This window comes from Melozone crissalis, unplaced genomic scaffold, assembly GCF_028551555.1.
Source record: "Melozone crissalis strain CALT ecotype California unplaced genomic scaffold, PUWL_Pcris_2 ptg000045l_1, whole genome shotgun sequence".
NCBI lineage: Eukaryota > Metazoa > Chordata > Aves > Passeriformes > Passerellidae > Melozone > Melozone crissalis.
In genome coordinates, this window is record NW_026535823.1 from 21,112,716 (window position 1) to 21,184,804 (window position 72,089).

The 72,089-nt window shown below is 39.7% G+C and overlaps 1 protein-coding gene across 1 annotated transcript; it reads left to right on the forward strand.

The window, feature by feature from the left end:
- The first annotated feature begins 6,065 nt into the window (after positions 1–6,065).
- Positions 6,066–48,856, forward strand: LOC128943322 (vitellogenin-1-like). The gene is made up of 36 exons (XM_054286220.1): positions 6,066–6,105; positions 6,419–6,439; positions 6,664–6,815; positions 9,248–9,499; positions 11,668–11,829; positions 12,515–12,666; positions 15,332–15,482; positions 15,582–15,739; positions 15,844–16,009; positions 17,082–17,204; positions 18,753–18,971; positions 21,008–21,225; positions 21,305–21,402; positions 25,691–25,815; positions 25,899–26,000; positions 26,085–26,204; positions 26,458–26,647; positions 26,736–26,829; positions 26,942–27,127; positions 32,030–32,174; positions 33,707–33,926; positions 34,808–34,977; positions 35,613–36,027; positions 36,253–36,518; positions 36,601–36,657; positions 37,478–37,681; positions 38,651–38,857; positions 39,994–40,136; positions 40,653–40,791; positions 41,960–42,095; positions 42,788–42,974; positions 43,370–43,467; positions 44,048–44,142; positions 44,248–44,407; positions 45,589–45,750; positions 48,738–48,856. The coding sequence occupies exons 1-36, from the start codon at positions 6,066–6,068 to the stop codon at positions 48,854–48,856; spliced, it is 5,652 nt and encodes a 1,883-aa protein (XP_054142195.1).
- Positions 48,857–72,089: the final 23,233 nt, after the last annotated feature.

Genomic DNA, 72,089 nt, shown 5'->3' on the forward strand with positions numbered 1-72,089 from the left:
TAGATATAGCTCCAGTTAAACTCCATGAACAGATACCATTAACTTCAGTGCAGGGTACAGAGAGTAGAGAGCAGGGGCCTGCCTTTAACTTTTTGCTATATTTATATTTAAAAGTCTTGAAAATAGAATTTGAGCAGTTACACATCAAGGCTGCACATACCACACTGGAGAACAGAATTTCAGTGATATATGCTCTTCTTGCAGGAAAAGACAGTCTTTATCATAAGTGTTAGAATTGCTCCCAGTCAAGTGGTAAAGAGATTTTCTGCTAGGTGGGAGAAAATGCAGTTATGTAAGTGTGCAAGACAGCAGGCCTGGATCTGCATCCAGATCCAACCTCTCCTGGGTGAACAAATTTGTTCAGCCTTGATTCTTTATACTAGAGGGATTAAATTAAATCTTCATGGTCTTACCCACAGGTGTTTCAAGAGTTAGTTTGCCCTCTGATTTTTATGGGAAATGCTGGACCCCAGTGCTGAAGTCCTTGATAAGCAGGTATGAATATCAGTGCTCCATTTATCTGTCTTATACAGAAACTATTATGATGATTAATACATATTGTTGTGGGAATAGCCATGTAGCAACTTTCTTTTAAACTGGTGACACATGGTGCTCAATTTATTACTGAACTAACTTTCACACTAACTTAAAAACAAAGTGTCTTCTTATTTGTATACGATTAGACCTTTTATACTTTGGAAGTCATAGTCATTCATTAAACACTGGTAGGTGATGTTGCCTTTTTTACCTATTTTGTGAGGGTAAAGTCAATGCCTGTTGTTTGAACTGGCTGGGTATTATCTGCTCCTTCCTTAGGAATAATACACAGCTTATCTTATCTGACCTATGACCCAATGTCACAGTGACCCAGTGCTGTGAAACTAAGCTATCACTCACCTCACATATTCTGCACTGAGAGCAAATGCATGGTGAGCTTCCTCCTGACACCATAAACTTGTCTGTTACTCTGGCACTAGAAAGGGATGATCCAGACCCATCCTGTTCTTGCAGTGGTACTGTGATATAAAAGAATATGTTACTAAGATGAACGTCCATGAAACAACAAAAAATCATCATTATACCTGAGAATATTGACTTCTAAAAAAAAATCAGTGCTTTCCCTTTTGTTCTTAAAAAATTTTGCACATTTTGGGTAGGACCACTATATAAGTAGCAATATTGAGCAATCATTATATATTTTTACCGCTCCACACTTTGAAAATAAAAAACAACGAGCCCAATTCCTTTCTTAAGCGAATCTGAAGTTTTACAGATTTGCAGAATACTTGGACTATTGTAAAGAAAAATAAAGCCTTGAGAATTTCCTTCTTTTTAAAATTCTTCCACAGCTGACTTGGGCATTGTCCTTCCAGGAATAGAAAGGCATCCTCCTGCAGTAGAGCAGAGGGTCATGTTCTATTCTGAAGTGGCAGCAGCTGTTTTGTGTGTTCTCAGTGCCCCCTGAAAAAGGGTTGTGATGCTGAGTTGGCTTAACCAGGTTTTCTCCCTCTTCCTGCTTTCATCCTGAGGCACACAGGGTGGTGTGGGCTCTCCTCACCTCCCTGCAGCAGTGCTCACACTTTTTACAGCCACAGTTCACCACAATAAACCAGACACAAGTATCCTTCCCTTTGGGTAAGTTACCAGCCATGGCACTTGGAGCCAGGCATGCAGCCCCAAGCAGCCCCTCAGCCTGCTGAGCAGGGCACTGCAGGCCTCAGAGCTCTGTGTCCTGTCTGTGCCATCACCATTCCATCCCCAAAGGGACTGAGCTGGACTCCTGACACGGCTAAATTCCAGGGCTGCCTGCTTTCCTGTCAGCACCAACCCCACCGGAGCCAATCACCCTGTGACCATGAAGCCTAAGGGTTAAGATAAACTTATTAGTTATCTTCTAGTGCAATGGAGTTACACAGCAAACACCAGTCCTCAAACATGATGTGACTCAAGCCTCAGATGCAAGTCGTCTAACATTTAACCCTGCTGAATGACTTGGGAAATAGTATAGCCTGAAAGGGGAGGGCAAACCCTGAAGGCACTGAATCTGTATGCTGGCTGATGAGCCAATGATGGTAGCCATGGTGGTGGACTGTCAGGCTTCAGAATGTGTTTCCATATTTGAATACAAATAAACACCTTTGAGCTTCTTAGTAAAACTAAGTCGTATCAAAACAATCTGTTTTCAGATTGAGGATGTCAGAGTTAGATTCCCCACTCCTCTTTCTACTTTCATTCTTTTATCTGGAAATGACAGGCAATGCACACTTGGCCTTAGGAACAGTCCCAACAACTACTTCAAAAAATGCACCAAAATGTGTCTTTACCTTAGCAGCAAAAAGCAAAAAGCTAATTTATCAAAATAAAATTCTACAGCTATTCTATTAATCTAGACCAACAGTATCTTTCAAACCATGCATATATCAGAAGCTAGACAACATATATATAGCATTTCTACCTGTTTTAATTTTTAAACTTTGTACCCAATTCCCACAATTATCACTCCAGTGGTGGTGTGCCAGCATCAAACTGGGAAAACAGTCAAAAAAAACCCCAGAAAACCCAAAGCTCCTTTTAAAGCAATCTAATGAAAAAAAAAATCCCTTTGTGAATGTACTAGAATAAGCATATGGCAATTTAGCCCAGCCTTGAACACATCCTCATTCATTAGACGATGTCTCTGGAGAGAATATCAAACATTATCTTGGAGGCTGTGCCACTCTTACAAATGCTGAATTTTTTGAGCAAAACATTCAGGGATTGAATGTTAAATATGAAATAGGTGTGAAGCTTCCTTTTAAAAATCTTTTGTAATGAGGAAAACTGAAGGCTAAAAATCTCTTCTCCTAGCCAACTGGTTATATCTATTTTAACCTGCTGTGGTTGCTTGGGAGCAGTTTGGCTAATCTCTGCTTTGTCATTAGGCTATACATTAGCAGGATGGAAATGGCATCTCTGCACCATAATTCAGCAATGTGAATACAGAACAAGGAGAGTGCAGAGCTATCCATGGCAGTACAACAGCAGATAATAAGACTCTGTTACTCAAGCAGAATGTGTTATGTAAAGACAATTGCTGTGTAGAAGCAATAGCTCTAATCAGGTTAATTAGGCTGTATTCATGTTTCATTTATGGTGCAAGTGCCCTGTAAAATCAAAGCAGTCTACCTCCTATTACTGCACTCCTAATACAGCCATCACATTCTCTGTAACACTCAACACCATATATTTTCTTCTTTAAAAGAAAAAAAATCCCAAGGTATTTCCTATTGCTTTTTAACAATCCCTTTTCTTCATTGTTTATGCCTAAAAGAAGAAAAAAAGGAAAAGATTCAGGTTGTGTATAAAGCCTCTGCCCACATTAAATTTCCTTCCTCTGCCACTAAATTAGGCACTTGGATTTGTTTGTGGAGGACCTGTTTGATTGTGGATTATTTATTTTTCATGTATTTTCTTGCTCACTAACATGACCTGTTGAATGTTTAAGAAAAATTGTATTGCCTTTAAAAAGTGTACCTCTTACCTTTCCTCCTTTTATCCATTTCCCTTAAGTGATGGATCTCCTGTTTATTCCCTCAGAACTAGCTGGAATGGTGTGTCTACTTTGAAGAAAGGATTAGAGCTCAGTGCTGTGACCCTCAAACTCTAGCTGTGTCTCCTCTCTACTTACTGCATTTATTCTGCAGCTCCTTTAAAGTAATAATGGGTACAACAATTCTGAGATCACTTTCTTTTCTCCCCCAAGGAAACAAGCCTGGGTAGAGAGGAGTTATTACAAAGAGAGAGTACATGCTGCAAATGAAGAGAAAATGGCAGCCTGCACCGTCTTAATTATTATAGTTGTTATTTTTGCAATCAGGTATCCACATGGTGATTGTAAGCTTAGATTCAGTGTGCTTCATTAGAAAAAAGAAATGCAGTAGATTCACTATCCATTTAGAACAAATTTATTCATATTACGCCTTAAATATAAAACCTTTTATTAAACTTGAAAAATGCTGTAGTTCAGTTTTGATATGTATGTGTCCCTCACACAGTATTTCAATGAGCTATTAATAACAATGTTTAAATAAATATTCTTTCTCACACAGTTCTGTACTTTATCTTATACATTCTGCCCTATGGAATGGAGCTAGTTGAGCTCAATATGATAGCACAGTATTACTGCAGAGGTCAAGCTGTGGCAGTGATGAGCAGGGTGAGAGGAGCAGGAGTTTTGCATGTTATCGCTTACAGTATTACTTTGCTGCTGTGCATTTACTTCCATGCTGGCTGCAAAACATGTAGCTGTTTGTAAGGATGTTTCTGACTACATTTCACAGCACCAAGGTATGCTGCTGAATTTCACAGGATTCACAAACATGGTGTATCTTGTCATAGCTCACAGGACTTAGCATCTTAGGAGAAAACATCAAGGAAATCTGTGTACACTTAATTTTTCACCACCTGAGCTCACACTGACCCAAAAATAATTATTAATCTATTTTAATGGTTCATATGTCTACTATATACTTAAACATTTTACTAGACATATTTCATTTCAGGGAAGGTCTGACTACCCATACAATTCTGTATCACTCTCTTCATGAAGGAAAGCTGAGATACTAAAATCCTCAAGATTTCATGAGGTCTTGGTAGTGAAGAAGCCCTCCTTTCACTCCTGGTGGAGCAATGATGGGGTAGAGGGACCATGAAACTGCATCCCTGACTCCAGCCCAGGTGCCCTGGCACTACAATAATGAACTTCACTATTCCTCAGTCAGGTGGAATCACTCCAAGTAAATGAAGAAATAATGTAAAGCACTGTTTGATAGGGCCTGCAGTAAATGTCTCTCCAGGCCTGAAGGAGAAGACCTCAGGACCTGGGTTTAGGTTTCACCCTTCTCCTCCCTGATGGACAGCACCAGCAGAGAAATCCTTGATCACCTCCTGGTGGATAAAGCCTGGCTGCCTGACTCAGTGCAGTGTTTGCTGTGCTGCACCTCCCACAGCCTCATGGAAATACCAGGTAGACATTCCTGAGCTCTCCTTCCTGCCCCCTCAGTAACCTTTGTATGCAGGTGGGTTTTTACCTGATATTTAATGTATCATTTGAACAAAAGACAAGTTTAAATTCAAAGTAAATGTTAAACACTTGCGAAAAAATACATATAATTGAAGTTAGGGAGCAAACTCCCTCCTGACGTGGTTTTACCAAGGATTGATCTAAATGTTATTGCTGCGAGTGGGAAATTCTGGATATATTTCCCCTAGTGGGACAGCAGAAAAAGCCCCATGAGAACCTACTGAGAAGTTCCCAATGGTCCCAACTCACTGAGGTCCTCTGGAAATTTAACTCACTTCTTATTAGATTCTTCTTATAAACAAAGAGAATAATTTCTCTCCTGTTTTCTTAGTATAAGCTTTCATGTTAAGCACAGGCTAATGTGATGGTCATACTGACAAGTTTTGTCTTTCCAGGTGTGGGAAGCAAGATATGGTAAACACCACAGAAAGGCAGTTTCTCATTGCATGCCCATGAGCTGTAAGGTGTCTCGAGCCTAAATCTGTGAAATCAACCACAAATTCTCCTCTAAAGGGAGAGTTTCAGTGTGAGCAAGGTTTATCTCCAAAGCAGTGACCCTTATGAAGAATAAATTAGCAGGAGATTGAAGACATGACCAGAAGAAAGATAAATTATTTCAGTTATGATGGAGGAACTATATTTGGATAATTTAAATTTTGGTGGGGTTTTTACTGTATAAATAAAATGTAGAGAAATGGAGGAAAATAGAAAGCAGGACATTTTTAAAATTAAATCTTTTCCAGCATATAGCTGCTAAGGTGTCCTGCTGAATTTCAAAAGGCTCACAAACACAGTGAATTATATAGAAAGTAAGGTAGCTGAACTCATGAGGTGATTTGAAGTTGTCAGCATTTATGACCTCAGAAATGTTTATTTTTTGATTGATCAATATGCATTCTAGAATGCACTTATTTGTCAAAGTAATGTGCCAAAACAAACATGTGATATCACATGCCTTTATAAAAGAGAAACCCATCACATTCACCTTTACTTTATCCCCATCATGAGGGGCTTGATATTAGCCCTGGTTTTAACCCTGGTGGGTAAGTATCTAACTTATGTGCTTTGATCAACTTAAAATTGTATATTCAGGAAAAGGTTTCAGAACCTCAATATAGTTCACTGGCAGATGTGAACTTTAACATGTTGTATAAAAAATATTTCATTACTTCTTTTGTTGTTTAAAGAAAAAAAAAAGGCATTTGGCTGGTGCTGAAATGGAAGTAAAGTTAATTAGAAAGGGTTATGCTATATGTGCAAGATGAGATATAGCCTTTTATACTACAGTACATTCACATTTTAGGGTTGTTTTTTTTTCTTTGTCATTTCATTCCTCTATTTTTTCTTCTCTTTCAGGGAGCCAGCATCTTAATTACCGTAAGTAATTTTCCTATCAACTAATATAATTATAATGAGTGAAATTAAAAATAGAATCTGAAAAGTGTATCAATGTTTAATATAGCTTTACAACAGCTAATTTAGTTCAGGTGCAATGCAAAATGAACAAATTTGTCTTTTTTTGTTCCAAACATTCTAATGCAGGTACTTTAATATATTCTGTACATTGTGTATAATATTTTATGGGAATCATTTCTTTGCAGAACCCGATTTCAGTGAAAACAAGGTTTATACATTTGATTATGAAACAACGCTTCTCAGTGGACTTCCAGAGAAAGGACTTGCAAGAGCTGGAATAAGAATAAAAAGTAAAGTGGAAATTAGTGGTATTGGGCCAAAACTTTGTCTCATTAGGGTAAGAAAATATGTTCAATTTGAAAGGTAAAATTCTCATCATACTTAGCTTCTTTTTTAAGCTTTTGTGAAGTTATTAGCTTTCCTCATGTGTTGTGCTTACTCAGGGATTATGTAACTAACACTGTTATTTTTTATACAGTGCCCTAAAATTCTATTTGCACTTTGCAAGGTAATTCTCAGCTCAAGCCAACCTTGGGCTTGAAGGATTTCTTCTGCTTTGTGGTCAGGGAAACAATGGAATGTAATTTGAAATGCACAATTATTTATTACTAGATCAATCCAATTGTTTCAAACTCTACAACCTAGGATTATTTAATCAACTGATTTCATAACCAGCAGACAAAAGGCAATAAAACATGCAACAGTAGTTGCATGTGATTCAATATTTAGCATAATTAATGTAATCTTTCTTTTTTCTGAAGGATCCTGAGTGACATTCTTTGTCATCCTCAATTGCATGTTTTTACTGCTTGCTGAGTAATTACTGAGGGGTTTGATTATGTGAAATACGCTTTTGTCTTTAACAGAAGCCTATATGTGCTTATAATGGTTGTAGAGAAATGCACACCTCAATTGCTTTACACAAACTTCACTTAGCCTTGTGCATGCAGGGAAGAAAAATGTTATTTTGAAATCTTTAATTTGGTTTATTGAAAACTTTAAGTCAAAAAGACTGGTGGCTGTCTAGTAAATGTTGTAGCCTTCCACCCTGAATTAGCCTGCTGTTATTTGGTATTTTTGTAAGTTCAAATTATAATAGATCTAGATGGGAAATATTGCTTTTCCATGACATTTGTAAGGGGATGGATTACAGAACAAAAAAAGCCAAGGAAATAAGAGTCACACATCTGGAGTGGTGAGTAGAAAGCTTCCCTATCAGAAAAGAGGCAGAAGAAGTCTTGTCCTTATCCCACATCCTCCTTCATTCCTGCCTAAATGGCTCTTGGTGTGCCAGGGTGAGCCTTCACCAAAAATTGATTCCTGTTCTCTAAAACTTTCTAACATAATTTTACAAGTGTTACTGCATTTTTGAAAAGTTTCCATTTCAGAAATAATTTCAGGCAAGGAAAGGAGAAGAGGAAAGAAAGCATAACTTTTTGGGCAAGTTCTAAGCTAAAGGAAATAGTACATTTATTCCCTTCTTCTCTGGGAAAAGTTTATTTTGCTGCTGTTATATTTAAATTAGGCAGTTTGGAGGGATGGTTCAGGGAATTAAACTTTCATCTGCAGCCTACTAGTTCGCATTCAGCCCAAACAAAAAGCTGTGCTCCCTGGGCAGTTTCCAGCTGACAATTTTTTCATCACAAACCAACAAGTAAGAATTGCCAGCTGTGTTCAAAACCAAGCAGACAGCCGAAGTCCTGCCTGGGCCCCAAGGGCTGGGGAAAACTACCTCGCCCTGACCCTGCAGAGCAGTTCCAAACCTGCCTGTGTGCAATATGCCAGAAGCATGTCCAAGAGGCAGCATGAGGGATTTACTCTCTAACAGCCTTCCCTGTAAGCTTCAGTTACTGGGACTGGCAGTGATCTCCACCAACAATAACACAAATAAATATGAAAGTGCAGTCTCCAGTGATTTGCTGCATGAGGATTTAGTTTGTGTGGCTTTTTGAGAAATTAATCCGTGTCTTGCGCCATATCACCAGCCTGAGGTGTCAGAGAAAAGTCTCTTTAAGTTGTCAAAATATATAGAAGGGAAGGGTCCTCTGAGACACTAAGCTAAACATGCCCATTCTCTGGGATAGGAATTTTTCAAGTTATGCATAGTTTAGCACAAGTTTCTACTTGTTTGGTTGTGCCCTGTGTTGAGGCTGGAGAGTGAAGTGCAGAGTGGGGCTGGAGCCAGTGCCTCAGCCTTTGGTTCCACAGCAAAACGTGTAGGGAAGGACAATTTCTGTAACCTGCTGTCCACTGCTCAAACTAATTCTGCATGTCTGGCTGGCCTAGAGGCCATGTGTTTATTAGTTTCAGATTGCTGCCTGCGCTCTGTGACCCCTGTGAGGGAAATGACAGAGTTCACAACAGGAGTTAATGATGCTTTATGCAACATTAACTTTCTCCTGCAATTTCCTGCAGATCTTCCACACTACTTTTGGGTAGCAACCTGCTGCATGTGGCTCTTCTCTGGCTCATTTCTTTGCACAAGTCAACCTTTGGCAATATGGATTGTCTGTGAAACAGAACAGAGTGCAGTGGCTGTGGAAATATCAGCCATTTGCAGTGCTCTCTTTCATTTTATATACAGAAATATGTGTATCAACACTAGTTATGCTAAATGACAACTTCTAAGTTTCGCCTTTGAAGAAGCTTTGTGTTATTTAAAAGCTTATTTTTGATGTGATTGAAGCTCTAGATGCTTGTGTGCATTGAAAAAAAGTTAACTGGGGGGAAAAAAACTGAAAGAGGAGTTTCATTCCCCCTTTGTTCCAGATTCACTCGATCGAAGCCGCAGAGTACAACGGTGCCTGGCCCGAGAGCTCGTTCTCCCGATCCCTGAAACTGACCCAGGTCCTCACTGGGCAGCTCAGCAGCCCCATCAAGTTTGAGTACAGCAATGGCCACGTTGGGAACATTATGGCTCCTGATTCTGTCTCGGATGATGGGCTGAACATCTACAGAGGGATTGTGAACGTGCTGGAGCTGAGCTTAAAGAAGGCGCAGAATTCATACAGTCTGCAGGAGGTGAGTTTTGGGTTTGGCCATTGTGGTGCCTTTGTAAATAAATAAACTTTCATTTCAGAGTCTTCTACTGCATTTTCCGTATTCATCCTTGACATGAAATTCACTTATAAGAAAGACCTAAGCTTGGGACATCATGATTAAGTTTCATATGGGACAACATTTGGTGGCGATGTACTTAAACAGAACAACAGAAGAGCATATTTTTAAGCTGGTTGATGAAAGTATTTCAGAAAATACATTTGCAGAATTAAACTCTTGGAAAGTCTGGCTTGTGATTCCAGAGAAAGTAAACTGTGAAAGATGAAGCCTACATAAAATGGGAACACTGTATAAAACATGCTTGAAAATACAGTTTCATATTAAAGTCAAAATAACAGTAATTTGACTTTTTCTACCAATCGTATATACCTTAATCTCTTCTAGCTCCTCTTTTAGGAAGAAAATAGTATATATGTCATAACATTACCATAACAGCTTTGACAGTTGCAGTTGATGCTCTGTTGAAATTTCCACTGTTTTTCAAGTTTTAATATATTAGTCAAGGTCAATCATCTGATATTACTATTCACCACAGAAATTGCAATGTGTTTAGTTTTTGTGAAACCATATTTACGTTGATTACACTACATTCAATTCAGAGATTGGCAAAAACCTAAATTATTATACTTTCATGTTATTTTTATTGGAACTATAGACAAGAGTAACTCTATTTTTTTTTTAATTTATTTTTACATAAGTAGAGTTGTTTCTGGGAAAGGAGTTAGATGATTTAATTTTTTGCACGCTGTTTGCTGCACATAAAAATCCGTAAAAATCCGTGTGGTGTTGTTGGATATTCTGCAACGCTATTTTCTCATATCAAGTTTCACATCTTAATTCTTTCTAATTCAGTTAGCAATATGTTCTACTCTCACCGCTAGGCAATAGATGTGACTTCACCTTCTGGAATAATTTCCAAGTTTTCTTTGCTTCTCTCAGACAGCAACTGATTAGTGAGCTTTGGCACCCATGCTTGACCATCTTGAGTCACTCTGCAAAGGAAGATAAACATTATTAGTCCCAAAATCTGAGCTGCAGAGAGGTTTAAAGGACTAACCCAGGAAGGTGCACATCCCATCCTGTGGGTTCAGGGTGTCTTAGCTGGCCATAAACTGCACAAAGCTGTGAAGCTCAGCTGGTAGAAGTCTGCTCCATCCCACTGAACTCTCTGGGTTGGATTCTCCCATTTAAAGTCTGGATGTCTCTACCATACCCTGCCGAGTGCAGAGACCCACACTTGTATTTGCAGAGTGCAAGGCTTCCAGAAATCTTGGGCAATTCCTATTTCTAGCCTTTACCAAAGACACAGTGTCTCAGGGAATTCTGTTAAGCTGAAAATGAAGTGGATACATCTTCCTTCCTAAACACCACGTGAGCATTTCTCTGCTCTCACATAGCCCAGAGCTGGTCTCTGCACTAGCTATGCTATAAATAACAATAATAAAAAAATCAGGAAAATAGCTCTTCCTCCTGAAATGCAATCAAGCATTTTTCCTCTACAAAAATCTCACTGACTGTGGAGACTTAAAAGCTCTTATAAATGTAAATGCTCAAAATATTATTTAAGAGCTCAGCTAAAACTGTGAACTCAAGAAGACCCACAATCAAAACTCTTATCCTGAAATTTTTTTTAATTATTGCTGGTCATATTGTGACAGATCACCTGATACTGCAAGGCCTGTTCCACAGGCATTTGTAAGCTCTCTGTAAATGCAAGTTTTGAGGGCAGAATGCCATCTCCAGCCTTGAAATACTTTACTGTTAAGATTTCATTCTGACTGATCAAATTATTTTGACATTTTTTTATTAATATTTTCTCAAAACATATTTCATCATCAACAGCTCTAGCTGAAAATTATTACTCCCGTTTCCTGAGGCTCTGAGTGAAACTTTTGGGAGATTTGGTTCTCTCAGTGTAACTCTGATTTGGCTTACTGGAAATGATACTTGTTAAAAAGAGAAGAAAGTAATGATCATTGCAATTTTGCTTCTGAATAATATAAAGAAAAATAAATCATTCACTTCCATTAGTAATTTTGAAAATGCAGAATTAAACAGGAAATTTCATGAGGTGAGGAAAAGCTTTGCGTAATAGTGACCTTCTCTGATCCTGTTCTCATTTTTGCCAGGCTGGGATTGGAGGTATTTGTAACACAACATATACAATCCAGGAAAACAAGAGAGCAAGCGTAGTCTATGTGGGCAAATCCAAGGACCTGGACAGCTGTGAAGAGAAAGTTCAAATTGTCACAGGATCAGCGTTCACTCATCCATGCAAGACCTGCCAGCAGGTAAATCAGAGTGGTATTGTGTATAAGTATTTTAAATTCTTATGCAGAACACCATTTGATATCCACAAAATCTCTTAATTTTAAATACTAAAAATGAGAGGAAAATCAGATCTGCTGTATCCAGTTGTCAATATTTTCTTTCTGTACGAAAATGACGCCACAGAGAAGCAGAGGCTGGGCTGCCCACTGTAATGTACTGCAAGCACACTTGAGCTAGCTCAAGCTAGCTGGCTTGGAAACCATTAATTATCAGCATGAGTTAGTTCACCTACTCTGTTGAGTAAAAAAAAATAGTAACAATGTCCATTTTCTGCTATTCAAGACAGGTACTGCTGAACTTTATTATAATCCTGTCTCTGAAATTGAGTGGTTTATGCAGCTGCTCTCCTCAGAAAAATGTGTCTGCTTCTCGAGGGAATGACCAATTACTTAGATTTGGGAAAAGGAAAAAGCAGCTAACACTTCTTAGCAGTAAAAGTAATGGAGACAGGCAGTGAGCCTGACCTCTCCCATGGAAGTGAGTGCACAGAATTCACATTGATTGCTCTTATGGCCAATGAACAAAACAGCCCTGGAAAACAAATGAGTTGAAGTGGGTGATGTAATAGCCTCTAGTTACAGAATTTCAAAGCTCAATGACTTTTTATTTTCTTTGTTTCTTTTTTTTTTTTTTTGTATTATAAAGAGGAACAAGAATTCTCGTGCAACTGCTACTTACAATTACAAAATTAAATATTCACGTAGTGAAGCTGTAATTACACAAGCTGATGTGGAGGAAATTCACCAGTTTTCCCCTTTCAACGAGATAACAGGAGGAAATGCTATTGTAGAAGCAAGGTACTGTACATATTGCTTTAATTCAGCAACCCAGTAACCTGAGTGAAGGGCTATAAGAGAAATAAATCCTTTACTTCCACAGCCTATTGTTTGCCAGTACTTAATTACATAAAATCCCAAACAGCTCATAAAAACAACCGTCACTGTTAGTTGTAAATCTGAAACATGCACATCCCTATCCAAATTTTGTTAGCTAAACTTGGCAGGACTTGACTATTTTATTTCTCAGGAATATTTGATTTATGCCATAAAAGCCAAAACAAATGTAATTCCATCTGAGAAATTGTGGACTAATATATTTGAAGCAAAATACTCTGAAAGACAGTTACTCAGGAAAAAGAGTTCCCTGGAAAATAATAATGCAGTAAGATATCCTTGGAGACTAGTTCACAAAAAACCTAGATAAGACTCTGGATTCCTAAATACCATGGGCAGCTTGCAAATCTCCCACCAAAACTGTTTCTTGATAGGAAATTGGGTTTTATTGCAAAACAATTGGGCACAAGACATGTTAAATGCATTTGCTTTTTCACAGCACATTCTGCATATTTCTTAAAGAAATTTAGGGCAAAACACAAATAAGTTTTTCTATGAAATTGTGTCCCTAGCTCAAGCACTCAAACTCTCAGTATTTGAAATTTTTTCATCTATCAAATTCATTTATTGGAAAAATTTTCAGTTACTTGAATTTACTTTAATTATGGGCTCTGGAAATAGGAGTGCCCTACTGAAGGGAGAGGCTTTTTGCATAAATGTCGCAGTGCAGAAGGTGTTCTTTGATCCCACCCTACAGCTGCTGTAATCTTCATTGCTCCATTAGCTTCTGCAAGGATCTCTTGGAAACAGCAGCATCAGAAATTTTGTGTCAGTAGCTGACTGATTAACTTCATGTGTATAATAAGAACCTGTTCCATTTGGCTAACCAAACAAAACTAAACCCAAAAAAACAGTGAAAGTGGCTTTAATGTCTTACACAATCAAGGTGTAGATAGACACACCTGCAGTTCTTATTAAATTATGGGGATTTTTGAGTCTGCATTAGTCTGGAGACAATGGATTTATGGTGCATTACACTCTCCTTGTGCAGCCTGTAGAGATTGTCTTCAGTAAGGTCTTTCTCAGCTTTCAGAAGGATAGTACCTTTACTTTTCCCATTTTCTCTGCATTTTTATCATTACCCAGCTGAAGGGGACAAATATAAGATAGTTGGGAAGATGTGACTATCTCACTCAAGTCTTCAGAAGTTATTTCCACAATGCATTCTCTGTTAAAAAAAAGTAATCTATCAAGGCACTTGGAGCTGAGCTTTCAGACCTGCTCAGCATAAGACTCTTGCAGCACCTTTCAAGGCCAAGAGAGATTTCACTACTGTTTCACCATTTTAATCCCATCTTTAGCATTCATTTGCTCTTCTCTTTAGAATACAGCATTTTCTCATCTATTCTAGGCAGATATATCTCTTCCCAAAACAATGAAAATGAAGACATAATAGATTCATCAGGATTTGAAAGGGGGAGTTAAATGTGCCTGAGTGTACCTGATGTTATACTTTGTGACCCAAATGCCCTTTCAATAATATTGTATAAAATTTCAAGAGAGAAAAAATCTCTACTGATTCTGTAGCAGTTTCTATTCAAATTCCAGTGGCTTGTCTGTAAAGCAGTTATATGCTATTTTTCTGCAGCAGTTCTCTGCAATCCATATGGAAGGAGTGAATAGAAATGATACAGAAGATCATAGAGATTCCAAAATAAACACACCAATTTTCTACAGAGATTTCGAGAGACTCTGTAGTACAGCAATATTGCTTTTGGAATGTTTTCAGTTGTTCAGTACAAATACCTAACTTTATTATAGTGTCCTAAATGACCCATTTTAAACATAATTGGTAGGATAGGCTGCATCTCTTTAGCTGAAAATGTAAAAAGATAGCAAATATTTACAAAGACAGTCTCTCATTGGAATTATTCTTAACAACAAATGATGAAGGTTTGTTGATTCTTAAAAAGTTTTCAAAAGGTCGAGCACTTTTCCAAAGACTAATACTGAATTTATGTGACCCTTTTCTTTTAAAATCCAATTTAAAGCTTCATGAGAACCTTCTTTTGTAGTCCCCAGGATATTCAGCTTACCAAACAAAATGGGGAGGGAATTGTAATAGTTCAAGTAAAAAGATTGTAGCATTTCTTATTGTATCTAAAAACTTTCAATTCCATTTGAAGCTTCCAGGAGAGACACAGACACATAACAGCTTTTATGAACTTCTTAAAATGTTTAAATTAAATTGTAATTTCTGAGCAAGTTTCCCATCTGTGTTTTTCTAGAGTCCATCTTTTACTCCTTAAGCCACAGCAAGTACTTTCTGTGATATTCTTCAGGCCACAACCTCTCACCTCCCTCTTCTTCCATAAATTCTCAAGCCCAGTTTTTCCCAAAGGAAGGCAAAGGCTGGCTCTGTTCTGAGCCCTGTTGGGCAAGTGCGCACCTCCTCAGAGCCTGGTTCTGAGCAGCATGTCCAAATGCATCTGGCTGCAAATACCCTCAATAGCAAAACCTTTTGTAGCTGCATTGCAGTACGGCGAAGCAGGATTACTGTTTGTTGGGGTTTTTTTTAGTTTGTAGCCTGAATCTTGTGATGTTTTTTTCCTGGCATTCTCCATTCCAGGCAGAAACTTGTTTTGACTGACGTGCAGAAGCAGAAGGCAGAGGTCCCATCAAAAGAGTACCAGAATCGTGGATCTCTTCAGTATCAGTTTGGCAGTGAGCTGCTTCAGCTTCCTGTCCACTTATTCAAAATAAAGGATGTGGAAAATGAGGTAAAGCCCAGCAACTAGACAGATTCTTTGTTGGAGATTTAAATCCCTGCTTGTGGGAAACAATGCATGTGATCTTCCCGCATTTTCATCTTTCTACAGATAGAGGAAAGCCTTCAAGAATTAGTAGAGGCCACCTCTGAGCAACTTCCCAATGATGCGCCAGCAAAAGCTCTCAAGCTCCTGCAGCTCTTCCGTGCAGCAAGCGAGGAGAATTACGAATCGGTGTGGAAGCGATTCTCCAGTCGGCCAGCCTACAGGTACAGGCAGTAAAGGTGGTGCGGTGCTGCTTCTGTGGAGACCCTCTGGGATCCCTGTGTTCAGAGGCAGACTTGGAAAATGCTGCTTGCCTTTCCCATTGCAGGCGCCACATTCTGGATATAATCCCTGCAGTGGCCAGCCACCGAGCACTCAGGTTCCTGCGGCACAAAATGGAGAGGCAGGAGCTCAGCAGCTGGGAAGTGACTCAAACAGTGCTTGTGGCTCTGCACTCCAGCCCTCCAACTCAGGATGTGATGGAGGAAGCAACGGTGGGATCCTCTAAACACTCTCAAACCACCCTCCTGATTCTAGCATCTGTTGTATTTATTCCTTTGACAAGATAGCAAAGACTTTGAAATTACAAAGGTTTTATATTCTCTAGCGAGGTTGAAAGGGCTTTGTTTCCTGCGTGTCTTAAGGGGAGGAGAATGCAAATCAAAAGGGCGAAAATGAGTCCGGAATGAAACGGGAAATAAGGACTAAAATACCCCACAGGGACAGAGGTTATTGCTGCAAACAGTGGCTTTAGTCTCTCTTTTTCCAAATGTACTTTATAGTTACATCAGATTAGTTCTCTGACTGTTTACAAAGACAAGGGAGCAAGAAATACATATTTGTTATATCCACGTATTTGTCTTAATTGTCCTAGAAGGATGGCTGTGAATCTGAGAAGATCTGTCAAAACCAAGGAAATTATGTCAATGTGTAGCCATGTAGGAGGAAGTCTAATTATTTTTGCAATTTTTTCTGTGTACACAGGCTTTAATCCAGTCTCAGATGCAAGAATTTATCTCTGCCTACCCTAAGTAGAGATGACGAACCCCAGACTAGATTTTTTTCCCCCAGTGAAAGCCCTGACAGCCCAACTGTTACTGTGTGCTGGTGCTCTGCTTCCCACACAAGAAACCAGTGGGCTGGTGCCTCCTGTCAGCTCCTACATTTATAAAAGATATTCCTCTCTACCCAAGCAGTGAGGTCCATTCACAACAAATCTCAAATTCATTGTACCTATAGCTGAGGCAATCACAAAACATGATGAATGTTTCTTCAATAATGTGCATTTTTCCATTCCATGACTGGGTGATTTCTTCCCTTTGGATTGTAGGCTATGCCTAATTTAAATGTGAAACACTGTAAAAGAGACAGATCTGCCTTCCAGATGTTACTTGGTGTTACTTTACAATTACAGTGTCAAATACAGCACTATCCACAGATTAACTGAAAATCCATCAACAAAAACAATATCAAAAGCCCGATTTTGTCTTCCATTAGGCAGAACCATATTTTTCAATAATGTTTCTCTTCATTAATGGTAGTAACAACCAGCTGCCTTCTCCCCAGCTCATAGTAAAGAAGCACTGCCCACGCTCGAGCTCCGTGCTTGGGAAGGTTTGCCACCTCAGCTACGCGTCCCTGTGCCACAAGCAGTGCTCCTCCTCAGACTCCTGCTCCGAGTGTCTCCAGGTAACCACGGGGTTATTTATCATTTAAAAGAAAAAATTAAGCCTTGAGTTCTTTCTTCATTATTCAGAAAGCTGTATTTCGCTTCACTACAGCGTTTCCTTTGGGGAAAGGAACCCCAGTTGGTTAAATACAGCATTTTTATCTTTAGATTAGCACACAAAAGAGAGTGAGAGGAAGGAGCAAACAATTCATAACACTTTCTATCTGAGTGTCTCTGAGTGCTTTGTTGCCAATTATTAATGAAGTCTTGTGACATTGCTCAAAAATACTTTAAATATAGGCATTATGTATATTTATAAATCAACTAAGTGATACAAAAGCCCAGGTTTTTTGTCAGAATTAATGTATCCTAGCCAGAAGCAGAGCCCAGTCATCAATATAGGCTATAAGGTTGTTATAACAGCAGTAATACCCTCCCCGCTCTACACTGCTTTTAATCAGCAGGCCTCAAAACAATTTGAGTAGTCATTGAATAGCATTTCCCAGTTCTAAAAATGCATGTCAAGTTTTGTGGAGCCAACCACTCAGCCAGTAACAGCAAAGGAAAGAGAAATATGTGTTTAGTCTTTGGCACCCATCAATCCACCATCCCCAGCGAGAGCAGAGAGTTCAAATTACACTGCATGCCTGACATGATGTTTTTCCTGCAGTACATAGGCATGGCCAACATTCCTACATTGGTCTCCTGTGCTGCAATCACCACCAATGCTCTTGAGCTAATTAAATCTGAGAAATCCTGTGTCAAAGAATGAAAATTCTTTCCCAAAGCAAATGATTGTTTAGGCTTATTCAATGCATTTCCAGTGTCCTTTCATTTGATCAGTAATACCAAGTAGACTATTTCTGCACCATGAAGGGATCTCAAATGTGTTATTTTAAACTGCGCAGTCGGTATTGAAATTATTCTCTAACATCTCAGTTGCTTTTTTAGAGCCATTTCTTATAATTTAAAACTTATCTATTAGGATTTAGTTATTTGCTTTTATTCAGCCTTCAGATGACTACTTCTAATCTTGCCATAGTAAAGGAAGTGTGATCCAGTTGCTTACAATGAAGGCTGTAAAATTACCTAATTGTTGGCAGTGATCTCATTTTTCATCTATTAATCCACACTGAAAAGAGGCTGTCATAGCTGGTTAAGGGCACCACCACTATCCTGATCTTCAGGAATCTTTTTTAAGGGTCTGAAGGTTTAACCGTATCTGTCCTGTCTTCAACCATGAGAGAGAGAGATGCTCAAGCAGCATTATTTCAGCGTTACCAGCTTACCTTAAAAGGCAGTGGACGCTAGGTCCAAGCTGTTATTTTTTCCTTTAAAAATCTTACTTGGTAACTTTAAGGTATAGTGAGAAGAAGCTGTTCAGTGCAGCTACACTTGTTCTATGAATAAAATGTTCTATTCATGAGGAAAAATAAGAATTTGAAAACATTTAAAATAAATGAATTGAACAAACTGAAATTATAGAAGTCAAACCCCAGAACAGTCTGGTGGATGGAATATAGATAAGAGCTGGAATTGAACTCAACAGATTTGTTTTCTTTTTTCAGCTTCTTCATGGCTTTGCAGGAGAGGCACTGAGCAAGTCTAGCACAGAAGAAATTTCCCTGGCTTTGAAAGCCCTTGGGAATGTAGGACATCCAGCCAGCATCAAGCACATCAAGAAGTTTTTGCCAGGATATGCAGCTGCTGCCTCGGATTTGCCACTCAGGGTCCGTGTGACTGCTGTGATGGCCCTGAAAAACATAGGCCTGAAAGACTCCAAAATGGTAAGAAAATGCCTCCTTTGCCCTTCTGACTTCCACTTACAAAGCTGCTAACAGATAATGGGTGATGAGGGAAAAAAAAGATCTATTTTTTTTTAAGATAACGTTATTTTAAAAAAACTACTTAGCCATTCCTCGGTAGGCATGTCTTATTTCTTTTGACATTAACCTCCAGTATTTCAGACTGCAACAAAAAAAATCCCATTAAAAGGACACATTCATTGTTGTTGAAGACAAATCGGTATTTCCATTGCAAGCATTTCATTTCCAAGGACATTAGACAGAAAACTAAATTATTGACCCAAATGTGTTTAGTACTACTTCACCTTTGGTATGTGAGAGAACCACAAAACAAGGTTTTCAGAGAATTGACATTTAATACTGAGTGTCACATCTAATCGTAATTCAAGACCAGATTTTATTGTAAATAGATACCAGGGGTTTGCATCCTAATTACAAATTTACAGACATTGTGTGGGCTTAAGTCATAAACAGAGCATTTACTAAATGTGACTTTTGTCCCTGACTGAGATAATTATTAGATCTCACATACAATGCCTACCCCAGCACACTCTCGTGTACCACAGACATCACTTTACAATCGTTTTCATTTGGAAGCAATCTGCTTTTAAATGGAAACCTTTTCAAGCTTTTCAAGATCTTTTTCCTGATGTTGAAATGTCTTGTTTTATATAAGTAAATTCTTAATATAAAAAGGTAAAATAAAAGCTTTCATTAACTATTCACCTACTAATCAGTATCAGTGTTTCCATTATACTCATTTTTTGCATGCGCCTCCCAGTTTGAGTGCATATATTGATCCACAGACAATAGTGAGCCAGGGTATGCTTTTAACCAAAAGAATAAAGAAACAATTTAGTGGTGTGCAGGAGCTGGATGGGGAAGTGCAGGGGGGGGGAAGGGAGAGAATTGCAAGGGTAGAAGTTAAAGTATTTTCTGGGGGAAAAAAAAAGTCAATTTGATGTTTGAGACCAACACGGCATCTCTGATTATTCTTTGGCCTGGCTTTCCACAGGTGCCCCAGACCATTCAGTTTCATTTCCTATGCATTTTGTTTGGGGAAAATTGATCTGGAACAAGTTAATGATTGTGGCCACTTATTTTTTGTTCCAAAAACAATTCAATTCCTGTCTTGCAGCTAGGCACACACCCATATTTGGATTAAATGTACATAATTCATGGCCTTTTTTATTGTTTAATTTGAAAATTTAGGCCTACTGCATCTTTGTCACCTCATCTACATTGACATCTGATAATCAACCTATCCAAATTCATAAAACCAATCAGGGTTTTTCCAAAGTTTGCTGAAGTTTCCTGGGTCATTCCTCATTAGAGCTCATGGATGTGCTCTCTCCCAGGCAGGACAGGGCTGTGCAGAAGGGCTGCCAGAACAGGGGCATATCATCCACATCCATTTCAAAGTTAGGGCCAAAGGCTCCTGTGCCCCCCTGGAAACTGCAAAGGTTCCAGCACAAAATTGTTCTTGGTAGTGAATATTGCTGAGGGCAAACACATCAACCACAAGTACTACTACATTTATTGCCTTGAATTTTGGTTTAAGCGGCCTATATGGCATAGAGATTTCTGGTAATAAATTGGGTTTTATTTGTTTCATTTTTATTCTATTGTTTAGCAGAAAGTACCACAGAAGATCACATTATTAGAAATAAGTTGTACCTTTATATAGAGGGATAAATGATTTCTGAAATCACTTCCAGGTATGTAATGGATTCATGAAGTCTCTTTTACCTAGAGTGGGATAGCTCAAAAAAGGATGAAAGACTTGATGTAGAAGTTATCCAGTGAAGTTCCTTGGCTTTGATTGTGTAGGAAGTCAGACTACATTACCATAATGCCCCTTCCAGCCCATGGACTATGAAACCACACTCTTGCCATTATAATTAATTAATCCAAATTTTTACTGTGCTGTTGATGAAACAGATAATTCACTGCTGTTGGATGGTTATTAGCAAAATGTTCAAACATACAGTAAATCTGGATATATCTATTATTTTCAGGTCCAGGCTATTACCCTTGAGATTTTCCTGAATCAAAAACTTCATCCTCGAATCCGAATGTTGGCTGCAGCGGTTTTACTTGAAACCAAGCCAGGTCTCCCAGTAGTGATGACATTAGCTGATGCTGTGCTGAGGGAGCCCAGCATGCAAGTGGCAAGTTTCATCTACTCTCACTTGAGGGCCCTGGGCAGAAGCACAGATCCAGATCTTCAGGAGCTGTAAGGAAAATTCCCTTCCTAGAAGAAGCACTTGTTGCAAGCTAACTGGAATATTAATGTGCTCACTGAACTTTTCCAGGGGTTCTGCCTGCAGGATGGCTGTGAGAGCTCTAAGTCCCAAGTTTGACAGGTCTGGATATCAGTTCAGCAAGGTTTTCCGCTTCAGCATCTTTAAAGGTAAGATCCAGAAGGTTTTGTAGAAAATGTACACTGGTGAATATGTGGGGGAAAAAATTGTACAGTATGAGAGCAAAATTCTCCTAGCCAGCTGTTAGGCTGCATGTTGTTCCTCCGTATTTACCTATCTTCAGTGAAAAAAATATGAGGATCTCAGATCCTCCATTTGAAGAGTTTTTATGTCCCTGTGTGTTTTGCATTGTACACTGCCAGCATGAAATTACCAGAGGGCTTGTGGGGCTCTAACCCTCCGTTTTCATTAGTCAGGGAGGCACATGCTCCTGTATCAAATGCTGTATTCTCAGTGGTGCTTAACAATTTCATACCATTGTTCAGCACCAAACAAACAGAAGGGACCTAAATTGCTGCTGAAGTGGATTAATTTCTACCAGTGTTGAACACCTACAACTCCTGCTGCATCCAAATGTGATGCTAAATACTCTTCACCCCAACAATTGTGCCCAGTGAAACAGAAAACTCTGAAAACATTCAGATGTGACAATTTATTGCACCCAGGATCAGCTACATCAGGTTTATTGTCTAAAGATTTTTCTTGCATCTTCCTACCAGGATTCTTTACTACAATGAGCAGATCCATGTATGGTATCTGGAGACTGGCCAGTTACATCAGAGTTACAAATAAAAATGTAGTTAAAGTAGGGAAGGACCAGATTAGAAGAGATGTTTTATTGGGCCACATTGTAGCTTTTCCTATTTTCCATGTATGTTACTTTTCTCAGTAGATTTTTTAAGCAACTCCTCTATGTAAATGACCATGACAGCCTCAGTGATTTGGCATATGTGTCTGGTAGACTTGGGAGATTATATCTCCAAACACAGTCTCCTTATGCACGCTGTTTGTCTATCAGGAGTTGGATGTTTTCAGAACTTTTGTCGTTCACTGGTATCTCAAAGCAATCAATATTAAGAGACTCTGAAACATCTGAAATCCACAGTGCTGAGTGTACAAGTGCTGCTGCCTCCTTTTTGGAAACAGGGGTGTGGTTTGAAAGACTTTGGTAAATCTTATTGTTGTCTTGCCCCAGTTTTGTGGGTTTTACATGGCCATTTAATGTGTGCTATAATAGAAATAAATATGATACCTTCTTTAAGAATTACAGGCATATATTTTTATACATGTCCTTGCTGCCTCAATCATGGAGACAGCAACTGTCCAAAGAAACACAGTCACTAATATACACCAGGTGAATATTTGTGCTACTTAAAATACATTCAGGGATAGATACATTTTCTGTTAATATGAAGATATGTGTTTCTTTGTTTAGACAAACATTTTGTCTTCTAATTTTTGCTTTTAAAATTAAGCCATCTAAGTTTTCACACAGTGAGAAAGAAGGGTGCAATATGTATGAGGGAGGCTATGTGAAATTTAAAGGAGTACTTTATTTTGGCTGTAGCCTGGAAATGCAGTACATCAGGGAATTGCTGTTACTTCCTAGTGAAGACCATTGTCAGTAATTTGGCTACCATGGATAGGTAGGTCCTCATCCTGAAAAATAAAAACCAAGATCCTTTTCTCACACATGCTAATCTTAGACTTGCATAACTCAGCTAAATTAAGTCAATCTTGTACTACACTAGCATGGGAAGAGGATTTCTAATTTGATTTGTCTCCAGTAGCCACAGGTAAAATATTTTTCTGTGAGTCCATTCTGGAAGAGTTACCATAGTGACGGCTATAACGCAGTACCTATTTCCTTGATAAAAACAAAAATCTGCCCCCAGCATTGCAGATCTTTGTGGTGCTTGATGCTGAATTTTTAATGACAGGAAATAATGTCAGCTGAATCTATCTCTGCTCTGGAATTTGTCACACATGACCACCACAAATAGTGCTTCATGCTCTACACATTGCTGCTGAAATCAAAGGGGTGGCTCAGTGTGAGGACTGTGAGAATCTGACTCTTAATATGCACAGATTCACATAGTTAAATGTATGCTGATGTTTATATGTACCAAAGACTGCTTTCTTGTCTCACTAAGTTTTCTTTCCCCCATCTTTGGGGTAAGACATTAATCAAATATATGCAGGTGTCATCAAACTCTTATGGTGAAATGGCAAATATATTCTTGGAGCATTAGCACTATGTAATGCCTGAGGTGTGGAAAATATTCCTGCTCTCTTCAAGTCAATGAATTCTATATAATCATTTATTAATTTTTAAGCAATACTTCTTATTGAGTACCAGGAAGTACCATGGACTTTTTAACTTATTGGTTTTGTGGTAAGAACATAAAAAATTTAACAAATTCATTTAAGTACTGTGCCTCAGTTTTAGTGTCCTGTCCAGAAAACACCTGGCATTGCCTTGGCTAAGCTCATGCAGAGAAAAATTAGTCTTCACATTTCTGTTTTCTGTCAACTCACTAATAATGTCCCGGTGTGGCACCACTTGGTTGTTTGTTTGGTTTTTTTTAATAGGATCATCCTTACTATCTACTGAAAGTTCTCCACTTATTCCTCTGTCAAAAGTGGGGTGGCATAAATGCCTGTGTCTTGTTTGCAGGGGCTGTTTCTGAATCTCATATGCTGTAGGTAGATAGTGCCCAGCACTTTGGATAGCACAGTACATTCATACAGCAAAACAATGAAGGCAATTTGGCAAAATTACAGTTCATACATATTTCCCTATTCTCCAGAAGGTGTAGGAACAGGAGAGGAGTGCTAGAAGGAAGCACAAGGATGCCTGTGAATCCAGTCAGCCTTGTTTCTCTTGAAACCTAAGGAAACTTAGAAAAGCAAAGGGATTACTTTAACTCATAAAACAGGACAGAATCTAACTGTGCCAGAACTGGGAAGAATTCCTGACTGTGCTCTGCACTGATTATCTGTACTGAAGAACATTATGGATGATATATCTAAATAGAGAAATAAATAGAAACAAATTGTTTGCTCAAAGTTCACTCAATAGTTATCAATAATTTAACAACTGGTGCATTTCATGTGAGGTTTACAGCATTTGTGACTAGATTTATTAAGTAGTTTTTGAGTCATTTGAGAGACAAATCTATAGCTCACCATCTGTCCTTACAGGACATCTGTATCACTTTCCCTGAACTATTAGCAAAGGATGGCAAATCTGTTTTCATTTCTCATCTCCTTAGTCAAGGTGCCCTAAATGACGTCTCGTAAAAGCATTTCATAAGCTGATTTTACGGAGTGTGACTGGATGTAAATGATATGGACAGGCATATTTTCCATACTTGGAGAAGTTCACGAGGTGGGCCCATAGGAATTTCAGGAGGTTTAACAAGACCAAGTGCCAGATGCTGCACGTGGGTCAGGGCAACCCTCCATATCAATCCAGGCTAGGGAATGAACAAATCAAAAGAAGCCCTGCCAAGAAGGACTCAGGGTGCTGCAGAAGGAGAGCCTGGACGTGAGCCAGCCACGTGCACTTGCGGCCCAGAAAGCCAATTGTGTCCTGGGCTGCAGCAAAAGAAGCCTGACCAGCAGGACAAGGCGGAATTTATGCACCTTTCCTCTGTTCTTGTGAGCACCGCCTGCAGGGCTGCATCCAGCTCTGGGGCCCTCAGCACAGGAAAGATTTGGACCTGTTGGAGCAAGTGTTGAGGAGGACTAGTGAGATGATCAGATGGGTTGAACCCCTCTCCCATGAGGAAAGGCTAAGAAAATAGGGACTGTTCAGTCTGGAAAGGAGGTGGCTCTGGGGTGACCTAATTGTGGCCTTCCAGCACCTGAGGGGAGCGTGCAAAGGACCTGGAGAGCAGCTTTACACAAGGCATGGAGTGACAGGATAAGGGGAATGTATTCAAACTGAAAGGGAATCGGTTTATATTAGATATTACAAAGAAATCCTTTACTGTGAGGGTGATGAGACTGGCACAGCTTGCTCAGAGAAGGTGTGAATGCCCCAGTTCTGGAAGTATTCAAGGCCAGGTTGGATGCAGATTTCAGCAAACTGGTCTACTGGAGAGTGCCCGTGCCCATGGAAGGAGGCTGGAACTAGATGATCCTTGAGATTGCTTTCAACCCAAACCATACTATGATTCTATGATATAGCAAAAGCAACTGGAAAAATGGTATAACCACCATGCAGTGACCAGTGAGCTTGTAGCTTTGCCTATTATTACTTAAAAAAATTCAGAATATTCTGTTTATAACTGTTTCAGAACATCAGTTTTATAGCTAAGTTTTCTGGTCTTGCTCATATGATATTGATTATTAAATTAATAAATAGATATAATCTGCACATTCTGACCTAAAAACTAACTGTGCTGTGTCTTACTGCCTATTTCTCTGCAGAGACCCTTATGAGTGGGCTGGCAGCTAAATATTTGGTATTGAATGATGCAGGTAGCTTAATTCCAACTGTAGCAATGTCCCAGCTGCGGGCACATTTCCTTGGAAGAGTGGCTGATCCCTTGGAGGTAATTGGGTCTACCCACAGTTTGCCCTCTAATCCCTTCTTATAACCATCATCCACTGGCACCTGCACTTTTCCTTCCCACAGGTAGGAATAGCAGCTGAAGGACTGCAGGAGTTGTTTGCCAAAGGTTACGCTCCTGACAGGGACTGGGAGGCTGACTATGACTTCAAGAAAATCCTGAAAACGGTACATTCTGGGGGAAAAGAAAATCTCTGATATTGCTTTCTCAGACGTTATGAAGAATCAGGCTTTTTTAATCTTCTCACACAGCTCTCTGACTGGAAGGCATTCTCCAGTGACAAACCTTTTGCATCAGGCTACTTGAAGATGTTTGGCCAAGAGCTGTTTTTTGGTGGACTTGATAAAAACGCCATTCAAAATGCACTGCAGGTATCATTTTTAAAGCACCACTACCCAAGCATCAAAGTCTCTAAAATACTGTTACTTTCATGCATTCTCTCCCTTTTATAAATCCATGATTGGGGTTTTTGTCTCTAGTATTAATCAAGGCAAATAAGGTCAAGCTTTGATCAGGATTATTTATAATCATTGCTGGCAGAATTTCCCCTGAGGCATAGTTAATGACACGGATCATGATATTCGAGTTCTGCTTATTTAGACATGTTGAACTCTGTAATTGCAGGCATGGTATGGATCTGATGAAAAAATCCCTTCACTAAGGAGAATAATCAGTAGCCTTCAAAGTGGTGTAGGGAGGCAGTGGACCAAGGCTCTCCTGTCCTCTGAGATCCGCCGCATTGTGCCCACCTGCACTGGCTTCCCGACAGAGACCAGCTTCTATTACTCTTCCATCACAAAAGTGGCAGGAAATGGTAACATAGCTCATTGCTTTAGCAATACAAACATTCTTGCTAGGACTGGAGGGTGTTTTTAACCATTTCCTTGCTTTCTTTTTAATAGTTCAAGCACAGATTACACCTTCTCCAAAGTCTGATTTCAGATTGACTGAGTTACTAAATGCCAACATTAAGCTGAGATCCAAAACAAGTCTAAGGTAAGTATTTAGTATAAAATAAAAGAATAATATTTTCAAGTGACAGAGACCATAAATATTCAACAGCTGATTGCTGCATGAACATAATTATACCCTCCTTCTACCTTTCCAGCATGGCCAAGGAGGTGACCTTTGTAATGGGAATTAATACACACACAGTCCAGGCAGGGCTGGAAGCACGCACCAAAATGAATGCTCATGTGCCTGTGAATGTCGTTGCCAGTATCCAGATGAGGGAAAAAAATGTCAAAATTGAAATCCCACCATGTAAAGATGAGACTGATGTAGTTACCATAAGGTAAGACACAGCACTTAGTATCTTTCTATGTAGCAAAGCAGAGTCACCCAAATACATCTAGGAATCTTGTCTCTGACTTACAGCTTGGCTAAGTGGTGGTGATTGGTATAGTTAATGTCCATTTTAAATGAAGTGATATGCACTAAAGCTTTGATTGAAAATATGTGTTACTTTCTGTGGCCTTCACCTGAAAATCTTCCTTAGGACTATATCTCAGTTGTTGAGATCCATAAGCTATCTGAAACACAAATTACATGAAATTTCTATCTTGATACAAATATTTGAACTGGAAACACTAGGTAAGATATAAGCCAGATGAATCCTATCAGTTAGAACAGTTAACCCATCTATATTTGCATTAGATGCCTTGAAGCATCGAGTGTTTGGTGTTTCTTATGTTTTTACTTTGTTCCCCTGTGGCTGCCATTTGGTTTTCTTACCTGTTAGGTCTCCTTGATTTATTATCAGTGCATGCAATTACAATACACTCCGGAAAACTGTTGTAGCCAGATGCCAAACAAATGAAAACAGATGGAAATACAAATGCAAAGAGCAGGAGGAAACAGAAAAAATATGTCCAAGGAATCAAAGCAGTAGACCAAACTTAGAAAACCTTCTCACGCACACACATGAAAAAAAAAACCCTGAGAAAGAGATGCTGAAAATTCTTCACAAAGGAAGAAGCTTCACTGACAACAGAAATCGGCGATTATACAAACCACTGAAATGTTAACAAGTTTCTGCTCTAGGAATACAGCCGTAACAAAAGAGATCAGTTGCTTGATCCAGCTGCAATTAGCATTCATGGCTGCTGGCCCAGGGATGCTCTGCAGGTCTCCTCCATTTAGCCACCAGTTAGGCTAATCAATATTTTCCCTTGTCCTTGAATAGTCACAGACCATTTGACGTGCATTTGACATCTCATCCTCCTCCCTAAGACAATTCCTCCTCTCCATCAAGTGTGGTTGTAATAAGGTCCTCTCCATGCAGAGGTAGGGAGGGTCTCAGCATTTCAGAGATGAAAAGTTGGCTGCATGGTTTTTTTGGTTCAGTTTCCTATGGAGGCCAGGACAGCCTGCTCCTAAGGTCATCAGGGACAGCAGGCAACAGCTCTCACTAGTTCCCACTGTTAGAGAGAGGGAGGCAGATATTAATGAACTCAATAAGCACACTGAACTGAAATGAGAATATTGAATACTGATGGGGAGTTTAGAGCCTCAAGCAGAGAGAAATATTAGCAGAAGGATCCTCCCTGCAAATAGATAAAAAATATTTTCCTCCTTTGACTTAAGGGGAGATCAAATGAGACAGAAAAAGGGTTAAATGCATTGCCATTACGCACAAAGCAAGTCAGTATCAGAAACAAGGTATTACAGCAGAGAAGCCCGTGAGTTCCAGCACAAGCCCTGCTCTAGACCCTGCAGCATTACCATTTATAAAGTGAAGTAGTCACTTGGAAATAGCACCATAATGCCAAGTATATGAGAAAGCTAATACTCACTAGATGACTTCTAGCACCATCAATTTCTCTCCAAAAAGCATTCCCATTCACTGTTACAAAACAAATGGCCAGTGGAAACCACACGGAGCAATGAAACAGCAATGAGTGCAAGAGAAGGCAAAGCAATAACTAGAGAATGTAACATTGAACCACATCACTGAGGAGGTCAAAGACCAAGCAAAGTAAAATCTTAGAGGCATGAAGAAAAACATGCAGGCACGGTAGACAGAAAGGAGATAGATATATAGATGTATAAATATATAGATATATATAGCTATATAGACTGAGTTAAAAATTTAATTCAACATAGCCTTTTTCTTCCTTTTACATAGACCTACCAAATAATAAAGATCCAATTGAAGTCAATGTTTTAGGGATATTGTGACACCTTCCCTTGTTAGCTTTAAATACCCCATTTAAAGAAATAGTCCTGGAAAGCTATTGATCTTTCATGTGTTTGTAAGCTCTGTTCAAAATATTTTCATATTGGGCACTGTCTTGATGGTCAGCAGGTTACTTTCCACAGTCCCATGACATTAAAGTTAGACAGGACATGGTATTATTTTCCCCATCATCTCTGGTATTCAGACACAGGAAGCAAACAGTTTTCAATAGTATTAGGTTCATTTATATCCTACACACCATAAAGGTTATAACCTGTCACAGCAGTGGAACTTATATAAATTTTCAAGAGCCAAAAAGAAATTCAGGTTAGTAATCACAGGCTGAAAAGAAGAAAAAAAAAATAGTAAACTTTGGTGATAGAGATGTTGCATTCCCAAGACAAATCAGCACATTATGGGCTCAACTCTCTCTATAGCAAAAATCAGAGCACAGTAATTAATCGTACTATGGAGAGAATATATAGCATGTGTTTCAATTCAATCCTATCAAAATTTAATTAAAATAATGGTTATTTTTAAGGCTCTTTTCACATAATTATTTAGTATACTACAGATGGCTACTTCAACATACTTTTAAACAAAATTTACAAGAAGTAAAAATCAAATAAATTTCAGGGGAAATTAGAGCTCTGTGATTAAAGTATAAATATGGAGAGCTGCCAGAGAATGCACTTTGCTAATATACCACCATTCATAATGACAGCCTACTGAAGTATGTACATAATCATGAATAGAGCGTGTATCATAAGGTTTTTTGCTAATTTTAGCTGTAGGATAAGCAGAAATTGCTTCACATAGGCATCTTATTTGTAAGATGAGCCAGGCAATTGTAAATCTCTTTGTCCAACATGGCTACACCATGTATAGCAAAGAATGCAGAGAGCGATCTTGCTGAGGCAGCAAGGTGTGTTTGGGGAGAACTGCTCATTTATTTACATGTGATGTCACACTGTGCTTCAAAATCAGGAAAAATGGTTTTTTGTTGATTGTTTTTTGTTTTAAACAGACATTTGAGCTCTCCTGTCCCCATCCTAGGGACGTATGTAAGGCCACACTCTCTGAAACATCAGTATGTCCAGCACAGCTGAGTTGCTTGTCCCCTACCCATGCAGTGAGTTTGGCTTATATTATAGCACAGCTTCTTCTCTCATCCAAAAAAATGCCCTAATACATATTGGAAAATCTCTTTATTTTTCCTCCCTTGTGTGGGATCAGAGAGAGCAGATTCTTTCATACCATAGCTTTAGGCCTTCTTTGTGACTGTTTTTTCTTGTTAAAGCACCAGAGCTGGCTCTTGTAGCCTATTTTTACTGTGCCGTGTGATTCTGCAGACATTGACATGTGTCACCTGTGATGCAGCTACATTTGTCGGCTCTCTGTGCTCAACAGGGAGGAATCGATCCTTCACTTTCATTAGGTGGCAGGAGTAGACTATTGGCATAAAAATACTTAAAAAATTGGAAAAGAAACCCCAGGGCTTTCTGCTTGGAGATCCAGCCTGCAGTTCAGTGGTCATTTGAATTATTGAATGGGATTAAAATAAAACCATTTCCCTTTTTGTCTCTTTACCCAGATGAGCTATCTGAAATGCAAGTTGATTTGTATTTTCTTTTATCCCCTCAGCTTGTTAGGGAGAATATTTTATTTCAGATTCCATTCTTCAAGGTTCTCCTATCACCCAGCGTGGAGCGTTGCTGTCATGTCCTTATCTAAAAAAAGAGAGAGATGGAAAAGAAAACAAAGCCCACAGGTGACACACGTTTTATTGAGGTGTTCCACATGAAGAGCAATTGTGTGCTTTACATTGCACACAGCACGGTAGGAGCCTTCAAGAGGAAGAGAGGGCTATCAAATGAATACAAATTCATCTTTCAAATAGGTTAGATTGGAATTGCTCAGGCTAGTACACTGTGGACCGTATTAAAATAGAGGCCATTTTGAGACCATCTCCATTCACCGTCACAGCAGCCACCTCCATTGGCAGACCACAAAAGCCCCAGGGCAAAGAGATCAGCTTCATCCTTGAGAAAGAGCACGTGGGGAATTTTGAGACGGATGTTAGCTGATAAATGGCTAATAAGGTAGAGCTAGCACAGTGTTAATAGCTGAGGGAAATAGGTTTGTGTCTCTCAGAAGCGTTTCAGCATTCGAGATGTTGCTCTGACCCAAAACAAAACTCATAGTTCACAGCACCGTAACAAGTTCCACGAAGAATGTGGGGTATGAAGCCAGGGGTTCAGGATATTTTGCCATGAGAGCCTCAGCCTGATGCTGCACCTTCTACCTCTTATCTGGGATCCTGACTAATACACCTGGAATTCACAACACTGGAAACAATGTACCAGACAGATTTACATAAATAGGCTCTTAACCCTCCTGCTCAACTCTCTTGACCTCTTGCCAAGTCATGGCCAAGGCATGAGTATTAGTGAATTTAAATCAAGCTGGAGACACTTAGTTTCATGATTTCACACTCCTTTCTTCAATTCTGCTCTAATAAAAATTGCACAGGAAACAGCATTCAGCAGCTACCAGTTCCCAGGCTGTTTTTTGAAGTTATGGCAGTATTTTTCCAAATACAATGTCAAAAGAAGTTAGAACTAAGGCTACTGCAGTGAAGACACAGAAGATGAATATAAAAATTTAAAAGTCCATGAGCTCAAAATAGGAAACTCAAAAATTTAATAATATAATCCGCAGCCAGGCTTCTAAGCATGCTGTTTTTCATGGTATTAGAGTATGAAGATCCAATCAACTGAAAGGTTTTTAACCTGTACACATGATTCTAAAATTCTAACTGGGCTATCTGCCCCTGCGATTGTCTTTATTGAGTCTTAGCAGTCCTTGAAAACACAACAGGAAGGATGCTGTAAATATCTGTAAAGCAATTTGCAAGGTATGATACTTGTTGCTGAGTGCAGGCTACAAGGCATTATTCAGGTCTGTTCCTCAGCAGTGCTTTATCAATACAGGTTTCCTCTAATGTTTATTCTGCAGGTCTAAGACATTTGCTGTTACACGAAATATTGGGGATTTGGCTGCTAGTAAGATGACTCCAGTTCTTTTACCTGAAGCAGTGCCTGACTTAATGAAGACGTCCTTCAATTCAGATTCTGCATCAGGCGAGACTGATAACATCGGGGTAAATGATGTAGTGTCTGACTATTCTTTTTTGGGCTTTTAAACAGTAGGGAACCATTTCTTTTCTCTATAGGAAAGGCTACAATTCATCTCTGACCAATGCTGATTCACTGAAATAAGTCAGGTTCAATCTAATAACACAAATAGCCCTATAGTAACATTATTTTAAAATCCGGAGTGTAATACATCAAACTTGCAACACTTTGTCTAAAGCAAAAGCATTTTCTTTGGTAATTAATTTTGCACTGCCATCTACAGGCCCACAATCTTTAAAATACTTCGCAACCATTATGGAAGCACCACATTCCTGGGGCAGTCACAAATGTTCCACAAGATGCTCCACTGCTCGACTTAGAGAGCCAAACTTAATGCCTATAAGCATCCTGATTCAAGCATGGAGTGCAGTTTGTGTCATGACTTCCTGAGCCAGGTTTCCTTAAAGCCAGGATAGGCTTTCTAATCCAGGCAGTGCTGTGAAGGCATCGCTGTGAGAATTCATTCAGACCGACAGAGGCAGGAATACACTGTCCTGTTCTGGTTTCATTGTTATCCTGCAACTCTGAAGGGTTTTCAGATAAAATAAGAGATGAACAGAGGACAAGAACAGCACTTTCCTATGGAGAAGTCAATAGACAAACGTGCTATCAGTGAGAGCACTTTCCAATATCCTGGAACAAGCTTCCTTCTGCCCTGTGCCTCTGTGCTGCCCTTCCTGAAAACTCAGCACTCCACAGTTATTTTTAAATGAACAGCAGCTGAAAAATGGCACTGAATGGAGCATTCCTCAGTATCACCAGAAATTCCGGGTTTTTTGGTAGGGTTCATGCAAGGCTGGAATCTTGTGAGACATGCTAAACTGCATAAAAAAGCCAATTGCAAACATGAATTGTTTGTGAAACGAAATCTTGTGATTATTGTGTCTTTAGGTATTTGCTTCATTGCTTCAGGAAATCATAGTTTTCATTTCATGGATTTGATTCCAGTTTTAATTAATTTTAATTTGTTCTTCTCTAAGCATTGCTTATCACATGTAAATTACATAGTTTTTAGTGGAAATTTCTAAAATATGATCTGTTTTGACCATTTAATTGATATAGTGTCACATTCATGTTAGACCTCATCTGACTCAGAATTTTCGTGGACATAGTTGAAAGTTCTGTTGTCTGACATGTCAAAAATCAAAGGAAAAAACTCCAGTCAGTCTAAAGCACAGTCAGTTTTATCAAGAACCTGTAAACACTGTCTAATATTCCAGGGAAACAAAATTAAATATTTAAAATTAATTTTTGATATAATTTCCCATTCTTACAACCTGAACCCCTTTCTACAGTAGGTAGTCTAATCAACCCATTCAGATGATAATTTTTTCCACTTTAAAACCAAGTTGTTCTATGTCACTGCCTTGCTATCTAAAACAAGCTGGTTAATTCCCCCTGCAGAGCACAGGTACTGTTACCAAAATATGATGCATAACGTGCAGGTAATTACTCTCATTTTTGTCTGAGTTCACTTGATGTGTGTGCTGTCTCATAGGGTAGACAGTCTGCAGAGGATGTTTCATCTGGAAATCCCTTTTCTTCTGGACTCTCCTCTTCCCAAAAAGAGCCATTTGTTCAGTCTGTGTGCTTCAATGCGAGCACGTTTGGAGTTCAAGTGTGCATTGAGAAGAAAAGCGTGCACGCAGCATTTATCAAAAACCTGCCTCTTTATTACCTGGTTGGAGAGCACGCCCTGAGAATCAGCTTCAAGCCAGGTAAAAACAAGTGGGCACAAAAGAGAAAATAGTGGGTGGAGGTGTGTATATACACACACTCACACATATAGATAGATACAGATGTATATGTGCGTATGTATTTTTTGCATCTTAAGTACCACTGAATCTACAGTTAGAAGAACCAGGCTAGCCAGTATTGGCAGCAGTCTGTGCTCACAGCAGGAATCCATTTCTCCCCCAGCCGCCTGAGCAGCAATTTCCCAGCTCTCCCAGCAATGCCGCTCAGCGTGGCCAGCGTCAAGCAGAGCTGATCTGTGCCTGCAGAGTGTGTCTGATGCATCCTGAATCATTGGATTCGGGATGCAAGCACGAAGCAATTGGACATGGGCAACAGATCTGATGCAGTGTCCTGTAGCTACATTCTAAAACCCAGACTCTAAAAGGGAATTATGGATTAACCCTGCCAGGATCTAGTCCTTAATGTCTTAATCCATGATCATAAGAAATAAAAGCACAGCAGGCCACTGAATCTAGGTCTCCTAAATATCAAACTAATGGCCTAACCATTGGGCCATTCTTTAGCATTCAAGACTTAAGCCTCAATTCCTGTCTGACATTTAATTCTCTAACCCATGGTTTATCTCTTTAAATAATCCAATTCACTTGACTTAAATCTGCTGATCATTCTGTTTATTGACTTGAAAAGAATCTCGTATCATGGTAATATTTTAAAATTTGTTTGCCATTAATAAGTGCTTTAGCTATTAGAGAAATTTTTTAACAAAATTGCTCAATACCAATAATAATCACTGAACATTTATATTTGAGAAAAAATGGCTGAATAAATTATGGTGAAATTGGCTTATTCTCTCATTCAGTTGCTAATGGTAACAATAATACTAATTGTCATGCAATTTCAGTTTCCACTGAGGCACCTATTGAAAAAATACAAGTCACAATTCAAGCAGGAGACCAAGCTCCTACAAAAATGATACGTCTAGTAACATTTGAAGATCCAAAGGCACAAGCATCTTCCAGAAAAGAAGCAATTAAAAAAGTGAAGAAAATCCTTGCTGACACTGATGGTCAGGTACTGCTGCAAAATTCCACTTCTGAATTTGTGGGAGACATTACACAAAGCTTATTTTTATTCCTTCTACTAAGTAGCTTCCTTTGTTTAGATATTATGCCAAAGTGGAAAATAAAGACAGACTTTTGGATACACAAGTCTTTCAGCAGGTCTTTTGTTTGCACTCATCCTTTCTGCAAGTGAAAGACATTAGAAGGAGCAGGTTGGTTTTGCATGCTTTTCTGAAAATCTCCTGTAAGAGATAAAATAGCTTTTGTGTGGCCAAAAGTAGTCTGTTATTTACAGCTACTGCAACTGCAGCAAAATGCTCTGACACCAGCTACACAACCTGCCCTGAGACAGTGACAGCTACAGCATTGTCATTACTGATACCAGTTACATGTAATTGTGAGGCCAACAACTGCTGCACACGCTCCTTATCACAAAAGTGTTTGGGGTGTTCTGCTTATGTGTGGGTTTAACACATTATTATGAAATTGCCTTTGAATTATTGTGATGTGTTGCAAAGATGTTATCAAGCATACACCTTGTCTTCTAAGGCAGCAGAGATTCAGAGATGTCTGCATCTGATTTTACTTATACCATTCTGCAGGAACACAGAAAAATATTTTTTTTCAATTGTTACCCTTGACTAGGGGACAAGAAAACACAGGAGCTCATCATCCAGTGCCAGCAGCGCCAGTGGAAGTGCCGAGAGTACAACGAGCATTCCCTCCAGCAGCGACTCCAATGACAGAGCATCACAGGGAGGCACCCAGATAAATCTGAAAGCAGGGCAGTCCAAAGCCAAAGGAAAGAAGTTCTACCCATTTGGGGGCAGTAGCAGCAGCAGCAGCAGCAAAAGCAGTAGTAGTGATAGCAGTAGCAGTGATAGTAGTAGCAGCAAGAGCAGCAGTAGCAGTAGTAAGAGCAGCAGCAGTAGTAGTAGTAAGAGCAGCAGCAGCAGTAGTAGTAGTAGTAAGAGCAGCAGTAGTAGTAGCAGTAAGAGCAGCAGCAGTAGTAGCAGTAAGAGCAGCAGCAGTAGTAGCAGTAAGAGCAGCAGTAGTAGCAGTAAGAGTAGCAGTAGCAAGAGCAGCAGCAGTAGTAGCAGCAAGAACAGCAGTAGCAGTAAGAGCTGTAGTAGCAGTAGCAAGAGCAATAGTAGCAGTAGCAAAAGCAGTAGCAGCAAGAGCAGCAGCAGCAAGGACAGCAACAGCAGCAGCAGCAGGAGCAGCAGAAGCAGTGGTATCAGCAGCCAGAGCAGCAGCAGCAAAGGCAGTACCAGAGGCAGCGCAGGTAGCAGCAGCAGTAGCAAAGCATCTGGTATAAAGCATAAGGCTAAGAAGCAGTCCAAGACCACATCATTTCCACTTGCCAGTGCTGCTGAAGGAGAGAGAAGTGGCCGTGAGCAGAAGCCTAAAACACAGAGTAGCAGCAGCAGCAGCAGCAGCAGTGACAGCACTGGTGCTTCCCGTTGGCGCAGCAAATCTGACCAAGGAGTTGAGACAAACCACGCCAAGTCCCGAGTTCACAGCAGCAGTAGTCACACTTCCACAGAATGGGTAAAATGTCTAATACTTTGACTTCTGCTAGGAGGCCATCTTGACTGACCTGTAGGTGATAACTTCTTTGTGAATTTTGCAGGAATATCACCTTCCAAAAGTATACAGTCTCCGCTTCAAGTCTGCTCATGTCCATTGGGTAGGTGCCTAATTCAAGTGCACATTGCCGTGGTAGCTGCAGCTGATGTGTTCAAACCTGTTCCTGAAGGGCTTTATTTGGGCCATTTCCCTTGACTATTCCATAACCCCCAATAACAATATTTACGATGAACAAAAAAAAGCAGATTTATTACTAATATGCTATTACATGTCATCCTTTTGGGTTTGCAGCACTTGGGTCAGGACACACAAATGCAGCCAAAGCTAGGTTAACAAAGACCACGGGGGAAATGATAAAACAGTGGGACCTTCCAATGGGAATAGTTATGTTCACAGTTCTTAGGCAGCCATGGCAAAATCATTACACAGTTGGTTTTTTTTCAGAAACCAGGTTCAGTACACATTATGGCTCAGAGGTATTTTTAGCATATATTAGAAGGGTGATAATGGAGTGGCTTTTGTAGGTATTACCTGTACAGCTATTATATACCTTGCATGTGAAAAAGGAAGATGATTTATAGTGTTATTCATAAAATTGTATTATCTTTTTTTTTCTGGATATGGATGTATTTGACCACTTATGAAATGCCACTTTTCATTTTCCCTAGCATTAGATCCGAACGGTGTGATGTTGCTATTTGCATCAGTATCCGTGCAGTCTTTTTTTCAATAGATGTTCAGGTGGATGCAAGGCACATTCCAAACCAACAAAATTTATGTCTATAAATGGAAATAAAAATAACACTCTAGATATGTCCAAGTCCGTTACCTATAAAGGGAGGCTGATAGCTCTGATTTTGATATTTATACTGTAAAACTGGAGCTACCTCATAGATTTTTAACCTATTTTTATTTCATAGCATCCAGATCATAAAGGATCAAGCAGCTCATCATCATCTTCCTCTGAGCTGGGAAGCAGCCACAGAAACAGCAGCAGCAGCAGCAGTGACAGCAGCAGCAGCAGCCACCACCACCACCATGGAGAAAATTCTGCCCACAACTCCAGGAGGAGCAAAAGAGTCAGCATCCACCACCACAGCGACAGCTCCAGTCTGACACGTGAGGTACAACTGTGTGTGCTACCCAGAGCAGCCAGGCTTAGCTGGCTGCTGAGCAGGAGCTGTAGATGTGGTGCCACTAAAATTGAAAGCCAAAGTTCATTGAGATATTTCCCCCCCCAAAAAAACTCTTTTTATTTTTTTTTTTTAAATCCCCTTGTGTTCAGGTTTGTCTGTTTCCTTTCCTTCATTTCTGAAGGTATTTGCAGTATGTGAAAGCCTGGATTTGGAAATTATACATGTTGAAGGGAATGTAGCTGTGAGTTAAAGAGGAAATAATTTTCTTTATCCTGTGAAAGCCCAGAATACAAAATCAGTTGCTTTAGGTAAAAATGAGGAAGAAATAAATAAGTCTGCCTAATTATTTTTAAATGTAGACTGGAGGTCATGAGTGCATGCAGAGTATAACTAAAATCAGACTTTCCATGGACATTACTGATTGGTAAATGTGAAGGCCCATTAAGCACAGATTGCTTTTACCTTTATTGTGCACACAGTATTCTATAATTGTACTGCATAAAGGTAGCCACATAATAATAGAACAAATAGTTCTGCAAATGCAGGCAATGTCATGGGAAATTCTGCTACTAAGCAGGATTTCAAAATATTTGATTGGCTTGAAGAAACTGTAGTATAGTAAAATAAGTTGTGAATGTGTATATTACTCTGAATGTCTCTAGTACACATTGTAGGCAACTATTTGGAACATTACCATAATGAACAAAACCTTGCTATGTGCACAAAGATAGCTTCGAAGCACCTTGGATCCCTCATCAAAATAATCACGTCTTTGAATAAGTAAGTTTCCAACCAAATTCATCTTTAACTATTGTGGATATAGAAATGTGTACTGCAAACTAAAGTGGTGAAGGACAAGGGCTGCTGCCTGCTATCAGTGCACATTAACTGGGCTGCAGGCTCTCTGGTGAGCACACAGGAATCCTTAAACACAGATGGTCGGGGGCTCTTTTTCAGCGCAACTTCCTGGGAGACGTAATTCCACCTGGCATCACGATTGTGGCGCAGGCAGTGAGGAGTGACAGCAGAAATCAAGGTTATCAAGCCACAGCATATGTTCGTTCTGATGCTGCCAAAGTTGATGTGCAACTAGTTGTGGTTCAGCTGGCTGAAAGCAATTGGAAAGCGTGTGCTGATGCTGTGATACTGCCTCTGAAAGCACAGGTAAGTGCCCAGGCGGCTTCGCACAGAGAGACACCCACAAAGCCCAGAGCAGGCACACAGAATCTGCTGATTAGGAGTATTAAACAGGAGAGGCATACTTATTTTTAAATCTTTCATAAAGTTGGGGAAGTTTCAGGAAATATTTCACCATTAAAATAGACAATAGTAAAAAAAAATACTCACACACTTCAAACTCCGGCAAAAAAAAATATTGATTTTCAAGATAAATCAAAATATAACCAGTAGAAGCATTTTAAAAAATTGAAAAATTGACTTCTTCATCACTATTTATTACCTGTTCTACTATGAGTTTGGGAATCTGCCTGGTTTTCTGTATATAATTTATTGACCCCAAGTTTAGCTCAGCTGGTTAGAGCAGTGTGTAGATAACCCTAAGGACACTGGATTTGATCCCTGTATGGACCATTCACTCAGGAGCTGAACTCTTTCTGGATGGAGTTGGATGATCCTTCTCAGTCCCTTCCAAGTCAGACTGTTCTGTGATTTCAAAAGACTCATAATTCAAATATATTTACATTGTATTTCCTAGGATTTATATGAAAAGACGGAAAAAGCAAAGCTGGGTAACGGGTTGATGCCAAAGAGAACATCATAAATGAAGGAAAAGGTCCTTACTGTTTTTGCATATCCCTGTGCTGTGCTTCCCATGAGTTTTTTAGAACAAGAGATGTTTGTGCAACAATTTATAAATCTCTGCTTTTTGTAGCTGCAATTAACAAATTCAGCATGATATTCACTATTGAAGAAAGTGGGGTGGGTTCAAATCAAGAAGTCTTGGGGAAATAAAAGAGAAATTATAGTGCAGTCCTCTTCTAGAAAAAATACATATTTATTAAGAAGTTACCACATCTAAGGAAATCTCAACATGCTTTTTGCAGCTGCTTTGAGACAGGAACATGTGTATGTAGTTTTGCACAGACCAGAAAACTTTTTTCCTACTATGCCTCAGCTTTTGCATGAACAAGTCAACATTTCTCTGTGAGCCTGTTTAAAGATTGGAAACATGAAGGATCAATGCACAAATTGGTGAAAGAAAATTTTACATTTTGAAACGGTCAAAGTTCATTCTGGGATTCTTTTCTGAACTTTGGGTGACTGTTTCCCTGTTTACAAAGGCCAGACTGAGATGGGGCAAGGAGTGCCAGGATTACAGGATAGAAGCAGTGACTACCACAGGACAACTAGCAAAGAAGCCAGCTGCACAGCTGAAGGTTCAATGGGGAAAGCTTCCATCCTGGATAAAAAAGACAAGCACAGAGTATGTAATTCATTATTTCCTAAATTTTTATTTTATTTTTTTACCCTACTTGGCTTTTGAAAAACACTGAAAGAATGGATGAAATTTTTCAACCCAAACATACTTGTCTGGGTGGTGCTTGGATGGTAACCACAAGTTCAGTGGTACACAAGTATTTTATGTATGTGTTCCATTTTTTCCACACGTTTCATATTAAATGATAGCCTCCAAATATATTAAAATTATGTTTGATTTCATTCTCCATATTAAATTATTTTATATTTATTTTCAAAATGCCTTTATGTTTTAAAATATTCTTCTATTCAATCTCAAAAAATAACCATTTTAAATAGGCAAAATAAAACCAATGTGTTTCTTCTTGATAAAATCAACCATTTAATTTGACCCAAAGTAATATTTCCTCAACTTTTCAGTTCTTCCATTTTTTCCTGAGGTTTTGGATCTGCAGTAGTCCTCACCATCCCATGTGTGCTTTTGTTCATGCACCTGAGTTTGTCACATCTTGTTTATCTCTAGATTCATGCAATACATTCCTGGTGCAGCGCTCGTGTTGGGCTTCTCAGAAGTACACCAGAGAAATCCATCTCATGAATTTATAGTAAGAGCAGCTGCAACATCTCCACGAACAATTGATACAGTAATTAAAGCTCCTGAGGTACATTAAATTTTTATTTAAGTTTTCCTTACATTGAAATTATTTTCAACTTAGAATGTTTTGACACTTAACGTAAAGAAACAAAAAACAAAACATTCCCTTTTAGAGAATCTGCTACATACCTCACAGTATGAGGTGGGTGTTCAAATGCATACAACAGCTCCCTTGATTTTGTGCTGCTTTGGCCCAGTGCAGGGGTAAGTTGAAAATCAGGCTCTGTAGTCCAATATTTTATTTGCATTTGGAGAACAGCAGCGAGGCCAAATTGTCTCAGGTATAACTGCTCTGCACTCACACCTTTATGCATTTTTACCCAGTTTGACCAGTTCTTGAACGAGGGTCTCGGATGGAGGGGGCCTTGAGAGCACTTTGCACTCTGCTGCAGCCACAGGCAGCTCCTGTGCATGTTGGCACTGCAGTCCCACACCTGCAGTAACCATGCTTGATGTGACTGGCCTGAGCAGCCACAAAGGCAACTCTGCCATAACCAAACTGCAGCAGTTAGTCACCCTGTCACAGGAGCCTGCACAGGCCTGGTCTGCAGAGTCCCACTAATTAATTGGTCCTTGTCCACTAAATTCCTATGCACCTCTTTGAATAATTTCCCCTATGGATCTCTGTCAAATTAATAACAGCTAGCAATTCATACACAGAAACTTGTGTGTCTTTAACCCACCACAGTGCTTCAGTACTGCAGGATCTTAAATATGTGATCCTGAGGAAGTCTGTGCATTAGGCATTAATTTGATTCTCTTGGCAAATATAATTTGTAGCTACAGTGGAGGATCTTACCCCACCGCTGAACATGCCAGTTTTCAGCCCTTAATGGATGAGATTCATTTTTCCAAACACATCCATCATCTCGGTTACTCAACTTGTTAGCCTATTTTTTAAGTCATTCATATATCATTTAAACTCATCTCTATCAGTTACTTTTCAATGTTCTTAAAAATTTCTCAACAAGTCAAGTATGACTAGAAGAGATGATAATGATTTCTCACAAAAGCTGAAGGTTAGGGTACGTTCTGCTGAGACTAACACAACTGCAATTGTAGAAATGCATCTTCAAGGGGTTTTTTTCCCAAGATAAGAGAGAGGTTTTTTTGCAGTCATATCTTGAGCATATGGTTCAATTTATCTTAATGTATTTTCATTTCTGCTTTTTCAGGTAACACTTTATTGTCAGGGATTCCGATTGCCATTCACTCTGCCCTTAGGCCCATCTCCAGCTTACGAGACTCAAGATATCACTGCCTGGAATTTATTGCCTGCAATAGCTTCACAAATAGCACAAGAAGATCAATGTAAATGTTACTTATATGTTTGTCTCATGAATAAGCAATGTGTGTAGATCATACTCTGCCATGGCTGGGCCTTGCCTTTCCTTCTAATGGTCTTACAGGGCAGCATAGCATGCATCTGTAGCCCTGCTTCCAGCAGCTCGTTCCCTCACAGAGAAGCAGGTTTATTGGCAGGTGAATGAAGAGGTTTCAAACTGCTGTAAACATTCAGAGTTTGGGAATCACTCATGTCTTCAAGGACTAGAGGTTTTCTTTTGCCCCTCCTGAGAAGGTGCCAGCTCTGCATTGAGAGGCATCAGGTGATGGGCACAGGAGAGTCCACATATTTTCTGTCCAGTTTATTTTAATCAAAAAGGAGCCACATAAGTTTCTCCTGGTTGGTGTCTAGCGCTTCTGTGGGAAATGGGGAGTTTTTATCACAGTTTGTTATGGCATCCAGTTTCTCAAGAATTTTGTACATTTTATTCCCTGTTAGCTTGAGTTTTGTGCTCGGCGCGTAATCAAAATCAATACTGGTATAATCTACAGCAGGTAGCTATTTTGTAGTGTTCTCATGTCCTTACAGACTCTGGCTTCTGCCAAGGAGGTGAAGTTTGCTTCATGTCTGCTGGGTAGTTCAATCTCATAGTGTTCAATCTCACAGCAACACCTACAGTGGTCACATCTGCCATTTCTTTTATGGTTTTGTCTTTCAGCCACGTGTGAAATCGGGGAGAGAGATTTCAAAACATTTGATCGTGTGAGCCATTCATATTCTTTCAATAAAAGCTGCAACCTGGTAGCGGTTCAAGACTGTAAGGAATACCCAAAGTTCATCATTTCTACAAGAAAGGTTGATCCTCAATCTTTCTCAAGAGAGGTTCACATAAATACAACATTAGCGTAAGTGTGATTTATACTGAGGCTTAGAAATTAGGTACAAAGTTTCTCAGGGAGTCACTCTAGGAGTAAGAGATATCTACTTTCTAGCTGAAACTGGTTCTCAATAAGACATATGGGAAAGAAAGAATTTCTAGAAGGAATCCTTGTCTGAGGCTCTATGGTGTAGTTGCTCTTGTCTTGAATTCCACAGCCACCAATATCTGATAACTTGCTCACTAAGTGCCCATGCTGTCTTTTCTTTAAAGGCTGACGACTAAAACCCACGGTCCCAATGAATTTTGCACCTTGGAAAGAAAACTGCTTGTTCATTCATTCAAATTCAGATAGTCACAAATATCTATACTTTTCATATTTGACCACTAATTTATTCTCTTTTATTTTTGGTTTTTCTTAAGGAACATCACAATCAGTCCTGCCTCAAATTGGTCTCTCCTTGTGGCATACAATGAACAGCGAGTTCTATCACACAGTGGAGGTTCTGAGTATGCAAAAGGTGAGCTGTGATAGCCAGTTTTCCAGGACTGACCTGGGAGCTAAATATCAAGATTTTATAAATTTCACAGAAAAATCTCAGTGTAAAGAAAACATAAGTGGAATTAATTCAAAGAGAAAACTAAGGACTACTTTCTTAAGTTTTGTAGTGACTTATGTTCATGTTTCCTATAGTATATATACTCTTACTTCTACTCCTCCGGCATCAATGACGGGTGAATAAAGCCCTTTCTTATCATTTACCCAGCTTGGTGATTGTTCAGAAAAAAGGTTCACGTTATAGTCACAGAGAGATACTTTTATTCAGACATTTAGCTGGAGCACCACCACTGTCATTATCATTTCAAAATTTAGCATACTAGCTACAGAAGTCAGTTCCCACTATAGGTAACAGCAGTAGAATATTTTTGACAATATATTATTTCTTCTATTTTTGTTTTTCCTCTCCACTTAAATATACATATGTAACTGTAGCAGCAAAATGATCATTGTGAAGGAAAATGCATTGTGGTGAGTTTTGTGTTACACAGTTTCTCCATTAATTTAAGATGATCAGGGTATGATTCACCATCTTTTTACAGGCAATGTTAAAATTTATAAAAATGGAAAAACAGTTACCGTGGAAGTTCCAGAACTTGGACTGCAGAAGGTGACTTTTGATGGTGTAAATCTTAAGGTACAGGACTTACTTTCAAGGTTACTGCTTTCTTTCTGCCTGGTGCCTTGCCAGTGTGACAGACCAACACTTCAGCATCCACTACAAAGATGTGCTGCTTTGCAGGTTACGGTTGCTTCGTGGATGAGAGGAAAGACCTGCGGAGTTTGTGGTAACAATGACAGAGAAAAGGAAAATGAGCTGCTCATGCCAAACCATCGGCTGGCACACAGCTGTTCTGCGTTTATTCATTCATGGGTACTGCTAGAAGAAACCTGCTCTGGTGGTGAGTGTATCTGGAAAAACTCTATGCTTGGATAGATAGAATATGATTTCATTTTTCCTCTGCCAGGACCTAGAAAATATTTTTTTAAAGCAGTAGATGCCTTTTACTTAGAAATTTCAATAGCCATATGTATGTATTTTAACTTTATTGACCACTGACTGTTTAAAACACTGCTTGTGAACATAGAGAATATATACCCCAGCAAAAGTCTTTGTCTCATGTGTAATTCAATGTTAAATAATTGGTTTTCATTTTTTACACCGAGTAGTTTTTTTCTTGAGAGGCAAAATCAGCCCTAATCTTGCTCTTACTGGAAAATAAATTTTGATTTTCACCATTGTATCACAACAGTTTCAGCTCTTGTCTGCAGACTTAATTTCACCACACAAGGTGCAGACTATGAATACAGTGTCAGATCCTACACTTATGTAAATTTCCAAAGTTTAAAAAAAATTCATTATTGTTCTGCACCATGTGAGGGTGCAATCTCAGGAAAATATTTAGAGCTACTCCTAAAGAGCTTCATCTCACACGCAGCTGGAAAAACAATGTTAGACTCCCAAAATATCAATAAAGTTTTGTTTGGTAGGTCTCCATTTACCTTGGACCTGAAATAATTTTATTGAAGTTAATGGTTGCTTTCTCCTTGACTTCAGTGGCAGCAGAATTATTCTTATCTGTGTGTCAGGAAACTGAGTTGTAGCTGGGATCCTGTTAAGTTACATTATACCTTTCTAGTGAGATAATTGCAGCATTATAAAAATCATCCAATACAAAAATTATCCTTGTTGTTATTAAATAAATGCTGCCCTTTTTTATCCATTCACTACGGTTGACATTTTTCCTAATGCAATGAAGTAGCCATTGTGCTTGCAGTATCTATTCTTAATAGCTTTCAGACATGAGAGGTTATTTTCTGTGTATTATGTAGTTCTGAAAAACTGAGTATACATGATTCCATTTGGGTTCTATTGTGCAATTAGATTTTAAAAATAGCTCCCCTTTCAGACTCTTTCCTCAACTTATTATTGTCCTATCTTGATAACCTCACTACTGTGAAAATGGTTTGTCAGATACCTGTGTTTTAATAAAAGCTGAAGAGAAAATATGGACCTTTATTATTGCAAGGATCGATTGGGATTTATTTCCACAATTTTAACTACCTTTCCTTTTCCTCTCAGGGTGCAAGCTGCAGCGCAGTTATGTGAAGCTGAATCGAAACCCTACTGTTGATGGTGAGGAATCTACCTGCTACTCTGTTGACCCAGTACTGAAATGTATGAAAGACTGTGCTGCAAGTGAAAAGGCTTCAGTAAAGGTTGGCTTCCACTGCTTCCCAAAAGGTACAGTGTTTTTCTCCCTCTGTGTGTCACGTACTGCAGGAGCTGTCAGAGCACTCGAAAGAACAAAACACAGCACAGCCATGCACAGACCTGTGCTGCTCTGGCTCCTCTCTGAGATGCTGTTTTTAATCCCATTAGTATTTGCTATAACTGCTGACAGTGCTGGCCAGCTAAAAGCTAGGTTAGGTGATGGCAGGTAGCATCATCTGAGAAAAACATTTCAGGAGGTAAAAGGGGCAGCAGCGATCAATAAAATCACAAAATAAAATTTGTCATGTCTTCGGGATCTCCATAGTTGAGATAAGCAACACTGCATCCTTTTATCCTTTTACAGCCTGCAATTTTGTGTAGACCAGGGCAGGCAAGGCAATTGAAAGTCAGTCAGGTAGTGTGACATGAGTGCTGTAGTTAGACTGCCATGCTATACCACTATGCAATTCATCAGCAAAACCACATTGCTAGAAGTTTCTCTAGATTGTCCCAGAAAATGGTTTGGTTTTAAAGGTATTTTATACACACATACTCATGCCCCAGATTTAAAAAAAAACCACAATCCTTTTTCTCATTTCATTTATACCAGGATGCAAGGCATTGTCTAATACAGTTTCACACTGAAGTTATGTAATCATGAAAGGAGAATCCAACCTAGAACCCACAGATATTTCTGGAGCATTCTTTCCTAAGTCTTTTAATTAAAATTACCTATATAGCTTACAGGGAACCCTAACATTAGGAAGAATCTGTTGAAGTGTTTCGTTCTCTGTTAACCATTGCTGGCTAAATCCATGGTTAGCTGAGATAATCCAGTGTAGTTTCACTGGAGCCAATTCACCCCTGTGTTGAGTAGGGCTGGAAAGGACAGGGTATTTTATGTGTGAATTTAAACATCTGTGTAGAACTTCGCACTTTGCTTGTGTTCTTAGTATCTTCAATGCACTGGATCAGCCCAGAAAAGCAGAGAGGATAGTCAAATATCTGCCACAGCCTATTCAACAAGTAGCACAGAGAGAGTGTTCATACTTTTGGTGGCTCCCTGAGATGAGAATGGATGCATTCTTTCATAAATAGAAAAACCCACCCTCTACAAAAAATCCTTCCAAAATCTTGTTATATCCATGTTCCACAGATTTCTATTGTGCATCCAAGTCTGTATCTCTGAAATGTCACAACCCCAGACCACTCACTGCTTTAGAATATTAGGCTATAATAAATCTGTCTCATTCTCTCACAAAACTGTTTGAGAAAAGAGGAAAATCAGAAAAAAAAAAAAGATGTTAGTTGTTGCAGCCAGTGCTGCTTTCAGAGCAACTGCAGGCTCCTCTTGTTCATTTACTGAAGCAAAGACTGGGGAGCCCGCTTGCAATTCTTTTAATCAAGACCTTAATTTTATTTATTTATTTATTTATATGATTATTTATTTGTCCTGAAGAGGAAGCAGAAAAAGAGGAGGAAAGGAAGGAGGAAGAAAAATATTCAATTTATCATTCTTTAGCTTGCTAAATTGATTGCTTTTTCTTAGGCTAAAGATCAATAGGAATACAAGGCCAGCACTTAAAAACTATTCTTTTTCTTTCTTTGTTTAATGACTTGGAGAAGCAGTAGAAGCATTAGAAATCTTCATCTTTCTCAAGCTAGGAACACACATGCACAGGACAAAGAACTTTTCTCAACCCTTTATATGAGAATTCAGACATGATAATTTGCTGTTTCAAAATTCAAGGACCCCATCACAGTTAAGGACCCCACTTGCAGTGGAGCAAGGATAAAATGAAGGACAAGAATGCAGAATTTGTCCTGTTGCCCTCAAATCAGCAAGACTGTGGCCTTAGGAGCTTGACTGAGGCAGGCATCACTCCAAGTTTAAATCCACATATTGGTTTATATTTCAAACATACCACAGGTGGATCAGTTACATGAGGATCACTTACCCACAATCCAGTTTGCAAGGAAACCATTTCCTACATGGATAAGAATGTGCTCAGACCCACAGTGGGCCAAGAGGAAGAGACATAATGTATATTAAAAAAAACAGAATTCAGACATTTTACAGCATTTCTCATTTCACAGCCTGAAAATATAATATACATTTTAAAAAGCATCTCCAGCATCTTTCTGGGAAATATTTATTATCCAGTTTATTATGCAAAACCTGTGCTTAATATTGGACAGTAATTTAGCCATGGGGAGTGTTAAACTTTCAGAAGAGAAGTGACTGATGCAACCTGAACTCATACAGCAGTGTCCATATTTCCCTGTGATGAGGGACGGCATGTTATAAATGTACTGTCCAACTAAGGAATAAGACAAATTGAAGTAAAATTACGAAAGCTTTATGCATTCTCATTACACAAACTTAATCTAAATGGATATCCTAATATTCTTCCAATGCAATGATAAAACTCCAACTAGCTAGGAATATTTATTGGGAGGATGAACATCATTATTCCATTTAGATTATTTCAGCATTAAGGAATATGGCTTATTCAAGCTGCTGTTGATAAAGCAGTGCGGTAAGGTTAATACTGCAACTGAGAATGCTCTGCCAGATTTCACAGTATATGGGAAACTTTAATTAGAAGTTTATGAACCTCTGAAAATTCTCCAAAGGGCTTACCCTTCAGAAATGAACTTTGACAAATAGTCAGCAGAAATACCCAGTGATATGCAGCACTAACAGACATGATTGCTGATGTGGATTGGTACGTGGTGGTCTTACACTGACAGGGGCTACCTCCAGCACTTTCACAGCCTCCTTTTGTCTTTGTGCTTCGTGAAATGTAATTCATTTTGGTTTTAGGGAAGTATTACAGTAATTATATCATGGGTGAAAATCCTGTTCCAAGTCAATGAGTCAGTTAGATGTCAGTCGTGAGGGCAGGATTTCATTCTTTCCTTGATGAGGGAGTTGACAGCCATCAAAACAGTATTTCTTTGAAATGTGTTAATTTGCTTGATGTTAGTTAACAATGGCTTCACTCTTCTGACAGAATCTGCTGTAAGCCTGTTGGAATGGCAGAAAAGCAGCGATAAGAAATCTGCATCTGAAGATGTTGTGGAGTCTGTGGATGCTGACATTGATTGTACCTGCACTGGCAGCTGTAGTTAAGCTAAACGTTTTGGCATTGTGCTATAGACATACTACACAAATAATTGAATAGCTGGACAGATAAGAAGGGAACATAATAGCTGTAGTAAAATATTAAGAAAGGTGCTTGAAGAAAGTAAGTAAGTCTACTGCGAAGTCAAATGCATTATGTACAGTCTGCACTGCTTAATAAATACGTTCATTAAATAAGTATTCATCTGGTCTCTCTTTATTTTTCCCTATCAACAAAACAATCAGGCCAACTATAATATTATACAGAAATTCTGCTCCCTTTTATCTGAGATATAATTACAGCAGTCCGCTCTTAAAATTATGTTCACTAGGTGATGAAAGGAAAACATGATTACAGCTACAGCTAACATTCCATTGTGCAAAGAATTTCATATTTAGCATACTAAAGACACAGTAAGCATTTGTTTTCTTTTATGTTTTCTGGTAAAGAGCAACGTCTGTTCCTGGAACCATTCTGCAAAAAAATATATTTTACTCCCAGCAAGACCATTAGCCTTAGTACATTCTACAAAGGAATGAATTGGACTGCTAGACTCCCACTGTAGCTTTCCAGAGAGCTATAGTGTGTGACACAGTCCCCATTTTCATTTAAATTTCAATGGATGTGCTGTTGCTTCATGAACTAACTAAAAGTGTGAATAGGAACTTTTTTTTTTGCTTTACCATCTCCTATTGTATATTTATGAAAATGATGGCTTCAAAAACTTCAGGGAACAATAATACATCAAGTAGCATTCCAAATACTCCGAAAAGCAATATATAGAAAGATATGTAAGATCAATAGCACCACAAAGCTAAAATAAAATACAAGCAAGACAGTCAGGCTGTGTTTAACCAGTGAAGAGTCAATCTGCTAGCCTTCACTGTGCAGAAAGGTAATTCCCTCCCACCCCAGGGGACCTGGAATAGGAGGCACCTTCAAACCCCCAAGCAATGGCACAATATCTCTTCACCCTGTGTCACAAATCAGGCGTGCACTGAACCATGCCATGTTTTCCACAGCAGTCAATAGCAGCCAGCACGCTCTTCCAAGAGAAGCCTTAGCATGGGCAAGGGACAGCTGAACCCAAACCCTGGCAGGAAAGTGCCATTAAAGAAAATACTTTTCTTTCTAACTAAAAACTGATCTATCAGAAAAATGATTGAAGACTAAAAAGTTGAGCAATTACAGCATAACACTCCACAGTGCTTTTGTTTCAAGAGCAGAAGCATGAGTAATGTAAGGAGGTACTCCTTTTACTCTCTCTCGAGTTGCAGCTTGCCACCAACTTTCAGAAACAGCCCAATTTTTCTCCATGTACAGCCATAACATCATTACTTCCAGAAGTAAGCCATAACAAGTTTGTTCAGACCAGATGCCTGATGCAAACTCTGGGGCAAGGGTATTTGCCTCTGCCCCAAGCGTCTCTCCTGGGGAAAACCTACAAAAGCAAAAGGCAGTTACCTGCCTCTTTCTCCTCCCCCAGCCTTAATTCATCTATGTATTGTGTTTGAGAATGTATGCAAATACCCAGTGCTCTATTCAACAGCTTTTCTTCATGCATAGATCTCCAAAGTAAGACCAGTAACATGAATTCCTTGCCCTGTGTTTTTATTTTTAATAAAGCATTCACAAATTGTACAAAAGCTGTGTTTTCCTAACTCATCAGAAGAGCTAGATTGCAAAACAGCCTCAAACAAGAGGGGAGATGAAGAATATTTTATTCCACTTTCCCTTAAAATCACACTAGTCTTACACCTGGAGAGTTCTTTTCTCGCTGGTATTGTTTTCACTGTGGCTTATGGGAGATTTGACATTGACTTTCACAGGATCAGACTGTCATCTTTAATCCAACACCTCTCTCTTTAATCCTCTTGTTTACAAAAGAGAAACTTTTGCCAGTCAACCACTTCAGATAAGACAAAGGTAGTAGGGGGAGAAGAAAAATGAAGTTTCATGCTCAACTACTAAAACAAGGGTGTTTTAAAACAGCAAAGAGCCATCAGTAAGAGAAGAAATTCTGCTCCTGGGGCAGGGAATTCACTCACCATCACCCCACCAGTAATGCAGCCTGGGGGAAAGCTTCACTGATGAAGCCCAGGCACAGACTTTTCTCTGCTCTGCACAGGGCATGGGTGGGACACAGCTCTCCTTTCCACTTCCAAGGGCAGCTTTCCTTTCTGGCCAGCTCCTGTTCCTTAGTGCCCTCTTGCTGGGACAGCTGAATGCCTTTGACTGCCTGAACAGCTTCACTGCAGCTGTAAAATCACAATGCAATGAACGTTAGAAAAGCATGAGGTTGGTACTGTGCACGGCAAAGCAGAACTTAGAACCAGCTCATTTTGCCAAAGGAATTAAGAACATTAGCAGTACAAGTGTGAAAAAGCCCTTCTGGAATTTCTAATGCACCACACAGACATTTCCAACCCATCTGGGAGAATATCTGCAGTCCAGATTTAAACCTCATTTGGAAATCATGCCTGTCCTATCTTATAAAGCAAGCCAAAACTATGTACCCAACTGAGTATTAAAATGCATACTACACAGGCTGAGCTTTTATGCATTCCACTTTTCATTCCTAGTGCTCCTCAAATGTATTAATGAATTCTGGACTTCACTGCAGAAACCAAGTAATATAATCTTGCAATTATGGTACTCTAGTATTGTTTTTCTAAAAAGTGTCAGAAAAAAGATGCAGACTTAAGCATAAGTCAGGCTTGCATCGTAATCCTGCCCTTGCAGCTCTGTAATGTGGTTTTTCATGAGGCTGGGGACTTCTGTGTCTCATTTTCTGCATCAGAAAGATATGACTACTTACCTGCTTGATGGAGTCAGAAATGCTTATGAATTTATAGTCCCATATGTCTTTTGCAAGTTCTTCAGTGATTTTAGAAATGAAAAGTAAATTTTTCCACTAGATCTCCTAACCACATGAGTATATTTTATTGCTAAGTTGAAGGTTTTCATTTTCAGATTCATCCAACTGTAAAATAACTATACATTTGGAAAAAATCAAAACAATACACCTAATTTGTTCATGGTCAGCTTTGGTTATACCTTAGTGGATTATTCCCAAAAGCCTAGAATTGGATGGTGCTATTACAGACAGATAGGCAAAAAGGTTATTGGAGACACAGCCTTTTGTATCCTAGACAAAGACAACAAACCTTTTGTCCACCAGACCTGGCTCTTTTGATTCACTAATTTTAAATGACACAGTCAATCTCAGGAAAGCAGGATCATTCTGCTCCAGAGAAAGGAGCTGCAGTGGGATAGGAAAGGACAAAACCACTAATACCAGACCCTTCCTGGAAATGAAATGCCAGCTTCGCAGCGTGAGCATTAAAAAAAAAAAAAATCCTTAATTCTAACCCCACTGAAACCAATGGTTAAACTCAACAGAGCCAGGCTTTTACTCAGCATGTTTGAATGAGTCGTTAAATGAACTTCAGTTGTCCCTAAAAATAAATGTAGTGTGCAGATCTAAGTGCAGCTGATGAATAAGAAACCTCAGGAATCCAGCAAATACAGTAGTTAGGGCTAAAACCAGAGACAGCTCAGAAGGTTGCAGGAGTAGCTATTAGTGACCATCTGAGCTTTATGTTGAATCTCAAGGTCTCTCATGCCATCTACTGGCTTTTTTATTTAGTTACAATGGCTTAAATGTTTTTCCTTGAGGTTTTTTTATAGGTCCCATATATTCCATGTAGTTTTACATAAATTACATTTAAGGTTTGGGGTGGGGAGTTTTTCCCTCTTATCTCCACACTTGATTACTATGTGATTTTTTTTCCTGTAAGTACATTACAGTTTGGCACTATTCTGAATACCATTTCACATTGTCCCCAGAGGAAAAAGGCATTGCATAAGACATTCTTATTTCTGGTACTGCTGAATAGGCAATAATTATACCTGTAAGCAGTACTGGAAGAACAGTTTACTAAGAAAATCCAAAGCTGCTCAAAAATAGTACTTACAGTTCATCCTGAATCAGTGTGAGAAGGCTGTTATTTTGGTACCTGAAAATGCTTCGTGTACAGAAACAATCTAGTTATCCCTTTTTTTTTTCACTTGCAGTTCACTTAGCTGTAATTCACAGCAAACACTTCCATGGCCTAATAATTTTAAGTTGCCTTTCAGATTTCAGATTTCAGGTTTGATAAGCAGGAATTATCTATGCTGACAGATCTGATCACAGAGCTTTCCCTTCATTATCTGTAGCCTGTCTCCTCCTGCAGTCCCAGTTTCCCTTCCCTATTTATGCATCCACTGGTCTGGTCAGGACACATGTGGGCACCTAACCTTCATGTATCTTCTTAACATACACAAAAAAGTAACCCAACATTCTTTATGGATATTATATGAAACAATATTTAAATGCCTAGTGTAACTGTGGTCATATCTGCCTCCCATGTGGTTGAGAATTTACTCTAATTAGAGCTGCTTTGACGCTTTGTTTTTTGCCAGGTGATAAAAAAGATAATTACAGGGGGAAAAAAGGGGAAAAAAAAAAAACCAGAGCCAAAAATTTGGGCTGAATAAGCTAACATGCTAGAATTCTACTCAGATGCCTGCTTCTGTGGTCAAAATAAAACTAGTACTATTCAAGATCTGTTTATGATTTGGGGGATGATGTAAGATTAGGTTTACTATGGGCATAAGTGATTAACAGAGGCTCAGGGTGGGGCTAGAACTGGCAGAGTAGTGCTTGTCTCACAGTGGCATTAACCTGCCTACATTACTGCAGACACATCCCTGAATGTTTCGCCTTTGAGAAATAACACCACTTCCTTTTGATCTACACCATGAGCCATGGTGCCCCCGTTCCCTCTGGCGTTCTGAGTCTCTGCAACTTTCCTGTGTCTGAGCCAGAGCACGGTGTTCATCCCAGAGCAAGGTGCTCACTTCCCTTATTAAGGAGATAAAGCACTTCAGGTGGGATCTAAGGCATCATTCCCAGCCCAGTCCCTAGGATGACTTCAGGAAATGCTCAAGATGTCATCATACACACTCGATTTCACAGGGCCTTGGGCTCCCTGGGAACAGTTTCCATACCTGAAATCACCTTCTAGGTTTTGGCACATGCATTGCCTGTTCTGAAACACAGCTGGGGAAGGAGGCTCACATCCCTGATGATTGCTCAACCTGTTAAATCAGGGAATGAAAATAGGCATAAGCATAATCACAGGTGCAATACAGAGGGAAGAGCAAGTTGTTTGACACTTTTCACATCATCTGTGTGAGAAAGGGCTGAGCCCTGCGTATTTTCCACCATTTCTGAGCAAAAGCGAGGCTGCTTTTTAGGATGCTGGAGAGCTCTACAGCTTGTGAAAATTAGGCAGTGAAAGACTTCACCATTTAAAGGTATAGAAGGGAGTATTAAGTATTTCAGTCTTGAGTATAAGCACCTGCATTGTATCTAAATCTTTTTCTTTCCTCTGTGAAGCTGGGCATCAGTCTCTACAGCACTACAGCTTCACATTGGAAAATCCTAATGCAACCAAACTGAAATGCTCCAGAGGAATTAATTGGTGACCTTGCCTGACAGACCAAAATAAATCTGGCAGGCAGGCTGTCCCCTCTGCCAAGTGCTCAGCTCCCAGCTGCAGTCGCACGGATCACACTGCCAGCCCCAGCCCAGCCAGCATCAGCTCCCTGCGCTGCCTCCTGCCTGCGGCTTGGCTCTGCAGGCTCCTCTGCCTGCCCACGGCCAGCTGCTTAGCACCAGGCAGACAGGCAAGCTGGCACTGCCCACACCTCTTGGCCAGCTGGTGGATCCACAAAATGGATTGCTCCACTCATGAGAAATTCTGGGATGCTGAAATCCCCCCCTGCGCAGAGCGAGGCGCGGAGCGACAGCCCCAAACTGCCCGGGGACGGCTTCTCCATCAGCACCTGCAGGCTGATCCCTGCCCCAGTCCTTCACTCAGGCAGGGGACAAAGGGGCTTTTCAGAAGTGCAGGGATGAATTTATTTCATTTATATTTCTCAAAGGATCTGAAGCTCTAAATTTCTGCACATCATTTGGTGTCCCATTTCAGCTTTCTCTTAATGAGTAGGCACAGACTGGCTGAATTAAAGGTCGTGGTTTAGGTTATAGGCACAGGCAAAGCTCTGTGCTCTGTGTCCTACCAAATCTGCAGCTTTACATAAACACCTACAGAGTAAAGGTTCTGACCTGGCCAAGCAGAATCATAGCTCAGAGTATGGTATGGTTCTACATCACGTCAATACAAATATAAGAATAATTAAGAAGGATTTCTTGTTTCTCACACAGCTTCTATTATCAATTCTAGGGGTAACTCCTTTATAGTACAAACATTTGAATGTCACCTCCACTCACCTGCTGCATGTTTTCAGCATGGCACCAAAGAGTAGTTGAAATGTGTAAGTTTTTGCTCTTCATGAGCTTGTCTCTCCCTAAAAATCTCACTTTAAAGGAGGTTTTTAGATTATTTATATATGCACCTGATTTGTTCTGAAATCAGTGATCAGGACTCTATGCCTGAATGGCCCCATAACAGCAATAGAAATATTTCCTGTAATTGTGTCCATCCCTTCACCATTGTTCCAGTCATCAAGTCCCCTTCTAACTGCAGCTCCATATGGAGCAGCAGAGACAAGCAGTGCCACAACAGCTTACATTTGCATAACCTCTGGGCTGGGGACAGTGTGAGATTTTCACAACTGCTAGCTGGAAATGTATTTGTTTAGCCAAGCTGCCAAAACTCATATTTTAGCTTGGGAAGCCTCTCATCCAATAAGGCTCTCATTAAACTTCCACCATTCTACAAGCACTCCATCCTAAGGCAATCAAGACATAATAAATAGTGTTTTTTAAAAACCAACAGCCCTGAGTCATAGGTGTAAGGAATACAGATGGAGTGAGATCACCCAGAGTCAGCCCCTCAGGAAAATACCTGGTAATTTCCTCATTACATCATCCTTAAATGTCAACCATTTCCTGTATAGTTGCACTAACACTGGAAACATGAGCCTTGCTGTTTTCCTCCACATCAATATGCACTCAAGGAAGAAGGGAAAAAAGTTTCTTCTTCTGCAAAAATGTTGATAGATCTTTTAAAACAATGTATGAGAAATAAAATCTGTGACAGAATCTGCCTTGCTATTCTAATGTTTCAAGACTGAAAATAGCAATAATTTTTCTGAATGACAAACCAAGCGCTTTTCTTGCTTGGTGATCGCACAGCAATTTCACAGCTACTGGGTTTCATTACCCTCTTCCCTCCCCAGAAGATTTCCTTTCTATGAAAAGACCTTTCCTCTTTTAAGTTCTTCTCTTTGCCTGAGTTCTGCATTATGCTATTTGTAGGGCTTATTTTTCCCTTGTTAGTCAGAAAGCAGGGCTGTCAGGAAGGCACTACAGAACCAAGTGTGTCTCAACAAGCTGAACAGATTCCTTTAGCAAACACTCAGGAAAGCAAACTGCAGCCCCCTCTGCTCCTACCAGCTGCTGCTGCTGCATTTACCTCCTTGATAAGAGACTTGGGGATCTTCTCAAAGGCTTTACCCTTGAGGGAACGGAGCAGCAGGAAATAGGTTTGCTCACACTTCACCCTGACCTCTAGGTGAGACGAAACCTTCCCTGTACAGTTGTGTGCTCACAGCAGAAGCTGATAAATAGAACCACAAAACAAACAACAGAGTTAAATAAAATCCATTAGTGATGCTCTCTGCTCCTCTTGGCCACTTCTGGGGGTCCATCAGCTGCAAACTCACTGCCACTAGAGGGCAAACATGGCCAAGACATTTAACAAAAGAAATCTCTGTAAGTTAATACTTAATCACTTTTCATTATGGCTGATTTTTCTGCGAAGAAGCCTCTTTGCCCACTGTACCTTCAGCAAGGATACTGTGATGGTATCTTCTACCAGAGACACACTAAAAATATTCATAGTGGGAACCCACCCAAAATACATGGACACTTTATTACATGTTGCTAAAAAATTTATAACTGCAAGCAAGCAAAACATTCTCCTCATATATTCAAATAAAAATATGGTATATGCATTGTTGTTCTTCAAAGCAATACAAATGAAAACAATCTAGACATTTTACACCCTGTGGAAAAGAATTATTTTGAAAAAATATATTAACCGTAACCAGTCAAAAGGCTTCCAGAAAACTTTAGAGATCCCACTCTAGGTGTTTCCTGTTAATGCAGAAGGTGATACAATGAGACATCCAGATTGCTTTCCTCTACAAGGCTCTTATCTGGCTTTCATCTCATTCTCAATGAGCACATAGGCAGCTCAACTCTTGTTCAATAACTCTTCATAATGGCTTCAGGGTCTGTAGGTGGAGTTAGTCATTATCACATAATATGGGTGTTTAGCTATTCAACTATTCAAGATAGAAAAGGTAGTGCAGCCAAGTGAAAGGAGAAAGTAAAGAAAACTGTGTAGGGAATCATTCAAGTTGTCATTTAAACTATGAAGAGGAAATAGTATTCATTTGATAATTTCTTGAAAGATTTGTGCAGGTGATTTTTCTAATGGAAAGAAATGAAAGGTTTAGAAAGATCCTGCAGAATTGGTATCAAAGTTCAGAAGTGTTGAGTCTGTTTTCCCTTTAATGTAAGCAAGGCAATATTTTTTGCTAACAGGAGGTCCAGCTCCCTAACTGCAATGAAATGAAGTCTCTGGAGTTGCATTTGCCCCTGGTATCAGTAAGTGACCTCCCAACATCAAGATTTTACAAAGATTAGCTCAGCAAGCACATAAAATGTCAAAAGCTGCAGGAAATTTTCAGCATTTTCCTTCTTTAGCTTCTCAGAAGGAAAGTTGTCAAAGTAGCTGTCTGCTAAACATATCATCTGACTTACTATAAAAGAAGGATGTCAACACTGCGCATCAAATCCAGCACTGAGATCTATTTGTTAATGGGCAGGATCTGACTTAGACAGATCCCAAATCTCCCTGCAATTACCTGCATCTGTAGGAAAGGCACAAAAGGATTTATCTTAAAGAGCTCTCAAACTATCTTCTAGCCTTGTCTTTTGTGACAAAAGCAAAGTAAAAATCTTAGGAAAATATTTCCAAAGGCATTTTTTGAGGAGACCGTAAGTGCTGGCTGCTCCCCTGCCTTCACACCAGCAATGAGGCCACGTGGGTGCAGTTTGGCTGATGACATTTGCTCCCAGCCAGCACCTTTCCTGTGGTCTGCTGACCCTTCCCACATGAGCCCCAGCCCTCTGTCCGCAGCAGACACCAGGACACCCAGCAGCTTCAGGAAAACAGCTCACAGGTGGGCTAATGCCACCAGAACTACTCATCCACTGCTGCAGCCTATTGCCTTCAGAGAAAGTGTTTGGGACAACACAGTGGGAATTGAAATAACTCTCTCTGCACCATCCCTAAGCCAGAGACCTTCCAAATATAGGGAGAGAGAACAGAAATGCAAGAACATTAAAAAAAAAATAAAAGCTGGGCACTTTCAAGATGTTTCAGCCTGATGAGCTTAACCTATTGAGCGTGTCAGTGGTTCCTCACATAGCCACCAAGGACATGCCAAGGCAGTGGAACAGACACTGCTTCCCGAAGCCAATGTTCACACAAGTGTAAGAAACAAATTAATTTATTCCTGCCAACATGGGCTATCATCTGTTCCCTGCTAGATTTCCTTCATGTTCAAAGCATACTTCAAAAACAAGCAGTAATGTGACCTGAAGTCTAAATTTTGCTACAAGAGCTTCAGCTTCTGGGAGCCCTTCCCACAGGTTAAGGGAAGTCATGTCAGCCAGGTGTGAGTCACCATGTTTCATAGCTGGTTTCTCAACTATTCCCCTGTGGATGGTCACTTCAGAGTTATATCCAGCCATTACATCTAATAAATCAGCAGCATTAGCCCAAGAGCAGGCCTACAGATGCAAATCACAAATAAAGCCGCTTTAGGATTATGACCTGTGATCCTTGACATCCTTCTTTTTGTGTGTCATTTTTACACCCACACAAGGTATGTACAGAGCCCTAATATCTCTTTTTACAAAAACTTCATGAATGTCTACAGAAGGGGAAAAAAGGAGACACAAGCCCTTAAGGTTAAAGCAAAATTTTTGTCTTTGTAACTAAACCTTATTCCCTCCTGGATTAGATTCGCCAAGCATACAAAGATGTGCTTTTGTGGCCCAGGAAAGAAAAGCTCTGGACAGGTTTTGCAAGTTCCCCTATGGAATCTTAAGTGGAACTGCTCACATTCAAGCCAGCAGTGTGCAGGTGTTAGAGAGTGAGACAGCACATAATCCAACAGCCAGCCTACCTCACTCCTGTCTTCTTCCTCTAATTATGCATGAGAATTAAAGAAAAATAAAATAGAGGGAGTTTTGTAGGAGGTGATTGTCCAAAAACACATGAACAAGATTTTTTTCCTTCTCCACAGCTGGGTGGGTAAACCCCTGCTGTTCTGGATCGGGTTGGATGCAGCAAGTCATGCTAGCCCTTACTTTTCCTAAGTTTGCCTTTCTCTCTGCTAACAGAAGACAATTTATTCTTTGAGGAATATGAATATCATTTTAGCATATCTTAACTTCTTAGAAGGTGAAAAAAAACTTTGAGTTTTCACATAACTTATGCATTCAGAGTATGGTGATCCCTAACGGGACAAAAGCATGGCAGAAATGGAGTACAACTGTGTTCTCCTCAGCTGATGTGCTTGAGAACAAGGCCTGAGCACCTTCCTCAAAAAAAGAAAATGTTTTCCTCATGCTAGTGGAAAGTCTGCTCTGGCACCAAACAAATGGGCAACCTCCTAGGAACTGCTCCCCAGGAAGTCTCTCTGCAATTGCTTCTGGTTGAAGCTCACACAAGAATTCAGTTTTTCACAAAGGCATTAGGTAGAAAAGCTTTAATTATTAAAAGAGTGTGAATTAAGCAGACAGTGTGCTGCACCTACAGTGCCTTAGTGAGAAGGCACTCTGTAAACAGAATTATTATTTCATCAACACAGTAGAGTCCCCACTTAATGGCTCACTAACTGGGCCAGAGATGAGATTCGATGTGAAGAAATCAATGACTCAAAGCAAGAGATTCAGCAAATATGAAACACCTAGTGCTTGGCTCTTAGGGTTTCATATTGTCTCCTGTGGAAGTGACTCGTATCATGCAGGGAGAAAATAACACTCCTGCTGCTGCATCCAGCTGTATCCATGGGAGATAAGGCTGAACTGGTGCTTGCCAGCACTACAGTCCCATACTTTAAGGGGGCCTTATTTGCTTTTTGGTGTTCTCCTTCTGTGCTCTGTCTGCTAAATTAGTAAGCATTGCTACTTCATATTTTCAAAATGTTCTTACTGCTTTCTTTCTTCTTTTTGTAATTCATGACTTCAAAGTCAGTATTTCTTAGTAATGGTAGCCTTATTTTGGTGTCCACCAGATGTACACATCAATCAGAATGACTCTGCTCTACCACAGAGCAGAAGCACCAAAGGGCATCCTGCAAAATTAAATGGGAAGAATAATGAAGTCCTTCACAATTCCTCTCTGTTCTAACCACTGTAACAACTCAAGAGAGCAGGGAAGATATTTTCAACATGTGGCTATAGGTGCATGACTCTTCCTCAGACAGCTGGCTAGAGGGTAAATGGCAAGAGCAATAAGTATCTATCTCTCCTCCCCGGGAGTGAGCATGATTCATGGGTGAAGAATACTTTATTTTCCTACTCACCAGCACACCGAGGCTTTTCTCTGAAATTACTTCTTAAGTTTTCCCCTTCTCTTCAGTGCTAATTTAGGAATACAAAACTCACCATGCTGGCTCACTTTTCACTGAAGTGATTTCGGTTTCACTTCCAGATTCTCAGGGAAAATCTCAGCTTTACGTTCATCAACTCCTAATGAAAAACAGCAAATCTGACTCTGCAAAGAAAGGTTCCTGGTGTAGTGAGGATTGTCTGTGCAAAGAGGGAGAGATGAGTTAAATTGCAGAGGAAATCCTTCATTAATAGTACCAAAGGACTGCACAAAAACCCAACTAATTCTCTGAACGAAAGAAGGATTAATATCCCATTTTATAGGAAGGAAAGTGAGATAACAGAGCAAACACCCAGGAAAATTAGCAGACAGGATCACTGTGGCTTCACTTCCACATCCATTCCCATGGGTGGAGAGCCAAATTTGGGCAGAATCCCTTCTATTGGTGTGGCAGTTTGTTTATTTGTTGCAACAGAAGGAACTGCCCAGCAAAATTTCCCACAAGCATTTTTCTGTAGAAAATCCTGCTATTTCTCATTTGGATTTTTTTCCTATCAGCATCCATCTTTACCAAACAGGGCAGTTAACAGTTAATGTGACAGAAAACAAATATAAATTGCACAAAACTGTGTTAAAATCAGACTGACACCTTTCATGTGTTTTTGAAGATAATGTCTTTCTGACACACCTTCTGGCTGCTTCTCATAGAGAGGAATAATACAGCACAGAAATACAGCTCTGGAAAATGGCAGCTTGCAGTGCCTTCCTCAAAAAAAGTAATAACCTTTTTCTACACATAATTGCACTAAATTCACCAAGAGCACATAATGGACAGGAATACAAAATGAATCACAGCATTTCTATATGAAACAGCTGTTCCATGAACTGGCCACGATGATTTTTTGACTATGTGACTGCATCTGTAGTTTGGAAACAATTAGCCAGGAGCAATTATTTATCTTGAGTTGTCACACTTGTTTTATCAGCTCTTTAGGGGGTACTCCTGGAGAACCTGAAGAGCTGAAAAAGCAGGATTTTCCTGCTTCAGTTGGACCAAGAAATAAAATGCAAATCAATGACAGCATGTTTAAATAAAATTTGTGACATCCAATTTCATCCATCATTTTCTTCCTTTCCTTGTTAAGACCAAAGAAAAAAAATTACATTCTCACTAAGACTCAGGGGATCTCAAAATATATTTAGTAGTCACCCCAGCACACAGGAATCAGGAGAATGCAAATAAATCCCATCCTTCATTGCCTCATGCTTTCCACTCCTCTAATTTGCAGTGGTAAATTTGAAATGTGAATAGTGTCATTTTTCAGCAAGCACTGAGCACTCCTGGGTGCCTTTTGCTGCCACTGGGACGTGCGGCTGTGACATCCAACACCTATGTAAATCTGGGCCGAGTTATCTGCAGGGAGACAACTGAGAAAAAGAGTTGCTTTAGCATCTCACAAGGGAATGAAAAATCAGTAGTGAGCTGCTGGCTCTGTTAGAGGTAACTCAACAACTTTACAACAATGTAAGCAGCCTTAGGAATAGGCTAAAAGTTGTTTTTCAGAGCATATCAGGAGACAATACAGGGCAGTGTCACGCATTCAGGAAATCATGTTCAGGTTTTATAAACCACAAATGCAAATAAGCCCCGGCAATCCTTGTACTATGAGCACATAAATAGATTTAGTATGTATAAACCGTTGTGTAGCTCAGTTGGAGAAAGAATCCTGTCTGGGAAAAGATGCCAGAGCAGTAAGAAGTTTCTGAGCACCCAGGACAGACATTTCAGGCTTTCTAATTTCACATGTCTGAGACAAGAACCAAGACACAAATGTTGTTGACATTAGACATCATCTTCCAGGACATCCTGAGCAGTTAGCCAAGTGCAGCATAGCTGCACAAAAGAACTTGCTGTCTCTTGTTATTAAGCTATCTGGCTGCTCAGGTATGGCCCACAGCCTCTGGACAGTTGTTCTGAGTGCTCAGTCTGAAAGCAATAGGCATCACTTTTTGGGAAGCTAACAAGGGTGAGACTTTAACTGCTCAAGTGTGTAGTAAAAGGCTGTTTCCTTTCAAAACTGAATTAAAATTTGGGCTTATACAATTCTTTTTAAATTAACCTCTTTGTTCCATCTATAACCTTTTTTCTCCTTTTTTTTTTTTTAAAAAAAAAGCAGCTTTTGAACATGTAAGCTGACTGGGGATCTGTTTGTCCTTTCCCTCTTGATACATTCACCAGTCTCCTGTTCTGAATTTTGATGCACTGGGTGCCCTCCCCTCAAACAGCTCTGCTCCTGCTCTCACTGCACTGCTGCTCTCTGGCCACAAATCCTTTTGCAGGAAAGGGGCTCTGGGTGCAGCTGCTAGGGGTGCACAGGACAGGCAAAGCACCTCATCCTGAATGCCAAACACAAACCCTGAGCCTCACAGCTCAGGGGGTAATGAAAACTGAAGACACAAAGGGATTTTGCACTAGATTTCTGAAAAATCCAAGCTGAGCTGACAATCTAAGCACTTCTCTGTCAACAAAGGCTGCTTGGGATTTACAAACTAGCTGTCCCTCCTGAAGAGCCTGATTTATTTGGTATGCTTTGAGTAATCTTAATGTATGCCAAGTTTTTATTCACAGACATGGCCTTTTATCCTTTGCATAATACCCGAACAGAGTATTTGCTCAGGAAGTGGTAGACCTGAATTCCAGGCTTTTCCCTGCTGAGGAGGGCTGAAACTATGGCTTCTGCTTCCTGGGGGAAAATGCAGAGCCTGCAAAGGAGGACAAATCTGGATTTGAGTAGAAGAGACCTGGGACTCAGCTTCTGCTCCCTGAGATGCTCAAATATCCAATGTCAGATGGCATCTGGATTAAAAAACAAATACAAGCCAGAAATAATCAAGGACAGTGAGACTGGGAGCAGGAATACATCACTCTTGGCCAAGCTCCATAATCACTAGGTTAGATAATGATGCCAGTCCTCTTGGCAAACCTTATTTGCAACGTGCTATGATATTGTTTCAGTTCTGCAGCAGCTTGGATGTCTCTGCATTGCCCCTCCACGGCCCAGTGCAGACATGCTTTCTCTGTTTCACTGAAGTACAAGCTATTGCATTCCCTGGGTCAGAGAGAAGTTTTGTGTAACAGTAACATTGATGTAACTACTGCAGCTGCACTGCCCTCATGCATCAGTCCTTGGGACTGTACACATCCTTGGTATCCATGGCACTGCCTGCACCTGGAACAGGAAACCTTTCCATTTAATCGCAAAAATGTTCTATGATTACAGCAGTCATCAATTTAATTGGGGCATCACACCCCTGTTTCAAGTAATATTTAATTAAGTTGTAGTAAAAAGAAAGCAAAATTGAGAATCCCCTATCCAGGAATGAATAACTGAAAGGATTTTAGAATGAATATCCTCGAGGATTTTTGACTAAAAATTATTTGAAAATTAACAGTATGCTATAATTCATCTGCTCTTGTCTTTTCTAACACATCTTACCCTCTCTACAACAGGGATGAGATTTTCTGGAGAGCTGCATTTCCAGGTGAGCACCACAAGATCAGGGAGTATGCAAGAGGCACTGCTTCATTCTTCCTCCCTGGGTGCAGCTTGAGGTGTGCAAAGCTTTCTGCCTCCCACCCAAAGTGCCTCTCTGGGAAAAAGGACATTTCTCCCCTGGCCTTCTGAGGCAGCTCTGGGCACAGCAGCTTCCAAGAGTCCCACCCTTGAGCCCTATTGATCCTCTGGGGTATCAGGACAACCAGGAGTTGCATGCCTTGACTGGAGGCACAAAACTTAGAGAATTAGCCCCCATTTCAGCCTGTGCAATGTCCCATCTAACTGATGGAACATCCCATCTGATGAAGCAGTTTGGGCACAACTGGGCCTTTGAAGCACTCAGAGCTTCTTAGGAATGGGGAAGAACCTAAAATTCCAGCATCAAAGACAACCAAATGACCTCCTAAGAGAACATGGATCTACTTTAGTTGGTTCCCAAGAGAAGCCACTTTCCCAGCCACAGTCCAGAGCAGCTGCTGCAAGGATTCCCTGCCATGCAGTTTGTGTCCATGTCAGACACCTGCCAGGAGACAGAGCAGCGCAACATTCAAAGTGGGTCACCAGAGCTTTCTAACATTAACCTGCCTTTGACTCACATTCCACAAGATTTAGATCATTTCCAAGGAAGTCTGTCACACTGAATGCGCAGGCTTTAAAGCCTGATATGGCTGTGCTATTATTGTGCAGCATCTGCTTGCACAGCAAGATTAGAGACTCCTTTCCAAAATGAGGGTCAATTTATAAACTTGCATACAGTGCATTGTCTCTAATAGGATATTTTTTCCTTGCACTCTTTCCTGTTTAATGTAAAATGAAATGGAATTTCATCTTTAGCAAACCTTTCAGCTGGAATATAATTTTGACTAATAAAATATCTATAAACAGCATCAGTTTTATTATGTAGGACTGCTAACAGTCAGACCTTGATAACAGCACTTGACTTGATTGGCAGCAGTGGGGTAATCATGGACACGGTTCTTATTAAGAAGAGACAAAAAATTACATTCCAGTAATTCAGAAATACTTCTTTTCTCTTGAACAGGAAAGGGAAAAAAATATTTACAGATCTATTCCTACGTCAGATGCCATGCCTGTTACTGTTAACATTAGTACTGTTATCATTTTAGCTGCAGTGCTTGGAAACACCAGCCTGAGGTCAGGGCTACTGAGGTCAGGGAGATGCCTGAGAAGAAATCTTGGTCCTTGAAATTCAAGGCCCAGAGTTGGAAAAAACAAGGTAAATGAGTAAAAGAAACTCATTTGGTTTTATCTCTGTTTTTATGATTAAAGAAAAGAAACACAAGACAAATCTTTAGCTACTCTCAAGGATTTTTTCATCTTTGGAATGACTTTTTCTGCATCTATTAAGCATTAAAAAGGCATCAAAAACTGCTAGACTAGTCAGCCCTGAATGAGTAAAATCATATCTACATCCTCACTAATATTTTGCATTATTTATAAAATTTTATAGACATGTTTTAAATAACGGTTTCTGTAAAGACTGATCATACAACAGACTGTTGCACTGACATTTTTATGTCTACAAAAACCTCTTTAATTGGGGAATTTCAGCAAACCTCATCCTTAGGGAGCGCATCAGTTTTATCTGTGCATTTTTCAAGCCAACTTGCCTTTTCCTCTTTGTGCATGAGTGTCAAAACTAGAATATGGGTTGACCCAACTCAAACCAGGTGTGTTTTTCTTGTTTGAATTATTTTTCTATCACATCCTGCTTTTGCCCTTTGCTCTTTTTCATACTGACAGCTTTGCCAGAATAAATCTCTGCTGTTCAGCCATACAAGAAAACATCTCACAAACAAGGTTATTGTTTTTTTTTGGCCAGGTATGCACAGCCCAGATTGCTAAATCCTGACCAGTGGGTCAGGCTGTTTTCACATCTCTTATTCTGTATTATCAAAAAGTCTCTTTGAATACATCTACCTGTATGCTAAAAATAAATCTTCATGTGGCGGGATGCTTACACTTTATATCAAATATGTACAACTTTATCTCCTCTCAGGCCCAGATAGTTTAAAAGAATCTTTCCAATACTCCCTGAGTAGCCTAAATCCAGGCAGAATAAAAACAATACAAAATATATAAAAGGCAATATACCTGTAGTTCATCATGGCCCACGGAATGCTCCCTAACACTTGTTGTTTTGAAATTACTTCTGTCGCAGTGGCAAGCAAGTGCCTGTGCTTTCATCTGGAAACAAAGACTGAATTATTGTCTCTGATGTCAAGGGAATGTTTTAATTTCTTGCGTTACTGTCACTTGAAAGTGTGTCCCCTAGCCCAGAGATGGAGAGAAAGGGCTGGGGTTACACTCTCACCAGTGTTCCCCACGGAGATTTGTGCCTGCTCTCTGTCTGAAACTCATCACTGTGGTTCTCACAAACAAAGCATGATTTCATAAACACAAGCACTGGGTTCAGCTATTCAATGACAGACCTCATTGCGTGTTTCTTGAAAATGTTCCTTATAAGGGGTACTTCTTTGGAAAATTGTATTTCTTCATGCAATATCTGCTTCTAAAGAAGCGCCTTCACCCACTCTGCACAAACTGGGAAATGTCAGTTTCATTATGTCCCATCACTTCTTAAAACCATCACTGGAGAAAGGATGGGATCTTCACTATGATTTTGGCTGATCAGAGAATGGGATGCAGAAAAGCTGAGATGGCTGAAAATGTCCAGCAGTAACATTAACGACCCAATCACCAATTCTTTGCATATATACACACTAAAACATGTAAGTAGATTCTGAACCAACAAAACTCAAGGGTTCATAGCCTATTCTTGTGTATTTATAACAGCATTTAACCAGTATGAAATTTAAATGCAACCCTTTCCACATCTATATAATATCTATATAGACTTGGCTCACACATTTTGTTTTTAAAGACATCAGGTTTGTTGAGACTCTCTTGCCTTTCTTCTCACACATTCTCATACCTTGCTGTCCTCGTTAAAAAGAGGATTGTGAAGTTCCTCTGGGTGCCACTTGTTTTCTTTCATCTCTGTGTTGGAAAATAAATTTACACATCTAAGGGTGAACACTCAGTCTGGTCTGCAGCTTTGGACTCTGATTTGGGGTAAATATTCTTGTTACAGGCTACTTTTCGCACTGTGGAGGCTTAGATCTCCTTAAACCTCAAATCCACAGCTCTATGCCATTTATCTATACATTTCTATGAGCAGAAGTGAATCAGAGAGGGCTGGGCTCTATCCTGGACTTCCCTGTGGTCTGCAAGTTTCAATACAGAAATGAAAACACCAACAGCTTTAAGGGGCAGATTATAACAGAATGAATAGCAGGATGCCAAAATAAGGTGGCTTTCACTGATACCAGTTGCAAAGAAAGAACAAAGGTATTCATTAAATGTGTTCACCAGTTTGGTAGCTGGGAGATAATACATTTACATACAGTCCAGTCCAGCCCAATGCTATTGCATAGCTTGGGTTCTTTTAAATAGAGATCAGTATTATCTGTACAATCATTTTATAATAAAATACTCAAAACTGCATAACTTATCATAGCAAATGTTCTCAGGTTGTACAAGAAAAGAACATAAGAACATGTTCTTACATAAGAACACCTGATATTAAGAAATATCATCTTACTCAATATGTACAGAACACAGAGTCCCTTCACGTATTCATTGGCACCTCACTTACAAATAGCTGGGTAAGCATAAGCAGCAAAGTACAAACACCTCAAAAGTCAAGAGACCCTCAGGAGGATGAAGAGCCCCATCCATTCAGATCCCACCTCTCCCAGCAAAGAGGACAGCACAAAAACAACAGCAGATCAACAAATGGGCAAATTCAAAGTGCTCACAGCCCCTGGTGTCTTGCTACTGTTGTGTGCTCACCAACAAATACATTCCTGTCCTAGTCCTCTTCAGGTGCTTTGTTGCCATAAAACAACTCTTGCTGCAAAAGAGCTCAGAAAACAGATCACACTCCTTTGTCTTCCCAAAACAATGTTCAAGGTGAGAAATAACAGGAAAGTAAGAAGCCAAAAATTCATGCAAATGCAGTCTGTGGAATTCAAGGAATTCGATGCCATGGGACATCAGCAAACTGAAGCGTTGCAGATAGTTCCACTGCTTACACAACATACAGGCAAAAGCTCATCAGAATTCATGCCACACAATGTAAATCTAAGGGATGAGAAGATGAGCTTCCTTTCCCCTCTGCAGTGTGGTGATGGGTGCAGTGCTGGGCACACAAACGCTGCTCACCCTGAAGCACTGCCCTGGTCACCTTCCCAATGTTCCCAGGTCTGCAGTTCCTGCTGCTGTGACCCACAGCTCTCCAGAGATACAGCATTGGTATAAATTGTGAAGTTCAAATTGTTCCTAAAAATTTGCTTTCACTTCCACAGCATTGCATTCATGTATTTTGCAAGCACACTGAGGATTGTACTGCACATCTCTAATGCTTTTTTCTGCTTTGCAGCATGTCTTTTAACCAAAGTACATGAAAGTTACATTCCCATTAATAGATTATGAACCACTAATGCAATTATCATCTTAAGCAAAAAATAAAATCATTTTTAAGTTACTAATCCACGCATACGTACCTTTAGAAATAACAACATAATTTCCTGCATATTTAAAAAAAATAATTAGAACTTCACTCTTCCAATTCTTACTAATTTAAAAAAATCCCACAGATTAAAAATGGGGAAAATAAAGATATCAAAATTAATTAATATATTAAAATATCTTTATTTCCTTCAAGGCACTGTAATTGTAGATAATGTTATTCTCCTAAACTTTAAGTTGTACTAATTTTTTTCTCTCTACTTCCATATTATTCTCCTCAGGCACAGATAATGCATTTTGCCCATCTTATGCTTCTACTTCATTTTTCCTAGGGACTGGTTTGTTCAGCAGCAGGCAGTCATTTCAGCTTTTTTATTCGCTTTATCCCCCATTCTCTTTTGTGGATCTAAAGGATACACCTAAGGTGAGTTGAGATACTGTTTGTGAGATCGTTCTGTCCACCCCCACCCCAATAACAATAATCACAGACAAGGTGTCCTTGTTCTTTCCTTGCTACCAGAACATTCAAGATTGACAACTCTATACCGAGTTGCTCATTTAATCATACATGTTCTGCTGGAAATTATTACCTTTATTGCAAAGCTGTGTATAGGTAGAATTAAATGCTCATCTTTGCAATAAAGAATGTGCTCTTCTGTAAAATAATTACTCTATTATCAGGTCTGCTGTAAGTATTGTGCATTTGCTAGTAATTTTTCTCATTCTGTGAGGATTATAAAGAGAACCTGAATTTTCAAAGTACAGCATTTAAGACTATCAATTATTTCCTTCATGGCTCCCTCCCTTTCCAAAAGAATATAATCTCCTCAGAAGAAGGTGTCATTCTGATGACAACAGAAGGATTGCAATATCACACTTTCAATGAGAATGTTAGACCTGATTCAAAGTCCAAAAATCCGAACTACTTGAAAAGTGTCCTATTAACATCAGTGAGCTGTTCATCAGCTCTACTGAACAAAAGCTTCTCCTCACTTTAGGTCCTGCTGATAGCTGTCAGGCCCTTGAAAGTTTTGACATCCTGGTTCCAGTTACATCAGCTCCCCAATAAGATTTATGCAGGTTTTCTGCCCATCTTCACTGGTTAGGTATATTCAAGTCCTCTTTCCTTGCTTCAGAAGCATGTTTTATACAGCTTAACTTTTCAAATCTTATTAAAATGACAGGCATTATACAGACTATGCCAGCAGTCTGTATAATAACCAAGCAAAGTCATAGCCCTTTTAGGATACATAAATTTTTGAAAGCAAAGAGTTTCCTCCATGCCTTGCAATACATGTAATAGCAAAACTTGAAAGAAATTACTGTTGTATAATTATCATTTCCTGGAAAAAAAACCACTAAAATAACTTTCAATTGTGAATGTTAGGTGTGGCTGAACACATTTACGCCTTCAGAAACATCAGGAAGTTTTTTATTCCATAAACACTCTTGAGAACTGATGGGCTAAACAAGGCTTCCCTGCCAGGTGTACTTTTTTATGAAATAAAGCATCACAGGAGCATGTCAAGAAAAAACAAAATTAAGACACTTACAAGTACTGGGTGCAGACAAAAGAGAAATAAATACTCTGGGACAAGAACATAAAACAGGAAATCCAGCCAGGAAAATGACAGTTAGATAACAGCCCTTACAAGCAAAGCAGATAAAGGAAAGAAAATAACATATGTACATTGCCATGATATCCAATCTCCCACAATCCAACTAGTTCCATTCTCGTGCATCCAGAATCATTAGTGCAAAATTTTGTGATTTAGAAATGGAAGCTGAAGTGGAAATCATGCTGAAAACAGAACTGCACTGGAAAACGTCCCTGTCCAACTGAGCACTAAATATTTATACCCAGAGGAGAAAAAAGGCCTTAGTCAAGGCTAGTCCCAAGCCCACAAACTTTCAATCCTCTCTGCTCAAAGGCAGCAAGCAGCAATAATTCAACCCACAGGAACCAAAGCTAAAACGTTTTTTCTGCCCAAAAAGAAGAACGACAGTAGGAGAAAGGGCTGATCTCCACAAAGGGCTGGTTTTTGATTCACCACACTGTGTAACACTGCCACGGGCAGCGAGCTGTAGCCACACCACCCTCACAGCACCACAGCAACGCCATCAGAGCCAGGACAGGCTGGGTGAAGGCAGCTGAAGGCAGAGGAGCCCAGCTGCGACAGCAGCAGCACCAGCCCCAGCCAGGGCAGCAGCTGAGCCACATCTCAGCCCCTCCAGCTCTGTGTGTGCTCCCCAGGGCTGCACAGGAGGGACAGGGATGTGTCACCTTGGGATGACACTGCAGCCAGCAGGAGACTCCCCCTTGGTTTGGAGCTCAGGGTCCTGCTGCACACGCTGGCTATGGTGTTTTCTGGACAGCCAACATTCCCTTGAAGGACGTGCTGGTGTTTTGAGCCCAGATGGATGTGTTCTGCTCCTCCAGCTCATTAATGCCAATCTTTCCTACAATAAATAAGCCCAGGAGCTGGTCTTCCCTGGCCTCCTCTGGATGATTTATGCCATGGGCTTGCAATAAGTCATACTGAAGTTTCTCTGACCTAGATTCGCTCCAACGTTGTAACTAGTTTGGTGACTTCTTTCCAGTCTTTCAAATCCATTATTCAGCAAGCTGGTGCTGATGATGCACTTTCAGCCAGGTTGCTTTCATCTTTCATTTTATTAAATGCAAATTGGGTTTGAAAATGAAGGTGGACACTGCTGTAATCACACTGGCAGGTAACAGTGTTACTCAGCTGTCAACAGAATTCAGCCTAAATAGATCATGGCACAAGAAAGAAATTGTATCAATGACTTTGCTTTGCTTGTATTTAAATATTACATTAAATCTGTACTGTCACAGGGGACAAAAAAGTGAGCACAAGTTGCAAACATAGCACTCATTCTATATCCTTTCTCGTTTCCCTTCCTTCTGCTCCTTAGCTAATCCAAGGGGAGTTATTACAGCATGAAATTTGTGCATTGTTTGCCAAAAAGGTAGCAGGATAATAATAAACCAGACAGCACCAAAGCCATGGGTTACACTTTCTATTACTGGTTTAGATAACTAATTAATTAAAATATCAAGAGCAGGTTTTACACATGAATACTCTTGAGTTCCAGAGAGTTAAAAGTAAACCCGTATAAAACACCAGGTACGGATACACACTGCTAATACTGATTTGCTTGCCTGTATGTTATTTGTAATAAATAACATTATGGTCTACTTCTGCAAAAGTAACTATTAATAATTAATCAGTTGCACTAACCCTTTCTGAACAATAACCTTATGAAAAACATGAGCCAGCTGTGGCATAATCAAAAATATCAATGAGTGTTAACCAGATTTCAGCAATTAATTTGATGAGGCCTCATTCATGAGTTGGACTGTGTTAATTTTTCCTAACTTTGCTAACATTTCAATACTA

Excerpts from the sequence above, each read along its gene's own strand:
- LOC128943322 (XM_054286220.1), top strand. The coding sequence starts at position 6,066 with ATGAGGGGCTTGATATTAGCCCTGGTTTTAACCCTGGTGG. Across the intron at positions 9,500-11,667 it reads ATTCATACAGTCTGCAGGAG|GCTGGGATTGGAGGTATTTG; the intron begins GTGAGTTTTGGG and ends CATTTTTGCCAG. Across the intron at positions 26,205-26,457 it reads CCATTCAAAATGCACTGCAG|GCATGGTATGGATCTGATGA; the intron begins GTATCATTTTTA and ends CTGTAATTGCAG.